The sequence below is a fragment of the Talpa europaea genome (assembly GCF_964194135.1).
Source record: "Talpa europaea genome assembly, chromosome: X".
Classification (NCBI taxonomy): Eukaryota; Metazoa; Chordata; class Mammalia; order Eulipotyphla; family Talpidae; genus Talpa; species Talpa europaea.
The window spans coordinates 5,338,030-5,409,185 of record NC_140081.1 but is presented as its reverse complement, the minus strand read 5'-3'; the positions used below and the strand labels follow the sequence as shown (position 1 = coordinate 5,409,185).

The 71,156-nt window shown below is 48.3% G+C and overlaps 2 protein-coding genes across 3 annotated transcripts; both read right to left on the bottom strand.

Annotated features, from left to right (window-relative positions):
* Positions 1-9,534: 9,534 nt before the first annotated feature.
* TCEANC (transcription elongation factor A N-terminal and central domain containing) lies at positions 9,535-10,593 on the bottom strand (the record flags this gene model as incomplete). The annotated part of the gene is made up of 1 exon (XM_084258285.1): positions 9,535-10,593. One exon carries the CDS (start codon positions 10,591-10,593, stop codon positions 9,535-9,537), a length of 1,059 nt encoding a protein of 352 aa, XP_084114411.1.
* A 12,726-nt stretch (positions 10,594-23,319) lies between these two features.
* EGFL6 (EGF like domain multiple 6) lies at positions 23,320-67,438 on the bottom strand. Of its 2 annotated transcripts, none has more exons than XM_084258090.1 (12): positions 67,239-67,438; positions 52,925-53,037; positions 48,349-48,441; positions 44,981-45,100; positions 41,984-42,103; positions 38,765-38,899; positions 36,890-37,012; positions 30,685-30,981; positions 29,093-29,173; positions 27,355-27,459; positions 25,712-25,974; positions 23,320-23,599 (listed from the first exon to the last, which is right to left on the bottom strand). In XM_084258090.1, exons 1-12 carry the CDS (start codon positions 67,310-67,312, stop codon positions 23,489-23,491), a joined length of 1,635 nt encoding a protein of 544 aa, XP_084114216.1. In that variant the 5' UTR covers positions 67,313-67,438; the 3' UTR covers positions 23,320-23,488. The 2 variants fall into 2 exon arrangements, with proteins under 2 accessions (XP_084114216.1, XP_084114217.1); XM_084258091.1 differs by having other exon boundaries at positions 27,355-27,456.
* Positions 67,439-71,156: the final 3,718 nt, after the last annotated feature.

The window sequence follows — 71,156 nt, the reverse complement described above, 5'->3', positions numbered from 1 at the left end:
GTTTCACAACTTCGCGAATACACTAAAAAACACTAAATCACAACAGAAAGTAAACAAGTGCACATGAGCGCGGTTTTTTTTTGTTGTTGTTGTTAAGCCATAAGTTTCAAAGAGTGTTTATATATATGATTGGGGGATAATTATTCTCAAAGAACCACCTTCCGAATTACTGACATATGGCCAAGCATAATGTGTGATGCACAGATCATTAAGCCAACAACAGCACAATCACCAAACAACTCGTTCAACTCTATTAAATACTTGCAGGGTCTTCCGGCAAGTGAAACAAACAACAAATAGAATTTTATTTTATTTTCGATTCCCCTTTCCTTATTTATTTCTGCTGACACTGTTGCTGAAATGGGAAACAACACACAAGAAAGGGAAAGATTCTAAGACAACTGGACAATTATCTTCATGCTACAGTTTGAGCTTACACTACTGACGACTTACAGTATATCTGACGCTTACGCAAAGATGCTACACAGGGGAAGAAAAGCTCAGAAATATCCTGGGGACAAAACTGCTCACCCTTTTCCAATTTTCCACTTTCTACTCTCAAATTTTGCCTGTTGCAAACTACAGTCACTCCCTCTAAATGTTTTTAATCTTTTACATACATATGCGTGTGTTGGTATGTCATATACCGGTTTCTTCTGGTTTTTCCTAAGTGTATCAATTCAACAAATATTTGTTGAAGTCTTTCTCTGTGCCAAGAAGTCTTCTAGGGGCTGGAGATAAGTGGTGAGCCAAAAAAAAAAAAAAAAAACCCAAAAATTCCTGATCCCGTGGAATTTACAATTTAGGGGTGTGGGGAGTAGGAAAACAGACAATAAACAATATAAATAACCAAGGCATTGTATTTAAATGGTAAATTAATTAGTTTCACGAAAAAATCACAAAGGGTGCCAGGGGAAGCAGAAAAGAGCCAGGAAAAAAACCTCACAGCCCAAGGTGATATTTGACCTAGAGCTTGAGAGAGGTAAATCAAGTCATTCTAATCTGGGGTAAGGGCATTCCAGGCAGAAGCAATAACCAGTGCAAAGGTCCTGTGGCAGGTGTATTCCTGGCAGTCAAGGACCAACAAGAAGGCCAGTGTGACTGAGAGTAGTATGTAGAAGGGGGGCAAAAATAGTCAAGGAGCTGGGGAAGTCAGGTAGCAGAGGAGTCAGTTAGGTCATGCTTTAAAGACAACTCTAAGAACTTTGCCTTTCTCTTGGAGACAGGGTGGGGGGTGTTTGGGAGTGAGAGTGTGACATGATCTGATTTGCATATTCCCCAGGATCACCGGGGCTGTGGTGTTGGAAATATATGTAGGGGGCAACAGAGAAAATCAGTCATTTAGCAAGGTATGGTGGCCATCCAGGTTATAGATGCTGCTGGCGCCCAAGTGGCTGTGAAGTGGTATCTCATGGTGGTTTGGCTTTGCATCTCCCTGATGACTGATGATGCTGAACAGCTTTTCACCTGTCCCTTGGCCACCTGTGTCTTATTTGATCTTCGTTTGTAAAGTGGCTACTCAAATCTTTTGCTCATTTAACCCTGGGCTTCTGGATATATATTTGATGGAGTCAATAAGATTTGTTGGCTGATTGCAAGATCGATGTGAGAGACAGGGAAGCATCAATCCTGACACCAAGGTATGGAGCTTCTGTTGCGTCAGAAGCAGGCTTGCAGAGATCAGAAGCTTGATCACACACGATAACCTTGAGGTGTTTTGTAGCCATGCACGTGGAGTGGCCAGCTAGGGGTCTAGTGCAAGGGTCTGGATTCAGAGAGGGAGGGGCGCCATCAGCACGCAGAGGAACACATGGAACTAGATAAATGATCGGAAGAGTGAGTGTAGCAAGGGAAGATGTCCACAGACTAAATCCTGGGACACTCCCGGGTTAAAAGGTCAGGAAAATGAGGAAGCAGCAAATAATATTGAGCTGGAGTGGCCAGTAAGTGGGAAAGCCAGGGAGTGTGACCCACAGCGAGGCACACTAAAAGGAAGTGTTTCAAATGCTGCTGCTCAGATTCAGGGCTGAAGAGAGGCCTGGGATCCAGCACGTGGAGAGACCAGTGTCAGCAAGGACCCCGGCGCTCGGCCAGGGCAGCAGCGGGCAGGCAGAGCTCGTGGGCCCCACCCCGGACAGACTGCGTCTCACAAAATGTAATCTACATGGGAACGGCTGAAAATGGGCACTTTGTGAAAATGTTGATTCAGATTCAATAGGTCTGGGAGGGAGCCCCCACTTCTGCATTTGCTCCCAGTGATGCTGTTTGCCACCGAGCCAGGTCTCACCGTGAGTAGGGAAGAGCGTAGGGCTGATTTTATCTGCAGTTATTATAACCGCCTCTTTTCTGAATCCAGACCGAACCAGGAACGTACATGTAAACTGCTGGGTTGATTCCAGAGGACTGTCTATGTGGCAGGGATTTGACATCATTGACAGTGCAGCTCAAATCTGTGGCTTGAGAAAGGGGGAAGAAGGCCCAGGAGCAATGACTGCGGGTGGCTGCTTGACCCAGTGGGCTTGGGGACAGGGGAGGAGGTTTCTATACAGAAGTGCACAGGCCAGGGCCCAGCAAGTGCCCTGACGAAGGCCGCTGGCTGCCAGGCTCTGGGTCTGTCAGTGGGAATGGGCAGGCACTTGTGGAAGGCCTGAGAGGAAGACCGCCGTTACTTCTCCATTCTAGGCCAGCGTGGGCTGGGACACACAGGTTCAGAATGACTCACTGACACAGATGCACACTCCAAGTCCTGTCTCTAATTTCCTCCCTCTCTTCGTCTGATTCTTTAAACATAGCTTGCGATACAGTCACAGGCCACACAACGCGGGCCCTCGGAGTGTGTGATTCAACGGTGTCCAGCACAGTCACCGAGCTGAGTGACAGCAGCGCCGTCAGTTCTTTTCGTTGTTTCATTTTTATTTTTTAAAAAATAAAGGAGGAAAAGAACCCAAACTCCCAGCACCATCCACTATACTCTGCCCTTACTCCAGCCCCCCACCTTCACGTCGGCGCACGCTCAATGCTTGAACATTTTCATCATCCCCCAAAAAAGCCTCATGCCCTTTGGTCACCGTTTCATTTTTAAATGATATCGAAGTCTCTGCCAGAATGTCTGGAAACTCTCTGCTCAGCAATTTGAGATTTCAGAAAGCGGGGGGGGGGGGGTAAAAGTCTGTCTGCCACATGCCAACGAGACTGCAGAGACGGAGTCCTCCGTCTGCAAAGACGCTGAAGACCAGACGCCCGCGGGACACAGATGCCAGCTCACAGTCCACTTCTGCCGGGCGTTCTTTCTGGTCAGATGCAGGTGGGGGCTACGTTTGTTTCAGTGGCCCAACCCCACCCCTCCGTGGGTTCAGGGGACTCTGACTAGATCTTGGGCTGCACAGCGGCTGGGGAAAGAAACCCGCATACGTCAGCTGTACACAGACAGGCACGTTGGTGGGTTCGGCCAGGACGGCCACTGTCACCCTGCCCACGAAGGTGAGCTGAGCAGGTGCTGATGCCATCTTGATGTTTCAAAAGCAGAGGCTGGGGGCGCTCTCTGTCTCTGTTTATACACATTTTCAAAAGTGAATCAAAAAGTGAATATATTTCAAAAATAAAAAGAAGTTTTTGAACAGGCAACATTTGAATGTGCTGCATAATTAATGTGTCACTTTGCTGTGGCTGTTTTAGATTTTTTTAAAAATCGGTGTCATCACTGAAGAAGGATTAACAGCTACTTGGAACCTATTCCTGTTTTTATGTAGTTTATATTTTAAGAGAAAGCAAGAATATAGCCAACAAATGTATTTTAATTCTATTTTTTAACTGGCAGGGTGCTTGCAATGATTTCATAAAGGCTGCAAAACAGCTTGGCTTTCCTGTCACAAGTCTTATCTGTGTTACACTGTCTCATGTATATTGGTGTGTATATATAACTATATAGTTTCACACAGAATGAAGATATAAAGGCCACCATATTTTAAGGGGAAGTGGTATTTGAAACTGCACTTACATTTTGAGTCTTCGAATTAATAAAAACATAAAGATCCCATTTAAAACTACGTATTTTTATAATTTTAAGTATTTTAAAAAGTGCTGGCTTTTCAGAAAACCAGATAAACCACATGGGTACCATGAGAAGATTCGGGCAGGTTCCCATTTCAGGAAAGCTGGGTGATCTAGCAGGAGGCACACGCAGCACAGGGCCCAGGTGCAGCCTATAAGCACGCATTCCTACCACTGAGAAAACAAACCACAATTAGAAACAGTTGCACCCTGGGTGGAATTAATGGAAGCCTGGACTTTTCTGGAAGCAAAGTGATATGCAAAAACAACCATCACCACATAAAGCCTAGCATGAGATAGCCCTGGTTGCCTCTCCGTGTACCCTTGAGCAAGCAACTTACTCTCTCTGCCTCAGTGTCCTCACTTAAAATGCTGGCGGGGTGCTCATAAATGAGTTGCTGCATGTAAGGTATATGATATGGTGATGGAACAGCCTTTCCCTCTCCCTGAGCTCTGCGAACGTCATCTCAGGACTCATTCTTAGGGTCACAGCCTCTGTGAAGCCCTCCCTGATTTCCAGGGGCACTGTGCCCCTGCCTCTTCAGCCAGTGTCTCTCTCAGACCTCTCTTAACGTGCAAAAGGAATGCTGGCTGCATCGCCCAGTGCTTCCCCTGCTAATGTGAGTCTTGAGGGCCTCCCTGGTGGCTCAAGGGGTTAAGATACAACCTATGAAGCTATCTGCAGCCCCCGCAGCACGAGTTTGATCCCCGGCCAGGGAGCAACCCACATGGCGCAGCAGACCTCTCCTGTCTCACCTGCTGCTCCCCTCAGCAGTGTATTTCAGTCAGTCTGCCTGTTCTGCTCCCCACTCTGTCTCTGGTGAATCCTCTTGCCCCCCACCCCCACACCTCTGGTCTGTACCCCAGTTCTTGTGTGCATAAATAAATAAATCTTTAAAAAAATAATGTGGGTCTTGAGGTCTGAGATGGGGTCTTGAGATCATCTCTTTGTCCCCAGCATCCCGTAAAACATCAGGAAATATGCAACTTTTACTGTATAGCATTTCTGATAAAGCACAGTAACATCTCCGGAAACCTCACTTAATCACGCAAATGGGGCTGACGCTGTCATCGGCTCTCGCTCTGGATCATGGGCTCTTCCCCAAGCAAGAAGGCGCCTTCTATACCCTGAGTACTTACAGTAAATACCTCTGAGAGTCCTAAAAATATTTTAGTACCATCTTTGCATTTACTGGGAAGTTATAAATAACAGCAATCTGACCTAAAAAATGAAGGCCCAGCCCCCACCGAGTTGGTGGAGCGGTGCCAGCTGCGGGCATCCTGGCTGTCAGCGGGGATGAGAGGCGCCTCTCGCCACAGGAAGTGCTCAGGGAAGAGACAGAGCAGCAATTGTATCCACGTTTTTATCTTTAAAAAAAAAAAAAAAAAGTAACCCAACAAAAGGAGGTCAATGTGGGAACAGGCAAGGAGAGGGCCCTGGGCACTCAGGTGTACGGGGAGGCACAGGGCCCCCTCCCACCCACGGGGGCCCCAACCCGGCATTTCAGTGCAGTCTGTTATTTTTTAATGATGGTTGGTCATAAATCATGAATCACCTATTTGCAAATTGCCAGCACAGGGGAGGGAAAAAAATCGTTTTTCTCCTACCATTTTGAGTTCTCTACTGGGGCTCTGGAACAGGACAGATAAGGGGCAAGTGTGCATACTAATTTAAGAGAAGCTGGATGTGACATGGGGACTTTCAGAAGGAAATGGAGACCCGGAGAAAGGTTAAACCGGAGTGTTTTTATTCCAGGTTTTCTGGAGACTGGAAAGTCATGAAAACGTGACAGGACAAAAGGGTATGAGGGGCCTCCCTGGTGGTGCAGGGGGTTGGGACGCAACCTATGAAGCTATGCACAGCCACTGCAGCATGAGTTCGATCCCCGGGCAGGGAGCTACCCACATGGCACAGGAGACCTCTCCTGACTCGCCTGCTGCTCCCCTCAGCAGTGTGCTTCAGTCGGTCCACCTATTCTGTTCCCCACTCTGTCTATGGTGGGTCCTCTCACCCCCCACGCCTCTGGTCTGTGCCCCAGTTCTTGTATGCATAAATAAATCAATCTTTCAAAAAAAAAGGGTGTGAGGCAAGGAGGGTAAACAGGGGCCCCTCGGCGAGGCCTCCACTCAGATCCCGTGTCCCTGGTCTTCGGAGATCAGGCTGCTCCCTCCTCGGGTACAGGGAGGGCACCTGTCCCATGTGGGTCTCGTGACCTGCTTCAGGGAGGAAGGAGGAGGTCAGAGTGTCCTTCCCACCTCTGCCCTTCCTCAAATTCCTTCAGCTGAAAATATTCGTGTGCCGGGGCGCCATCTTTTGGGGTAGTATGGCCTGAAGCCCATCACCAAGGACTCTGTCAACTCTAGGGGCACCAGTGTTAGTGTGCTCATTTGGAGCCAGTTATATGGCATTGGGCCACTGTGATGGCCACCTAACTGGTGTCGCCGCACCCATCCTCGCTGACCCCGGCTAACTTCACACGGTGCCAGAGGAGTCCTCCCCAAAGGTCATTCAAATCTTACCACGGCTCCTTGTCCTGCTTGGAGAAAGCCCCCAAATCCCTCCTCATTGTAGCTGGATCTCCTCCATTTTGCATCAGTAACAACACCCACCTCCAACATTAGGAGTAAGTGGAATTAAACTCTAACCACCCATTGTTCTTTCTCCCCCCTTCCCGTCCTAGTATTTAACTGTTAACTGGCTCCACCCGAGAACTTGGAAAATTGGTTACATGCCTGGTAACAATTCTCTGTGGCCCTCTGGGGCTGATAGTGGCATCAGAACAAACATCTGCTGGTGGCTGAGCAAGCACCCTGCCGGGAAAGCCCAACACCCGGACTCCCGTGGCCTAGACGGCCCTGGGAACCACCTCCACCTGGATATGCGAAGCCCTGACCTCCCTCACATTCCTTCCCCACTGTATCATGCCAGCACTCCTGCCACTCGGGGAGCCAGTTGTTTTGGGGTGCCCATCCCACCAACTCCTGGATGGCCATTTCCAATAACCCTCACTTGTAAAGACAGGTCTTGTGGTTCAGTTTGGCTGTCTGGGTGCAAGTGAAAGACCCAGTTTGGCGGTTTGCGTGAACAAGGGCCCTTCCTCTCCTCCCTGCCCTCCCTCCCCTCAGTCCCAAGCCCGAGGGCTCTCTGACTTCCCCTTATCCTTCTCCCTCAGCCACTGGGCAGCAGCTCCGGGCCTGGCCTGGAGCCTTTGCACTTAACTTTAAAACTGATTTTAAATGAAATGAAAAGCCTTTACTTCATGAGCAATTTTAAAGAAATTGCTTTAAAATCCACTGCCTTTTTGGCAGTAAGACAAAGGATACAAGAGAATGACTACTTAGGAAGTGTAACGCTGACTCAGTGGCTGAAAGAAAACCACCCAGATTACTGTTTTCTTCTTTCCCTTCGCTGCCCAAGTCCCTGAGAAAGTTGATATGGACTGAGAAACACCAGCCAGAGTTTCATAACTTGGACAGGAATTTCCATTTCAAATGTTTTTATTTTTCTGCAAATTTAGTATGCAAAATTTCAGTATAAATCAAAACTACAAAACAAAACCCACCCCCTCAAAAGTCACACACAAAATCCCCCAAACCAAAAGCCGACATGACCTGATCAACCACACTTGGTTTCCACTCTTTTCTACCCAATGGCTGGTTTCTAAGATCATTCCAAGTCATACAAAACCACTTTGCAAAACTTGGGAGTTTTAGGTGATTTGGCAAGTTTCTCTGGAAAAGACTTGACATGTCACCTGACAATAAGCAGCTCTGGGAAGCCAGAGGGAGGAGACAGCAGCAGAGAATGCACCCTTGCTGGCCTCAAACCCCTTGGGAACACAAACCAGAACTTTGTCGGGGCTGTCTTGAGCAGCTTGGCTAGACAGACCATCAGGCCTTCAGAGTTTCGAGAAAGGAAGTTAGGCAAGCTAGGAGAAAAGACCTGGTAGAAATGTGGAGGTCTGTAGATGATGCCAAGGGAAACTCTAACAAAATGATAACTATGAACGTTCTATGGAAGTTTTTCAAGAGACAAAACCAGCAGTGATCATGTAGCAGGCTTGTTGTGTTTAACCAATTTCACAGACTGGTCCCACATGGTTGGCTAAGGCCTCGAAGACATTTGATTCATTAGAGAAATGTTGGGAAAGTCAAAGACTGAGGCCAGGGGACTTCCTTGGCCAGATTAATGTTCGTTTTTCTATATGCAGAAGTGGAGCTTAAGACTGAAAAGGGTCACAGCATGCCAGCCTGAACTTTGCTGTTCTGAAACCAGGAAGGGAGTAGCAGCCTTATCACTGGAGATAAGGTGGCACTGGGTCCACACAGCAAATGTGAATATGCTGTGAAATGTTCTGGAACTGACTCCTCCCAGGTCTAATGGACAGATGACTTGAAGTCAGTGAAAGTTATGCAGAACTTGCCTCTTAACCCCAGTAGTGACCAACTGTATATATATTTTTTAAAGTTTACCCTGGTGGCGCAGGGGTTAAAGTCAGTGCTATCAAGCTATCAGCAGCCACTGTAGCATGAGTTTGATCCCCAGCCAGGGAGCTACCCACATGGCGCAGCAGACCTCTCCTGTCTCCCCGCTGTTCCCCTCAGCAGTGTATTTCAGTCAAACCACCTGTTCTGCTCCCCACTCTGTCTCTGGTGAATCCTCTCACCCTCAACCTGTACTGCTGGCCTACACCCCAGTCCTTGTATGCATAAATAAGAATAAATCGTAAAAAAAAAATTTACCCTGGAGAACTTGTGGGAAGAAAAAAATGTAAAGAGCACAAGAAAGAAATTTTTAATTGTGCAAAATGAGTTATAGGGGGACCTTCATGGCTCAAGGAGTCCGTAAAATGAGAAGAGTCGAGGCGATGACAAAGCTCTAGTGTCCAATGTCAATGCAGTGCATGTGGCTCCATGGACACCGTTTTCAGAAGTCAACAGCACGGCAGTCGCGGGTGGTGGATTCAGAAGAGCCAGGAGCAGCCTGAGCTGGGCAGCTTGCGGCCAGGTGGCTTGCAGCCCTGCTCCCTCATCTGTAAAGCGCATAGGATGACGTCCCTTTCTTAGCGCTGTGAAAAGGATTAAGTGACCCATCTCTGAGTAGCTCTGAGCCCCAACTGCATCTAAAAATAACTTGGGGAATTAAAAAAGGTTGATGGCTGGACCACACCCCGCAGTTAGCTCGGATGGCTCTAGCATGGGCCCTGGCATCAGTGAGTTTTCAAAGCTTCCCAGTGATTCTAACATGCAGGACTCCAGGCCTGTTGCTGAGACAGCACTTCTCAAACGATCTTGAACTAAGTGGCCATAAGGCACAAGGCAAATAGTCACCCACTCGCCCAAACTGTCAGTGTTTCGTGACACGGCGGGAGCAGCCACAGGCGCCGCTTTCCTTCAGCTTCGAGAGCCTGCCGACGTGTGCACACCATGTGTGAACAAGCATAATGGGCCCGTACAAATAAAAGGTGCCCCGCCGGGTGGGGTTCACAGGCACACCCACTTGCTGTGGTACCACTGCTCCCCGCACTCGTTACAGATGACGTAGGTCATCATTTCTTCATCTGGGTTTGAATTCCGTACCCAACTTGGAAGGAAAAGCGTGCCCCTGGCAATCAAGGTGACCCGGCAGTTGAACTGCTCGCACCGCCTGCATTTTATTTTCCTCGTCGGCGTGCCCTCGACAGCGCGGGGCAGCGACCGCTCCTGGATGCAGGATTCCGCATAAGATGCTCGCAGCTGCTTCAGTTCCTCACTGGCCATTTCCAGGACGGTCATTTCGGCAAATTCCCTTGGGGACATGGCCCCAGAGAGCAGGTTTCGCGATAAGTGAGGGTTCCGGGGGTTCCTCAGATTGGCAACTTTGCTTCTGATACAAGTTTTGTATTTTTTGAGGTTCTTTGAATGAAGGGCAAAGATGTGCTCTTCAATTTCTCGCGCAAAGTTTGGCCACACAGCAGCCTGGGGCTGACCCGTGGAGGAGCCCGCTAAGGCATCATACAGCAGCTGTGTGCACTTGCTTCTCAAGGGCCCCCTGGGATCCAGCAGCTCGCCTGACCTCTCCCTGGAAGGTTCAGGGTCGCCCCCCATATGCCCTTCCTTAGGTTCCATCTGCCCGGGGCTGTTCCCTGGCGCCGTCCTGTCAGTAGCTTCCACCAAGGCCTCTGGAGATGATTGTGGAGAAGCAGAGCCAGGGCCGGCTGGTACCTCATCCTGACCTGGGCCACGAGAAAGTCCCGAATTTTCCTCTTTGTTTCCACCAGGGGTGAAGAAATTAGGGCCAGCCCTGGCTTTGCAGTGAGGATCCTTATAAAGAGCTCTCCACTGTGAGAGCAAACACTTGGCCTTCTTTTTCAAAGCCACCGTGGGGCAGGCTCTGAGGACTCTGTACACCGCCCTTACCACATCTGTCTCCTGGAGGAGCTCCTTAGTCACAGGAAGAGTCTCTAGCTCAGCAAGGTGGTCGCCAAGATCCTCAAAATTCCTTTGAGACAGCAGCCGCTCAATCAGGGCAGCTCGGGCGGCGACCTGGTTCTTGTCAGACATCTTCGCAGCTCAAAGGAAAAAAAAGAGGCTTCCGTTTTCTTAAGCTCGTATTGGCCAGTTACAGCTTCCAGAGGGCAGCACGGGCAGCACACAGGCCATAGTTACCTGTGCAGGGTTTCTGAAAGGTCTATAATAAAATGGGGCGACATGTTAGAAATTGGAATCTGTAAGCTGGTGTGGTTTCATTTCAAAAGCTCTCAGTTGCTTAAAAAAAAAAAAAAAAAACAGGACTGCTTCTGCATTGACAGTTGCTTAAAAGCAGCTTGTTGGAAGATTTCCCCATCTCTAGTTTGACAGATCAGTGATCTTTCCAGACCAACGTAAGTCTATTCCTTTGGATGGAACTTGGTGGTCAGATTAGGAGAAAAGTCATGCTAGTGCTGGCGTCCATGGGGAAGACAGGCTGAGCAAGGCCTAAGCCCCTTTGTTTTGTTACCTGCTGCAAATTTCCTGTCCTTGTGAAGACACCACAAAAGCCAAGGTCCCCCATATTCATTAACTGAACTACCTGCTGGTTTTATGATCTTTAAGTGGTGCATTTCTGAGTACAAAACAATGAGAAGCAGGGCTCGCAGGGCGTGCTAAAGTCCCAAGGACTCTAGAGAAATGGTGAGTTAGCCAGGTCGGGAGGCAGCCCAACGGGCCCCACTGTGCTGCCATCTGGGTCTTTGGAAGCACCGGCTGACTCTGACTAGTGATGTGTCCTCATACTTGAGTTTAGTTCCATTAACTTTCTCGCTTTAATTTTTAAGTGTAAAAAGTTGCTCAATGACTGTGTGTGTGCCTCTCACCCTGAGCAGGTAAATGTTCACTCTGCCTCACTGGTCATCCTCTCTCTGCGTGATGCACACCGCCTCGCCTGTGCCACACCCTGCACAGCACCTGCAGCTGCCCGCCTGGTCTACACATGAACGTGGACATCTTGACGGCAGGGCTCTGTCTTTTCAAAATCCTGTGGCCTCTCATTTCACAGGACTTGATATCATATAGCCACCACCGGCCAGTCACAGGCTAACACCACTGAAGACAGATGAATGCAGTCTTCCTAGAAGCCATCTGACAAGTACGTAAAAACTGAATGCCCCTGCAGTCAGTGATTCTATTTCTGTAGTTTTACTTTCAGGAAATGAGAGGCAGAGGTTGTATTTGTAAAACTTTTCATCAAAGCTGGAAGAAATGGGAAGGGCCCAAATGGTTAAAAAAAATTAAGCTACATTCCAAGGATGACGTCGTCACTGGCCCATTTGACACAGTGTTCTTAAAGACTATTTAACAGAGTGGGAAAACAGTCAGAATGTAATGCAAGGCGACCAAATCAGAAGGTAAAACTGCATACATGAAAGATTAAAGAGTGTTTTCAGTGGCCCAGCAGAGCTGCACGTTAATGGTCACAGCAGCATTATTCATAACACACAAAAAGTGGAAACAACCCAGGCCAAGAATAAAAAAGTACCTATTGTCCAACAGAACGCAGTCTGACAATAGAGAGAAATGAAGTTCTGATACATGGTACGAGATGGATGAGCCTTGAAAACACTCTGCTAAGTGAAAGAAGTTGGGCACCTCAGATTCCCTGTCTATGAAATGTCTAGAACATGCAAATCTATGGAGACAGAAAGCAGATCAGAGGTTGACTAGGCCTGGAGGTGGGGAGGAAGAAGTGGGGGTAGAGTGAAAGACAGGGCTGCTAATCGTGAGTTTTTCTCAGGGACAGGTGAAAGCTTCCAAAGGTGACTGTGTGCTGAGTTGGACATTTGCGAATGAATGAATATGCCCCAAACCACTGACTTGTATGCTCCGAATAGGTGAATTGTTCTCTACGTGAACTGCACCAAAGTAAAGCTTTTCTTTGAAAACAATCTATAGAGTCTGATCCAAATGTCACTTAAAAATCGCATGTGAAGAGAAAAGCCTAAAAATAGATGCACAGAATTTTAAAGGGTGACACGTGCTGAATGGTAACATAGCAAGTGATTTGTGTTTGTTCTTTTACTCTTTTCTGCATTTCCATGAGGAGTATGTATTATTCTCACCACCTGAAAAGCTATTAGAAGAGTAGAATGTTGTGATTAAACTATACATTTAAGATACTTGCTTACTGGGAAGTGGCATGCTACTTCAGTCAACTTCTCCCTTCTCTCTGGAATCAGAATACTGTCCCTAAGGCACTGAAGGGGCTTTGCATTCAGCATAGCATTCACAGTTTCCTCAAAGTCTATCGCTGAATCTATTGAATAAAACAGTCAACTCTCCTCTCCAATTCTAACCCAAGTAGGAAGCGTTAAGTACCCTTGGCCACAATCATGAGGGTCCAATTGGTGTCCCCTGATGGCTCGGCTCAAAGATGACCAAGCGCGGGAGTCTGGCTTTATTACCCCCAGAGGGAGCTGAGGGGGACAACCTGGGTGGCCACTCCGAGTCAGCAGGCCATCAACGCAGGATCTTAAATGGCCATTTTTCTCATTGTCGATAATCAGTACTTAAAAATAATTGGTTGGGCCTCCCCGGTGGCGCAGCGGTTGAGCGCTGGGTTGCGAAGCTGCCCGCAGCCTCTGCGGCGCCGGTTCATTCCCCGGCTGCTCCCCGGCCACCGGAGGAGGGTCCCACATGGCGCGCAGACCTCTCCTGCCGCCCGCTGCTGCCCTCAGCAGTGTCCTTCGGTCCTTCTGCCTGTTCTGTTCCCTGCTCTGGCTCTGGTGGATTCTCTCACCCTCCTGCGCTTCTGACTGTACCCAGCGCTCACATGAATAAATAAAAATAAATCTTTAAAAACAAAAAAATAAAGTAATTGGTTTTGTATTTTTAAAGTTCCACTTTTAAAGACTGAAAATGTTGAAAGCGGTCTCCCTAAGGTCAAAGGCCCAGAAAACAGGACAGGTGAGCTTGCACAGAAACAGGACGTGGCCTCTGGTGGCCCGGCTTTCCCCTCCCATGTGTCTGCCTGGGATGGCGGGGTCTGGAGAAGTCAAGCAGCCCCGTCACCACACCTGAGCCCTCCGCACTTGTTGGAAAGTTTCCCAACAAAAAAGAAATATTTTATAATCATTCGACACGCACGGCTGGGGAAGGAGCTGGGGTGCAGCTTGCTGGTTAATGAGAGACAGGTCTCGAGTGCCCACGAAGAGGTCAGGCAATATTTAACTCAGCCGGGAGTTTCTCAACAAGGGTCAGGGTTTCCAGGGGATTCTGGAGGGGGATTTACTTGGAGCTTCAGGGCCTCAGAGCCAGGACAGCAGCAGTTCTGCTTTATCAGCAGGATGCCCCGTAAATCTCCAGAAGTGAGCGGGTTCACGTGTAAGCTCTGGGCTCACACGCCCTCTCATTTGCTGTCCTCGATCTTTATCTATGGTGAATTTTCTAAGTGTGGTAAAACACACACCATAAACGTTACCACCTTAACCACTTTCCAGCAGATGGTTCAGGAGTGCTAAGTATGCTCACCACGTGCAGCCTCCAGACCCTTTTCATCTTGAAAAACATGCCTGTGCCGCGAAGCAACGTCCTGCTCCTTCCTCTACCTCAGCCCCACCCCACCCCCCGCAACCACTGTTCTGCTTTCGATGAATTTCACTACTTTAGGGATCTCATGTAAGTGGTAATATTTGTCTTTTTGTGACAGGCTTATTTCACTTGGCTCAATGTCCTCAAAGTTCTTCCATGGGGTTGCAGCAAGCATCAGAATTTCTCTCCTTTTAAGGCTGAATCATATTCCACTCACTGGACGGGCCACATCTGGTTGCTGCATTCATCCTGCGCACATCTGGGTGCCTCCCACCCCTTGGCAACTGTGAATAATGCTGCCATTAGCGTGGGTGCATGAATGCCTCTTGGAGACCCCGCTTTCAATTATTTGGGAGCAAATATCCAGAGGTGGGATTGTTGGACATAGGGTAATTCTATTTTAATTCCTTGAGGCGCCACCATACTGTTTGCCACTCACCTCCATAATTTAAATACCATTTAAATCCTATCAAACGTTCTACTCTCCCTGTGGGACATGTGAATATCAAGCATTTATCACCCTCCAAGGGTCTAGTGTGGAAGCAACTGGGATAGAAAATGTTGAGAACTGCCACAGAAAGACAAGGGAAGCCGTGTGTTCTGTCTAGCACCCTCATCCATGACATGCTGACTGTGTAGCTAGCACTTGGTGGATGCTGGGCCTAAAGAAATACTCTCTGCCTTGAAAGAGCTGGCAGCCCAGGGGAAGGAACAGACATGAATCCGGTCAACTACAAGGCCAGACGCCAGCCCGCCGGGGGACACACAGGAGGAACAGCGGCTTTTCCACCATCTGGCCAGGGCCGTGTGCTGCTCCTCTGCCTCACTCCGAGGCACAGCACTTCCTGCTCTCCGCAAAATGTGCGCTCACCTTCCTGCTGAGAGCCCCTCAGAGCTTCTCAGCTCTCAGGTTGGAGTCAAAGGTCGTGCCCTTGGTCAGATGAGGACGAGGCCCTCCCAGCCTCCTCCCTGACTCGATGCACCAAGCGCCAGGCCCTACACATTTCACAACTCTGGGCCTTGACTCCAGGAGCTCAGGAGCCTGGCCTATCTCTCACCAGGAGTAGTTCTCAATCCTGCCTGCAAACCCAAATCATAATCATTGGTAGAAACTAAACTAAACGGCAAAACAAAAAAACCAACAACACCAGGGCCTTGCCCCAGGCAGACCAAATTAGCATCGCTGAGGCTAGGCCTGGGTGTTATTTCAGCTCTCCAGGTGATTCCAGTGTCACACTGCTCTGTAGTACCCACAGCACTACTCCCTGCCCGCAGCAGGACCAGCTGTCCCACTGTCGACACAGAGACAGCTCCCGTTCTGCTCCTAGGCTGACACACAGAATCCCTCTGAGGCAGGCTTTCCCTAGAACAGTCCCACGGACTCTGCATACTAAAGACACCTGCTGTGTCAACTCCCCTGAGAACAGTTTTCAGCCTCTGGCTGCACCCAACTCCCCATACTCATTCCTGCACTTACCTCTTAGTAAGGCCCGCACATTTACGGAGCAACTGTGCACACCATCCCTGCTCAGCGCATCTCAGTCCTCGCCATAACCCAAGACAGGTGTATGGCTGTCTCCACCTGGCAGAGGGACCTGTTAAAAACATCAAATGTCCGCAGTTTTTGCATGGTGGATACTACACTGAAAAAATTTCTCTCACTGCCGCTTTCCCCACCAGACCATAGATGGCATCTGTCTTACTCCTGCGACATCCCTCACCAACACTGCCTATGATGCAACAGACGCTTTCTGGTTAAATGAGTGAAGAGCATCCTGGATGCTCGCTTCTCTCTGCTTGGGAGCTTCATTTCCTTCCACGGCAGACCACCTTGCTCGCACCCACTGCACCTGAGCCATGGCCCCTCAGCTTCTTTCAAGGGAGACCAACCTCATCTCTAGTTCACACAATCATTAAAAAATTCAGTAAAAAAAAAAAAAGCAGACATCTACTGTAAGCTCATGAGGGGGCCCTAGGTGTCAAGCCATTTGGGAATCAGGAGGGTCAGGTTCCTAGAAGTGAAGGGTGAGGGGTGAGGGCCAAGTTGGGTAAATTTCTTGACCATTCTCTGCCTCAATTATTTTCTCCTCTACAAAATGGGGGTGGGAGGTGGGGAGGAGAGGCATGCGACATCTTTGGATTAATGTGAGAATGAGATAGTCCTTATAAAATGCTTGGAACTGTGCATGTCACTCAGTAGGACTGATGTGGCTTCCACAAAAGGGTAGACTCAAAGATCTATCACACCAAGCTTTGTTCTAGAGCAGGAGCCAGCAAGCTTCTTCCATGAAAGGCCAGAGTAAATATGTTAGCCTATGCTGACCAGCCAGTCTCTGCATGGACTGCTCAACTCTGCTGGCCCTGTAGCAGCAGCAGAGGTAGCACAACTGTTTCTATAAATGTTTCTGTCCAAGATAGGCAGGCTGGATTTGGCTGCGGGTCAGAGTTAGCTGACCCCTTTCTAGAGCCAGGCAGTGCAGGAGAATACCGCACCCGAATAAGAAAAAAAGTTCTAGTAGTCACCTTAAAAAGCAAGAGGTAAAATTACAGTACATTTTATCAATATTTAACCCAGTGTATCCAAAACACTGCCACTTGAATATGTCCTCAACATAAACAAAATTTTGCGATATTCTCTTTTTCATGCTAATTCTCCAGACTGTTGTACACTCACTGCACAGCTCAGCTGGGACTCAGTGTAGGTCAAGCTGTCAAGGGCCTTGTGTAGCTGCGGCTCCCATACGGAGCAAGTTTTAAAGACCACGCTAATATAGAAAAGCCTAAGTATACACTTAGAGCCCTAGCTTCTAAATACCAATCACAACCTGTGTTTATACAGTGCCAGCAAGAGTGGGCCCTAAATATTTGTTGACTGAACGCACATTAAAAAGATCATAAATACTAATACTGCAGTGCGGACACGATGAACACATTTGCATTAAAACTACCTAAAACCCGAGGAGAGAACAGACCAAAATGAAAGAAATGGCCAAAAGCTGGCAGCACACGGGCAGTAACCTACATCTGTTTGGATGTTTATGTCTCTGTACGCGCTAGAGGATATTTTAGGCCTCCAGCATGACCCAGGTACCCTCTGCAGCCTTACAGGGCGCCCCTTCCTCCGTGCGGAGGATGATACCAAGGGCTGGCAGGGGCGCCGCTTTCACGCAGCGCGAGGGCGCCTTCGCGTGGCGATCGTGCTCAAGGGTGGGCGAGGGGACGTGAGCAGGCCAAGGGCCAGTTCTGGTCCCGCGCCAGGAGTTCGGTGGGTGGGGTGGAGCGACGAGCAAAGCGAGCAGGACCGGGGGTGGGGAGGCGGCCCGGCACCAGCACCCCAGCCGCGGCCACCCCGAGGGAAGCGTCGCCCGCGGTGACGGGCGGCCGGAGGACAGGGAGGAGTGAGGGGGTGTTCGGGCCTGGCCGGCCAGAGCGCCGCGGTGGGCTCCCACTGCAAACAGGGGCTCGCCGCGCTGCGAAGCGGACCCCCGGTCTAGCCGGAGCGGGGCTCACCGACAGGCACCGAGCGGCCCGGGCGCCCTGCGAGGACCCGCGTCCGGAGAGAACGTCCGGCCTCGAAGGGGCGACCGCGAGGACGCAGCCAATCCGCGCGCGCAGGCCGGAGAGTCGGCGCTTGCGTGCTAGAGAAGTGGCGCCTGCGCAGAGTGATCACTGGGCGGGGAGCGGGGAGTCGGGAGTCGGGAGCCGGGAGCCGGGAGCGGGGAGCCGGGAGCGGGGGGCTCTTCGCTGCGTGCCAGGGGAGCGGACGCGCGTCCGGCAGCAGGGCAGGAATTGGAAGAAATGAGCCCCATGAATGTCTTTGAGCTGCCAGATTTGTCAAACTACTCCCGAACGTACCCTTTATTTTGCACCCCCAGCGTGCATCTGTTGCTACGGAAGTGTCAATAGTGGACATTCACTCAGCTGACGCGCACCCGGCACCTCTCCCCTGTCCACGTTCTTGCCCTCCCATTTCCGATAAAACCGACGTGATGGCAGCCCTAGAGAATGTGGCAGCCTTCTTGGCTGATCCTCCCCTTACAAGGTAACTTGGAGGAAGTTTCAAGGAAGCAGGGCTTTGCCCTGGATTGGATGGTTCAGAAAGCAGGGCCATTCTAGGATTGTCATCAATCTCACCTAGAAGGCAGGCAGGCAGGCAAGGCCAAGATTAAAGCTGTCATTAGGCAGCAGCAGCAATTCCATTTTCAAAACTCAAACACTGCAGATCCATCCTACAAATAACCTAACAGACTTCAGTTTCAAAAGGCTCTTGCTATAAAATGGTTCAATCAGAGAAACAAATGAGACACCTACACATGCGATTTCTTCACCAAGTTGGGCTCCCCTTCGGTGTAAGGAGAAACTTTATTTTTTTTTTCTCTCCGTTGCCTTGAAACAGGCTCTCCGGGCACTCTTCCCTGCCCCCTGGCTGTCCCGGAGCTGGAACATCAGGCTTGAGCCAATCCCAAATCTTGTTCGTTTTCAACTACACCCGGTCCTCCATGTTGTCGGTAGGTTCCTGAAAACTGCATCTTTAAGTGAAATGGTACATAACGAAATAAGGTCCTGGAATAATATCTTTTTTTTTTTTAGGGATTTTTTTTTCTCACCAAAGTTATAATGACACAGTATTGACAGTAAAAAGGAACAATCTGAATTTTTTAGGTTGTTAAATTCATTCTAATCTAATATCAAAGCTTCAGTTACTCAACCAATTCAAGCTCTGACCTTCCCTCAGCTCAGGTGCTCAGGAGCCACCTGTAACTCTATGGTGCAGCACAGGAAGGCATGTGGATCAATATCTTCACTCTCCTTGCTGACCCCTCCCCCTGCTTCCATCACTATTTTCTGGTCTTTCCAAATAGAAGGCAGGAGAAGGTAAAAGGATCTCATCTAACCACAAGAACCTGTGCCTGACTTTATTCTGAAAAAAAAAAAAAATAAGTGGGGGTCTTTGTAGATATAATTCAATGACAAATATCCTTATGAGACAGAAGACACAGACAGGTCATGCAAAAGTGAACGCAGACATTGGACTGATGCGGCCAAGCCAGGGAACTGCAGGCATCACAAGAAGCTGGAAGCCGCAAGGAGGGAGTCTCCCCCTAAGGCTTTCAGGGGGACCGTGGGCCTGTCGATCCCTTGAGGTTGAGCTTCTGGCTCCATAATTATGAGAGAATAAATTTCTGTGGCTTTAAGCCATCCAGTTTGTAGTGCTTTGTTATGGCAGCCTCAGGAAACTATGATGCTCAGAAATTAATGACTACCTGGCATTAAAGCTCCCTAAGTGGTGATGTCCCCAAACCACCTGTGTTGTTGTTCTTGTGGGCTCACTTTTGGGATTTTTGGGGAGATCTCCCTTGTTGTGCCCCCTCTGCTCACCCATTCCCTGCTTCCAATGATAAACTGATTGGCTACAAGCTCCGGCTTTGGGACATCCGGTCCACCCAGCCTTTTTCTGTTGGGGTAGGCACTGGTATGATCAGCTTCTGGTAGGGCAGGAATAGGAGGCACAGAGAGGTCAAGTAACTTGCCCGAGGAGGCACAGCCAGTGAGTCATGGAGCTGGCCCTGAAACCCCGGAGGCTGGGCCAGAGTCTCTGCTCTTGGCGGGTACAGTGGGCAGCCTCTGGGGACTCAGCCACTGGGAAAGGCTTCCTGGTTCTCTAGCGGTGAAGTCCTGCTTTCTGGCATGCAGGGGGTGGGGGTGGGCAGGATTTCTCACCTGCAGCGTTAGTGACCTTTTGGGCCAGACTAGACTATTACTGGGGGAAAGGTCACTGTAGGATTATTCAGTGGCCTCTCCCCACCCCACCCCCAAGCTGTGACAACCAAAAATGTCTCTGGATGATGCCCAAGGTCTCCTGTGGGAGAAGGAGCCAGAATCACTTACTGAGAGCCACCTTACTGAGCTTACAGAGAGCCACCTAACCTGGTGCTCAGCTTTAGGGGCCTGGGGGGAGCCCCGGGTCAGGAAGGTTCCCATTGAATATCCTCCTGGGCCTGTGCTCATCTTTAGGTCCTGGCCATGCCTCCTGTTCTCCCTTTTCACACCGTTCATCCACATTGCTTGTCTCTCTAGAGTGGGAGTTATGCGACCGCAGATCCATGGCAACAGATTAGGAGAAAAACGAAGGCCCCACAAATTTACTGCAGCCTCTTCTCGGCCCACGGGTGAAATTCAGAGGCGATGAGACAGTACTGCTTTATTAGTAGGGATGACTCAAAATTCCATTTAATCAGGAAAAGAGAGGAAAAGTACACAAAGAAATGGGATGAAAGAATGCCAACTCTTAGAGACCCCGACCTGCCCCCTTGCCTTGTGAGCGGAAGCCCAGCACCTGGCCCTCGCCCCTTTGGGGTGGAGGCGAGCAGGAGGAAAGCAGGAGGTGGCCGTCTGCCCGGGCGCTGCAGTGCGGACGTCTCTGGGCACTGCCTCGCTTCATTTCAGTTCCCAGGTGAGCTTTAAAGGGAGGTCGTTTCCAACAGCCGTTCATCACAGCAGCAAGACCTGCGCATTGACCTAAAAATATGGGCCTTGTTGATTTATAATGATGCACACCTGAAACCTGGATGATGCAACACAATGCTCCTTCCATAAAAAAACAGACAAAGTACAAACCGGTGGTCTGTGCTGCTTCCTTTGCCTTTTGCTTTGCACGGGGAGCTTCACGACTGACCTCACACGCACCCACAGCCCTCGTCCAGGCTATGGCCTGGGCGTGCCGCCAAGAGGAACCATTCATCAAAAATGACAATATAAAGAATGACCATGTTCCTTCCAGGTCTTCAGTCTCCGGGGGGGCACGTTTGGCCAGAAGTGTACCGTTCTGATTGATAGTGCCCCCGAGAAGCCTTTTTCCATTTCAGCCTCATCCCCACCCTCCACCCCATACCATTGGAGTTGCCACGTCACTGGGCTCACGCCATAGCATTTATGTTAGTTGCTCTTCATTTCAAACGTGACCCAACCACTACCCAGTTTTCAGTCACCGAGGAGAGCAACGGTGCCACTCTTCTGTCATGAAGTAGTGATTTCAACTGACGCGTTGGCCGGGACAATGGCACGTTCTCAATGGCAGCTTTGACCTGATGGGGACCACATAGTGGACGCTGGCAGGTTTGCTCCCCTTCTCTCTCCCACTTAGCCCACCTCCTGATGCGCCCATCAGAGGCCCCAATCTGCCTGGGGGGGCGGGCAGCCACATGACCCAAGCTGGGCTGCACGCACACCCCTCTCTGAGTAAAGCAGTGTAACAGGGAGCCCAGCATGGAGACCCATCACCCCGGCGGGGCGGCATCCTGATCAGCAACGCCTTTTCTTACACTTCTGCTTTTGTGCTGCGGCCCATTTCCAAGGCTGGACGACTGGTCTCCCCAGCGCCTGCACTCCTGCTCCCGTATCGTAACTTCCTCTCGCTGCAAGTTAGCGGAGCTGTTTCTGTTGCCTGCCAGCAGACATGGAACCGTGTGGTTTGACTCAAGAAGGGGATCCCTGGCCCTACCACCTACCACGCTGCTGGAACTGCCCTCCCACTCCTGGGTGCCAGGCTTCCCAGAGTGGTAGAGGTGAGCAGCTACCCCACATGGAGGGCGGCACCTGCAGCGCCTGACTCCCTGCGTGGGCCGAGGGGCAGTCTTCTTACTGGTCAGAGACCAGCCGAAGGGGACACCGGACAAGTCAACACTGCTGGGGTGAACTGGGAGAGAATGAAAGGTCTGAGGCCTTGGATTCTTCGAGTCTTGGGGTGACTAAGTCGGAACGTTCTGGGTGCCCTGAAAGAAGGGGAGAAATGGAGCGGAGGGAGCAGGAGATGCAGAAGCCTGTGTCTATGTGTGTGGCTGCCGCCAGGGGGCACTGCTAGGAGCCTGGCGGAGCACCAGAGCTGAAGGTCCTGGAGGAAAGGGTCTCGTTCAGCAGGATACAGCGACACGCAGGTTGGACTCAGGAGGAAAAAGATCTTCCAAAGGACCCGTGACAGAGATGGGGGTTGGAGCGGGAGTAGAAACTTCTATCACTGTCTAGAGAGACCTACAGATGGGGGAAAGGAGAGGCTTCTAGAATCCTGAGCAGCAGGAATACTGCCTCAGGCCTCAGCCCCTGGGCTGCTGAACCAGCCCTCATGCCTCTGGCGCCATTAAGCCCCAGCAGCCAGCTGATGTCCCTGGTCCAGTGGTCTCGTGGATGTCTGGTCAGGGGACATGTGGAGGGGAGAGTCACTGGTGGCTGGATTATACCCGAGTCCGTAACTTCAGTCATCCCCGCTGGGTACTGAGTGGAGAATTCACCACGTGTCCCAAGGTGTTGGGCACCAAGTCAGATAGATGAAGTTCACTGGAAAGAGGGCCGATACTGTTACATTATAAAGTATTTTTTTTAAGTGTAACACACTTAGCAAAGCCAGCGCACAGACCCTCAGTGATCTCAGTGATTCTCACCAAGGGAACATCTCATCCAAAAAGCATCAGGAGGTTGATGGGGAACTGTCCTGGAACTTTCTGGTGCGGGATCTCAAAACAATATATTTTCATCCTCAGGGAATACACCCGGGATTCATTACCACATAGAGCTGTTCTTAAATTCAGAAGAAAAGAGAAGTAGAAAAGGCCGCGTTGGACTGTTTCTGAGTCCTGCCACTTGCATAGTTTAGCTTTAGGTAGTTCTCTGATGCCTTAAATTCAACAACTTAAGCTAATTCGCATTGCAGTTATGAGGCCTAGTAAAGCAGTCATCTGTTCTCGTAATAGGAAGCAATTTTAAGGACTTTTAAGAATATGAAAGTAGAGAAGAGAATAAAAGCCACATTTTCAGCAAAGCAAAAAAATCATACTCATCATTAAACATAGAGTCAACGACACATTTTCTTACTTAGAAAAACTTAAACCATGGCACAAGGTGATTATTTGGATATTATTATTACCAAGAATTTAAATGGGCAAGTGTGGCTGTAACAAGTCAGGCTAAGCCACTAGGGTAAAAAGTATATCTGTGATGTCAGTTTCCCAGAAGTGCCACAGGAGTCAAATAGTTGCGTATTTTTTTCCTCCTTTTTTGGTATCTAAAAATGCATACCGCAGTTCATCAACTCATGTAGACAAATCAAATCAAACACGCTGGGGGAAGAAGCTGAACTGGCATGTCCACATTTTGTTTTTGCATGTCCACATTCTATAAATTCAGACACGAGTGAGGAGACACAAATGGTATTATATTTAAAGCAAATACCGGTGCATCTTCTACGAGAAAAGGCATCTTGCAATATTCGTTAGTACAATTTTTCATTCTGTACTTCTAAAATGGGGGTGTCTATGATGCAATATCAAAAAAAAAAAGAAAACAATAACAGAGAACCAACATAAAAAGCCAAATATAAAGATACAAAAGGCAATAGTAACATTTAACCATCCACAGATAACAGACCGTCGGGACACCAGCCTGAAAGCAGCAAGACGCCGTCCACAGCGATTTCTCCAGCCTTGCCCTTGCTGCGTTCTGCTTCAAAAATGATCTGATGATGGAGAAAGAATACAAAATCGATTTCAAAATATTCACAATGATGATAAAGTTAAACTTTTTGATAGCGATTACAGAGGACTGAACTCATGTCCCTACTGCACGGGAACAGGCTTTGAGGCTGGAAACGTATTTTCCAGATGCCAGTAGCTGCACGGAGTGAGTTATGTTCAGAGAAAAGAGGGTGACAGCAGCACCTAAAAGAATCTGGGAAGCTCTGGGAAGCTGAGAAGGGAAAGGCTGCAGAGGAATAAGTAGGTGTGTCAGTACCAGGCCAACACTCGGACCGGGAAGGAATGGCTTTCGTTAACTGTGGCCCGATGTATACTTTTATCTGTAGTCATGTCTTCGGGTGGATTTTATCATTTCTGCTTAATTTTTATTTATGTATTTTTTACATTGTTGTTCACTTTTGTACACTGTTTGATTTCTCCTTTCAGGTGTAGTCCCCATAAAATCATTACCGCCAAGACACCCGTGCTCCACACCATCGTCCCTTGTGCTCCTCCCTCCCTGCTTTGGTCTCTCCCCCTCGCGCTCCCCTCCTGAATGGCTCTGATTTATAGTTTGCCTGTTAGTTTTGTCTTTTTTCCCCCTGATCCCTTGTATGGTTTCTCTGTGTTCCTCCTATAAGTGAAACAATCGGATGTATTTTAAATAAGACGTCAGGCTTGGATTTAAGTGTGACAAATAAATGAAGGGTGTTGAAGTTAACAACTGACACTTGGGACCAGACTTCCTGTCTGACGCCTAGTCCCAAGAAACAGGATTTTATTTATGTTAACTAATACCTGACTTCACAAGCAAAGTATAAACGGATTCCCAATTCACACATCGACCCATTGTTCTTCTTATCACCATTGGATGGTCTCAGCTTTTCATGCAGCTCCTTCTAGCTTTCACCCTTTTCCATTCCCATCTCAGCCAAACTTTGCACAAAGGGCGGGGGCTCTGCTCCCTTTCCTCCTGTCTCTCTAGAGAGAGCTCTCCTCCCATCCCCTCCAAAGGAAAAATGCTCACACAGGCCACCTCCTGATCAAGCTTGATAGTCTCTTTGACATTTTTACCCTCTTTGCTTTGCCTCCGTGTTTCATCCCCTTGACGAACTACCTCTTAAACCTCTGTTCCCTCTTCCTTCATTAAACCCTCTGTGCAGTAAAGGGTTAACTCGGCAGGTCTGGGTTCTCTAAACCCTGCACATCCCAAAACAAAATTTGGCCCTTGACTGGTTCTTGGGAGATCACCTCCAAGTCCTTGGCATATGCTACTTGATAAGAGTGTCCCTCTGGTCAAGCCAGAGAGTTTATGCTAACATAGGAGTTCGGGTGGGGCCTCGGGTCACGTGGTATCAGCCTGGCCTCTGCACAGGCTGGAGATTGAGGAACTAAGGAGAGCCTCATGGATACGCCATGTGGACAGACTGACCCCCGATAAAACCCCTGAACCCCAAGGCTTACATGAGCGTCCCTGGCAGGGAGCATACTGCAAGTGCCATGACGAGTGCCTGCTGGGAGATGTGCCTGTGCGGGAAGACGGAAGCTGGCGCCCAGTCGCTCCTGCCCGCGGCCTCGCGCACCCTTCCCTCTGCCGACTTTCATCTTAACCCTTCCAGGGCAATAAACTGTAGCCGTGACCACACCAGCTTTCCTGAGCTCTGCGAGCCTGTCTAGGGTATCCCAGAACCTGAGGGTGGTCTTGGGGACCCCAGCCAGCAGTTCCTCTCAGTTCAGTTTTAAAAACATGAAAGATGACCTTCTGGCTTCCACCTCCGCGAGAAGCGCTGGGCGTAGAAGGAATGAAGAAAATGTTTACCACTTAAGGGCTTTAGGACCCGGTTTGGGAGGAGGTTGGTGAGAGGAGTCGGAAACGCACAGACCATCTGCACAGCTCGTGGCCTGCGTGTGCCAGGCCAGGATTATCCGGCCCTGCGGCGACTAGCGGCTCTGGCTGATGGCCGCGCCCACTTTGCACAGTGCCCACTCTGTGCGAGGAGGGAAAGCGCCTCACTCATGTACGCGGGGCCAGGTGCCTCCGGAAGCGGTCTGTTTTCTCTGTTAAATCATTACAAACGAACGTACATGCCTCGCTTCGTCCCTTTCCCACTTACACTTGTGGTCGCGTGGGCCCCTTGAGAGAACTGCACTGTGCCCGTCCTCCAGCCTGCGTCCTCGCTCCTGCTCTCCCACGCCGGCGCGCTGTCGTGGCCGTTCACAAACACGCGAAGTTTCCCTACTTTGTCTCCCGCCAGGCGGTAATCGAAGAGCAAACAGAAGTAGCTTCGGGGCTGCAGGCCGTGGAGCAGAAGGCTTAATCGGCCGATGTCCTTCCTATGCCCCACCACGGCGGGGACAGCCATGTAGTAGCCGACAGCTGCCAGGGAAGGAAAAGGCAATGTAAATGAGGCCATTGTACAGGGTTGGACGACAGAATAAGCAGCTACAGAAAGTGAATGCTAGTCTCTGACAGGGAAAGCTGAAGTCCTTTTCATTTTGAACATAGGAACAAAAATGTCACACTAAAATGGACTTTAGGGGTCACAGAGCTGAAATTCCTTGTTGTATAGAGAAGGAAACTGAGGGCCGGAGAGACTGAGGAATGTGGCCACATTCACAAGGCTTGGTCGTAGCAGATACGGGGCGAGACTAATTAAATGGTCCTTCAGCACTATGGTAGCTTGCAGCTGATGGAGAACTTGCATTCCATTTGGTTATCTGAATGATATGTGTGATGGCCACTCTGTAGCCAGGGCCACTGGTGGTGTTTAATCCACAACATACCTGAATTTGTACTCATGGTTTCATGGAGCTTCCCAGAATGTGTATACCATGTCACCCCAAGTTCGGAAAGAAGGCAAGAGGAACACATCTATTTCTAAGCATCTATCTTTGCAGTAGCTTTAACAGTATATATTTTTAAGTAAACTAGTTTATGGCTTTAATGGCATCTTTTAACCAGTGGTGGCAGACCTGTGTGCATCTCTAACCTGGTTTTGGCTTTGATGAACTTGAACAAAAAAAACTCTTGAAGATTGGGGTCTGAAGAGCTGCTAAGAAAGAAATCCTCCAACAACGGAAGGGAAAGTTCAGCCCAGGTGTTGAGAATGTTGACTTGGCACGCTGTGGTTTTGATGGGTTGAGGGGTGACTCTTACTAAAACTTCAGGTTTAGGCTGAGGTTGTATTTCCTTTCCAGATTTATCTTCCCATCAAAAACAAAACCCAAAACCAACTACAGAGCATCATAGCTGGTGAGCTGGGGACAGGAACACCCTCTCCTGCCTTTTCCTCAATGCTCTTAACCCTTACAGGAATTCCAGCATCCCTCTCTCGGCAGCAGGAGAGTGAAGAGTCAAGCGTTGCTCAAGATGGGGATGCGCAGGTCTAAGAAATGCTTCATTAGGTGGTTTTGTGCTTGTGTGAACATCACAGAGTGTGATCATACAAATCTAGGGGGTATTGCCTACCACACACCTAGGCTGGATGGCACCGCCTGTTAAGCAGTGCATGACTGTATAGAAGTTTGCTGGAATATCCTTTGTGGGGAGGGGTGGGTGGGAGAGGAATGAAGTAGGAGAAAATATGTCAAACCAAGTTAGTCATCCATCAAAGCAGACTTCAGAAGATCTAAAAGTTTTCAAAGGTGACAAACCACCCTGATCTCACAAGTGACAGGGACAGTAGCCGTCCTGTCATTGGAGAGCCTGCTTTGCCCGCGCCATCATGCAGAACAGGAAACAGTGAAATCTAAATACCATTATCTCGATCAGCAGGATTCCAGTCAAAATCATCTTCTGTATCTTGTTTCCAGTCACAGGCCCCATGGTCAAAGCTACAGTCGACGGAGACATTTAAGTCTGCTCAGAAAAAAGGGGTACATTTCATAACATAAAGAGCATTAGAAGAACATTTGGAACTGTGGAAGGCAGTACCATGTTTTTGGTTGCATGGAGTACAGATCATGACAACTGAAATTGCCCTTAAGGTGAGTGGCAAACCAGAGACCCTGCTTCAATTTAAATCTGTGCAGGCATTCTAGAAAATTCTGTTCTGATATTTTTTAGAAAGAAATAATGGGCAAGATCCCCATGAACAAAGCAAAACAGAGAATGTAGGCAATTTTTGTAAAATTCAGGCCAGAAAATAAAATCTTTCCTACCCAAACAAATTAGAGACTGCCAGAACTTTGTAGATGATCTGTGGAATACTAAGTTTCATGTGGTCCATGGCTTGCCAAGATTGGTTTGGCATATATTAATAAAAACAAAACTTTTTTTCTTTATCTTGTGATTTCAAGATAACAGTTCTAAAGTTGCCACCATTGAGTTGGATCAAATGAATGGACACACAGCCAGTTATTAAATTGTTACTAGGTTGTTTATGATTGAAAGACTGCCTTTAGATATGTCAGGGAAATATCATAGTTGTATCAGCTGGTTTGAACCATTGTCTCTGGTTACTTTTATGTAGATCAGGGATCAGCAAACTAATATCCTGGCCTACTGCTTGTTTTTGTAAATAAAGTTTTATTGAAACCCAGTATACCCATTCATTTACATATTGTTTATGGCTGCTTTTGAGCTACAATAACAGAACTAGTAGTTGCAACAGAGATTGTAGTGCTCACCAAGCCTAACATTTATTATTTGGCCCTTAATGGAAAAAGCTTTTTAACCGCTGAGGTAGATAACAGAAAATTCCACTGGGAAAGAGGAGGCGTTATGAGATGCTTCTGATTTGTAACTAATGTTAGCCTCTGGCTTTGACTTTGGGATTTTGACTGTTTATGCTGAGGAATAAATAAAGAACTGGCAAGGGAAGGAATCCAGGTTCTCTCCAGTTCCCCAATGGGTGCAGCTGGATGGAGGGTGGGTTGCCACAGTGATGCCCTTCCCTGCAAGTATGCATGCCAGAAGTGCCAGGGAATAAACACCCACTAGCAGCTCTCCATCAATGTTAGGAGGCAGTTGGTGTATAAATACCCAGCTCCCTTGCAGCTCCAGCTGAACCATTCTGGGCCACGTGCCACGTGTTCGCCACTGGCTCCCAGAGTTTCCAGTGGGGTGGAGCTCCAGTTGCCCACAGTGGACATGGCTTTGGCCATGCTCTTACTCTTCACTGTTTCCTTCTCTTCCCTATCTCGCTTTCCCACTGCTAACCACTGAGTCCTAGGATCACCTGATACATAGAGCACCTGCACACCTATTCTTGCCTCCGGGTCTGTTTCTGAGGAACCCAGCCTGGAACAGCACCTTCTCTCTAGGGCACATGTGGGAGTGGTGGAGAGAAGAAAAGAGCCTCACTGTCATCACTGGAATTCAACAGGTAAGGACCTGCTGTTTTCATACCGAAACTGTGTCATGATGTGATCATTTTCTCTAGGTTGCTTATGAGCAAAGCAGTGATTTATGAACAATCATCTCATCCTGTGGAGGCAGGAAAATAACATGGGACACTGTAAAAGAGCACAGACTTGGGAGAAAGCGTCATTACCTTTGCGTTCCAGTTTGGAAGTTACAGCTTTTTTTTGGACCAGAACCAGATCGAATTCACCTGCTTCATTCACCTTAGGGACTGATAAAGAATACTGGATCAGTTAAGAAAAATCCCAAGGGGGCTCCCCGGTGGTGCAGCGGTTGAGCGCTGGTTTGCGAAGCTGCCCGCAGCCTCTGCAGTGCCAGTTCGATCCCCGGCTGCTCCCCGGCCACCAGGCGAGGGTCTCACATGGCGCGCAGACCTCTCCTGCCGCCCGCTGCTCCCCTCAGCAGTGTACTTCGGTCCTTCTACCTGCACTGCTCCCTGCTCTGGCTCTGGTGAATTCTCTCACCCTCCCGCGCTTCTGACTGTACCCAGTGCTTGTATAAATAAATAAATAAATCTTTTTTAAAAGAAAAGAAAAGAAAAATCCCAAGCCCCACACGCTAAGAAGGTATGAATGGGGCCTCCCTGGTGGTGCAAGGGGTTAAGAGTCAGCACTAGGAAGCTATCCGCAGCCTCTGCAGCACGAGTTCCATCCCCAGCGAGGGAGCTACCCACATGGCACAGCAGACCTCTCCTGACTCACCTGCTGCTCCCCTCAGCAGTGTATTTCGGTCAATCTGCCTGTTCTGTTCCCCACTCTGTCTCTGGTGAATCCTCTCACCAGCAGCATCTCTGGCCCACACCCCAGCTCTTGTATGCATAAATAAATAAAATAAATCTTTAAAAAAGAAGGTATGAATGAATAATAGAATATGGGGGTTCATTAAGCTTTCTACTTACAGAATATATTAGATAACTAGTTCTAGTTTCTCCATCTAGAATCTTCTTTCAAAGGTTCCCCAGGTGACTTAAGCACTGACACTAACGCGACCCTTCTCACAGGGCTTTGAAAATACTTTCACTGTCTGTTAAGGGAGCTACTGCGATTGGTGTGCTAGCTCTTGACTTAATGGACATGTGCCTACTTTTCATTTGATTAAGTTCAACTGCCAAAGGGCCAAGAATAAAGGAGGCAAATATAGAGGCAGCAACAGCTGCCCAGAGAATAAAACGGGAAGGCCCGGCGGGGGCCCAGGGAGTTACCATGGCAACCACGCTGGAGGGGCTAACACTTCCCACAGCATCCAGGTCAAAGGGCATCTACCCAGTTCATGCACACAACTTCAGGCCCCCTATGGAATGTTCGTCCTCACAATGGTCTATTTTGGCTTTTGAAATCCCAAGCACACGGCTGTGAAGTCCCCTTTTGGCCTGTCAGCCCGTACAAACAGCACTTCCACGGAGTAGACAAGGAGAGCGGCTCTCTGATTTGGGGGTATGTGGCAGGGAGAGCTGGGCAGCCAGACAATGGAAAGAGGGTCCCCACGCAGAGGAGACCCCTAGGTAAGGGGAGAGGACTTCCACTCCTCCATTCCCACAGCAGCAAACTTGGTTTGGGATCTGGGCAAGACGCTCCTTTCCAGGCCTGACGGGGACCCTGCTCCTTAGGACTTCAAGCCAAATTCATTCCACCGAAGGTGTGCCATGTCTTTCCTTCTTTCACTTCCCCGGAGAGACCACACGTCACCTTCCGTGACCTGCGGAAACCACCAGGTGATACTCACAGAACACGTCTCCTCGAAGCCGCCGCTCCTGCTCCGCGTGGCTCTTCAGGGCCTTCTCGTCTCTCTTCTCTTCCTCAAGCCCCTCTTGCTTTCTCTCTGTGCTCCCTCGCTTTCCCCCCGGAGGTTTCCCATCTCTGGAAATGCCTGCTCCAGAGTCGAAAGGCGGGGACTCTGTGATGACGTTTTTAATTTTCCCCTTCTTTTTCATGCTGTTTTTGTGAGCAAGCAACTTCTTGATCCTGTCCTTGATGGTACCGGGCGCTCTGAAGACTTTCTTCACCGAATCTTCGGGGATAACTAAAACAAACAGAAACAGGCGTGAGGCCTGCTCGCGGAAAGGAGCGCTTTTAAGTGTTCAAGCACAGCAAGTGCAGGTTTCCAATTTTAGTATATGTGCTGCCGAAGCAAACACAGCAAGTGCAGGTTTCCAGAGGCTGCCGTGCCACCACTGGATATTTAGGAAGAATGATACTTGTAGCTGTTTTAAGCAGTTCGGACGCTGCCTGCATCTCGCCCTCTCGCTGCCTTTGTTAGAGGCCACGCTGTGTTTTGCTTCCCACACCACTTGAGGCCAATACCAGCTCTGACTCCCAAGTCAGGCTACAGATCCCCAAGGCGTGGCTTTCCCAGGCTCCTCTCCTATTTCTGCTTTCACACTGGTATGCCCCCAACCGCTGAAGCCAGGCAGCCGGGGAGAGCTGTCCGAATTTGATGTTCCAAGATCACAGCTCTTGTATTGGTGTGAATCATGTAAATGGTCGACAGTGGACCATTTGTGGCCTGCAGAGATGGTGACTGGCTCAATGTGTACACACCTGATTTCCTTCCCTGTTCTCTCCCTCCGCTCAATTTCTTCACCTCAGTCAACTGTCGAAAATGAGATGATTTTATTTGTTGGACATTTACAGAGAAGCTGTTATACTTGCTGTTTTACATTCATTTACCATTTCTCATCTCTAAGCTAAATAATTTTTTTTTAAATAGAGGCATGTTTTTATTTATTTATTTATTATGTTTGTTTGTTTGTTTGTTTTGTTTATACATGCACTGGGTACAGTCAGAGGCGCGGGAGGGTGAGAGAATTCACCAGAGCCAGAGCGGGGAGCAGAGCAGGCAGAAGGACCGAAGTACACTGCTGAGGGGAGCAGCGGGTGGCAGGAGAGGTCTGCGCACCATGTGGGATCCTCCTCCGGTGGCCGGGGAGCAGCCGGGGATCGAACCGGCGCCGCAGAGGCCGCGGGCAGCTTTGCAACCCAGCGCTCAACCGCTGCGCCACCGGGGAGGCCCTCTAAGCTAAATAATTTTTTAAAATGTACCTCTAGGTTGATTCCTCACATACCACCCCTCCCAGGGTGAACCAATGACTCTTGGGGGGAAAATGTTCATTGGAGAAGGGTCCAAGCAATACAAAAAGGGTCATTTGGGGCCTCCCTGGTGGCACAAGGGGTTGGGCACAGCACTATGAAGCTATCCGCAGCCTCTGCCGCACAAGTTTGAGGGAGACACATGGCGGGGCAGACCTCTCCTGTCTCACCCACTGCTCCCCTCAGCAGTGTATTTCGGTCAGTCTGCCTGTTTCTGTCCCCCACTCTGTCTCTGGTGGATCCTCTCACCCCTGCACCTCTGGCCTGTACCCTGGTTCTTGTATGCATAAATAAATCTTTTTTTAAAAAAAGTGTCATTTGCTTGTTGGTGACATGCCCAGGGTCGCTCAGCTCCCAGGACAGAGCAGCCTGGGCGGGCAAAGTGCATGAATGGACTTGTTTCCACTCCGATCTCCATGACAGCTTTCTTCCTTCATTAGGGCAAGGCTTTCTTTCCACGAAACTGGTTCAAATTCCTAGAGCTCTGGAATCCAAAGATGCACACCCCTTTCCTGGACAATAGCCGACTGGTGTGAACCTATTCGTTTGAATCATACACAGTGATGTCTACCCATGTGACCGCAAATAAATAAAGTCTAAAGTCTACCTAAAAAGATTTACCATCTCATTGTGCCTTGTCAAAGCATTTTCTAGAGTCAGCCATATTAAATGTCTGAGCTACACACACGCACACATACACACACAAGAACAGCCAACTGATGTAAAAAAGTAAGCAAAAAATTTAAAACACACTGATCTTTAAAATCAAATATATTGTCCTATTATAAAATACCTAGGCATGTGCTAGTCTAAGGCTAAGCAAGAAAGGGTCTGATTAACACCGGAAACAACAAATCACTCAATTCTACTACAAGGATATAGTTTGGAGGGAAATGAAGTTAAGGGAGTAGATACCAATTTTGGTGATGAAAAAGAATGCTATAAAACGAAATTGGATCCGGATCTTATTAGAATATTTTTCTTGGCAATGTTTTTATCTCTCCTTCTGCTCAGTTTCTCCTCCATCATTTGGCTGACCCAGTCTGTACCAAAGCAGTAGAAAAATAAACAAGACGTCCACTGCATTTTGAATAATCAAAAGGAGAAAGAAGAATGCTTTGAAAATATCCGGGCTCTTAATTGCGGCATTGCTGTTACTTGGAATCAAGTAAGGTTGTCATCTCAAAAAAGCTACATTTCCCTTTCCAACAAAATATTCCAGTTATTTATCACTGTGACAGCCTGTGGTTATAGGTCCAAATCCCACTGTCCTAGTACAATCATCACTCACTGTCCTGACCTTCCGATGGCCTGTTTCAGCTCCTTTGCCAGAGGTTACAGGTTCCGTTTTGCTTGTTAATGTTCAGATCACATATAGACCTTCCTCGGCAGGCCGCCCTGTGTAATTCTGTCCTGGGAATCTTTTCCCAGGACCCAACATGAAAAATGAACAGGAAATGCCCCTCCCCTGGAAATTTCCTTTATGCAATCAGTAACATAAAACTAAGGGCCTTTAATAAATAATGAGGTGAGGGTTTCAGGCAAACTAGGCAAACCTAAACATCTGCGCTCAGTTTCTGCTTTGGAGTTTCAGTTTTTCCTGTTGAAAAAAATCAAAACATCACAACTTTATGAGGTCAACAATTTTAGTCTCTTAGTATGTAAGGTAAGCTGGAGCAAAGATTTAAAAAGCTATGCATGTGCCTGATGGTGAATGGATAAATTTGGCTTTATCGAGCTAGCTATTGCTATTTCCAATGTGACATAATGGGTGATTGCTTCTCTCTCTCTCTCTCTCTCTCTCTCTCTCTCTCTCTCTCTCTCTCTCTCTCTAAGATTTTATTTATTTTTGCGTAGAAAGCTGGAGTGTCTTAGAACTCTTGATTACTGCATCATCTTCTCGATAATATAAAAATGCAGGAGGAAGTAGCAGCTGGGTCTTTGGCATGTTTGGGGATGTCAGACATAAAAGTAGGGAAATTCCAGAGTTTTCAGTCTTCTGTAGATGATATTGACTACTTCTCTTGGGAGAGATTTGTCTAAGTATCCACTTTGTCAAAAACTTTTGTCTGCCTGAAAATCTTAACTTTGCTTAGAGAAATCACTGTGATGTGAGAACACTGACCCCAGGGGGGACAAGAAGTCCACGTTCATCCACCCATGTTCAGTTCACCAGACAATTTCTCACCATCCGGCAGGAGAAACACGCCTCCCGTCTGGGCTTCCCTCTGGGCTTCCGACACAGTCTCGAGAGGATGAAATGTTTGCAGCACGGGACCCGGGAAACAGGAAGGGCCAGGAAGGGAGAAACGCTGAGGCGGGAGAATTTGTCAGGGAGGGCCCAGGAGAGGTCTCCTCCCAGGAGTCCCCAGAGGACATGGCCACGCCTGTCCTGGGTTTAAGCACGCAGGCCTGAGGCCCAGTTCTTTGGGGTTAACTCCTAGTTCCCACATCTAGTTGTATGTCCTTGAACTGATAGTCAACGTCTCTTTAGCTCAGTCTACCCATTTATAAGATGGGGAGAAGTGGGCTTTTATGAGGTTTAAATGAGTGAATATATGTCCGTGACTAAGATATTCCAGCTGTGTTTGCTATATTTGTAGAATTCATGGTCAGAATGTTTAAAAAAATCATTTACTAAGTTAAAAAAAAATAATTTCTAGGCCATAACTCCAAACTTCTGTTTATGTTATAATTGAAAGGGGGAAAAAAAACAAACAAACAAACCTGGAATGATCTGGTTCTACCAAAATCTATGCTCTCGAATGTTCTCTATATTAATTGAATTAAATCAGAGGCATATTTCTAAAGACAAAGAGAGTTGCTTTTCGATGGGAACAGTTGTTGAATTTTGGTAAAAGGAGTATTACTCCTACTACAAGTGCCTGATTTATGAGTGTTTAATATATTCTGGGCTGGAGCTAAGCCCTTTATTTGGACACCTACTGATTACAGATGAATTATTTCATGTAATGGTCAAAACAGTATTAAGGGTCAGACACTACTGTCTTCTATTTTGTAGATACATAGACTGAGGCACAGAAGGTTTAAAACATTTGTTTTCAGTCCACCTCAGTAGGCAGCTAAGGGGCCAAGAATCAAGCTAAGGTAATTCGATTCTAGAAGCCATGCTCCTGGTAACTCAGTGACAGTGTCCTTTCTGGAACTGACCATCCATGGCCAAGTTGGGTAGTATCTAGTTTCGATGTTCTTAAAATGAGGTATAGCTGCCATCAAATTAAGACCAAATTATTCCATGGTATATTATTAATACTGACATATATTAAAGAGTGAAAAATAGATGCACATCTACATTTAGGGGGTTTCTTCCTCAGGGTGCAGGTGGTGGGTAAGGGTTATTACTCATACCTCTTTGGTACTGCACTATTATGTCTGAACTTTTGCAAACTAATGAGGTCATAATAAAAGCTGCTATATCAATGCTCTGCATTATATAATTGTGATGCATGTGCATACACATGTATGTATAAGTGATATAACATGTTATAACGCTGATGCTAATTAGAGGGGATTCTCTCTTAAAAAAAAGATGTCGCCTTCTTTTGGACAATGTGGTTCCAGGGGATTTGAGGGACCAGGAAGATGACCCCAGGTTAATTCTGGGAGGTTCTTCCCAAACTTCGATTCTCACACCTAGGGTCAAAGGTACATGGGGGTATGAAACTGAAACTGTTTTTGCATGCACTGTACCTTTACCTTTTACAGAATTTCAGTCAAGAGTAGCTGGCCTGACTGACATGATACTGACAACCACTGCACAGCCAGCTTTACTGAGCATCTACTAAGCATCCATGAGAGCTCAGCTTTCTCCTTGTATCGTCTCATTAAAATCTCATAATGAAGGGCCTCCCTGATGGCCTAGGGGCTAAGTCTCAGTGCTATCACCCCTAGGGCCTGAGTTCACTCCCTGGCCAGGGAGCTGTCCCACATATGATGCAGCAGACCTCTCCTTTCTCTTCTGCTGCTCCCCTCAGCAGTGTATTTCAGTGGATCTGCCTCTTCTGCTCCCCACTCTGTCTCTGGTGAATCCTCTCACCCCTGCACCTCTGACCTACACCCCAGTTCTTCTATGCAAAAATAAAAAAAAATGAAAATAATAAAAAAAAAAATCTCCCAGTGAACCTATTAGAGAGGTGCTTGTCCTTTTTTTTTAAATTTTATTTTTATATTCCCCATACAATTTCAACCCCCTTATTTTGACCCCAATCCCTCCTTTCCCTCCATAGTGTGAGAGGTGCTTGTCTTAATGTGGGGTTCCCCCAAGTAGAACCTGACACAAGGATGTGGGTACAGGTGATTTAGTTGGGAGGTGATCCCAGGAGGCAGTGTGAGGGAGGGAAGCAGTGAGACAGGAAGGAGAAAAGCTGAAGAATGGAGCCTCCGTGGGTAACACACGTGCATTCTGGGAAATGTGCAGATTCACGTGGCTGAAAAGCTTTGTGGTCCCAAACCACTGGCCCATGATGACCGCTGCAGTGCGCCCTGACCTGACCACCCCTCATACATTCGCTCAGTGTCTTTGTTCCCTTAAATCTTATTTTCAGTATGTTGCGACCAGAAAAATATCTAGAACCTGTGCTGCTCTTCAAAGATTTGTGCCCACAGCTTCAGTGGGTATTGGAGATGTGATCCAATTAGCAGGGAAGATAGGCTGTGGCAGAGTTAAAAGTTCAAACACTGCACGCATAGGTGCATGCGTGTGTACACACACACACACACACACACACACGGAGGGAGGGAGAAATGTGAAGGGAGGAAGGAGGCATGGAGAAAATGCTTTCTTGGGAATAGGTAAGACGCCATGACCAAAGGCTACTCACCGGAACACCGAAGTCCATTGCCTTTAAACCCCTGCTTGCACTTGCACTTGAAGGCCCCTAGGGTATTGAGGCAGTTGGCATGGAAGCTGCATGTGTGGGTATTCTCAGCACATTCGTTTATATCTAGAAGTATGAACATTTCCGTGAACAACTTTGTGGCAATGGGGGTTGCTGAAATCCCCCCTTGCACTGGAGCAATTCAGGCACAAGTGCTCACCACCACCCTCCAGCGCGTGGCTGAGAACCGAGAGGCACCCTGAACTCCTGGCGCCTGGGCCCACAGCCAGGGCTTTGCCGATGCCTGGAACCTGGGAACGCAGAGGGTGTCTGCAGCTCACCCCCACGATCCCAGCAACGTCATCTCCTGCTGCTCAGTGCTACCGAAATCTGCCAGTTGTCGGGTGCTGTTCTTAACTTTTTCATCTGATTCAGGACTCAATCACTATGAGAAAGGAAATTCTAGACATGGGAGAGCTTGGAGCTCCTGCACAGGACAAGCTGGGCGAGGAATCAGTGATGCCACCTGAGTTTACAGTCATCGTGTGCCGAGGCTGCCAGGAGCAAGGGTCAGGCCGGTCTGAGCTTGTCTGCTGGATTTCCACTAGGAAAGTTTGCCGAATTCGCCCCAAGTGAGGCTCATTAGCCCTTTCCTCCACCCCCTGTCCTAGCGATGCTTTTGCAGACACACACACAAAGCAGCCTATTGTTTCCAACTAAGCCACAAAGAGCTCAGATGCTAATCTCAGCCACTTTTAAAATCACAAGGATTTGTTTCCTTTGGAAGCTCACCCTGTGGATTCCCACCCCATGCCCGGGGGCAGCACCTGCAGGGTTCAGGGGTGCTCCTGCAGGGGGTTTCTGGGTGACGGAGCTAGATGAGATACAGAGGGCACGGGCCCCAGCCCACTGGAAACACGGACTTTCCACGCTTGTCTCAGATGGCCTCGGTGGAGGAGGGCTTTGAAGGAAGCGCTGTGGAGGAGCCACTGGATGGTTCCAAATCCAAGAACCGAGTGTTGCCCCAACACGATTACACAGGAGGCGCCCTGCGGAGCTGAGTGTGGAGTTGAAAGAAATCCTACTTTTCCCCCAGCTGTGAGCTGTCCAAGGCAGACACACACATTTGTATGTAACTTCTGTGATTGGGGGTCCAGCAGGAGCCCGAGCTTCCCTGCCCCACGATCTGTCCAGGACAACGGTGATGTGTCCAAGGCCCCCCACCGCCCCACTTCACTCACTTATTGAGACTTGGGGTACCTAATCACTAAAACATTTAATTTCACAGGGCCCAGGCCATTAGCCGGGTGATACCGCATCCCACGAGAGTGGCTTCGGCGACTGTGGAACGGGGCTGGCGGAGGGCACGGGGAGTTGGGACGATAAAGGGGCCGAAGAGGGGAGAAGAGCGAGTGTCTTCATCTCCTTCAGACATTTTTCTAAAAACACTCCTGATGGACGCTGCTAGGAAGGAATCTCTGAGCTCAAGATTAAATAGGCCTGCCAGTCTTCCTTTGATCATACAGGGACACGGTTAGTCCCGCTTTTAGTTGCACACCGGAAGAGAAAACCCAAAATGTAAACCGAACCAACCAAATACTTAAAAATCCTAAAATCACCTCCAAATATTTGCACCCACAGCAGAGCTACATACTCTGAACTTCCTCATTTAAATCTTTATTGACCTGGTTTCATATATTTCACCTCAGCAGCGTTCTCCTACATGCCAGCAACTTTAAAAATGTAATTTTTTTGGTATTTAACCAGCCAGTACAGTAGATTGTTCAACACATAGACTGAATTGATTAAAATACGTTAGAGAAAGCCCACACGTTTGGCAGGGAGAGCAGAAAGGGAAGAGGCACCACCAGACCTTACCTACACAGTCATATCGGCCACTGGTGTATTTCAGTTCGAAACCAACATGACATTTGCAGTAGTAGCTCCCAAAGGTGTTGACGCATCTTCGATTGAAGGGGCAGATGGCTTTACTGGCCGCACATTCATCAATATCTAGGATGTAGAGCCAGAAGGTGTCAGTGATTACAACAAAAGCAAAACAGATGCACATGCATGCACGAGCACACTCATATGCACACAGCATGCGCGAGCACGCACGCAGTTTCTTTGCGGCAAACTCTGATTAGTCTGCTGCCTTTCTGTACACCCAGTTTTAGATCATTATCTCCCAGTGGTGTTGCCACTTATTCTCACATCTTCCCTCCTGCTAGGCCCTGGCTGTTCTGGGACAGGGCAGTATCTGGCACTTGGGATACACATTACATGATTACTGAGTGAATTAATATTTTCCCAGCTATGTATATTGAATAACCTATACAACTTTTTTTTTAAAGATTTATTTATTTATACAAGAACTGGGGTACAGACCAGAGGTGCGGGAGGGTGAGAGAATTCACTAGAGACAGAGTGGGGAGCAGAACAGGCAGATGGACCGAAGACACTGCTGAGAGGAGCAGCAGGCCAGGCAGGAGAGGTCTGCTGCACCATGTGGGAATCTCCCTGGCCGGCCAGGAATCGAACCCATACTGCAGAGGCTGCGGGTAGCTTCACAGCGCAGCATTCAACCTGCTGTGCCACCAGGGAGGCCCTTAACCTATACAACTTCTAAAGAGTCAGAAAGCTACACGATAGGCAAACTGAATACACACTTACATTTTCCCTTTTACAGAACAATGATTTCACGAGCAAGTCCTGCAAGGCTCACGTAGCATTGAGTGGATTCACAATACACAATACCACAATATGGTTTCCTAAGAATGCACTTCTCCATAAATTGTGGGTCAAGTGTAAAGATGTAATGATGCCACTTTGGATGCCATGTTTTGGACGTGACCATCGAGAGTCGAGTCCTAGGCAGCTGACAGCTGTGCTCACCAAACCATTACAACTCAAGGTTATATTTTAACTTTTGGATGTCAAATCAAATAGATGTTGTATGCTTATTTTGGACCTGTGGTTAAACATGCAAGTTGGGGCTGATTTATTACATTCTTGCATTCTTAAAATAATTAATAAGTGTTGGGTTGACCAAAATGATCTTTCACTGATAACTTTCATGCACATCATCTGCCCCTTCCAGTAAAAAAGGCACTGACAAATCAGAGGGGGTGAAAATTTGGATTCAGCTTGGTCAAGAATTATCCTTGTCATATCTTATTTTACTGAAGAGTACTAACCCTGTTATTCTAATAAAATATTTGATTACTTTCAAAGAGCAGAGACAAAATTTTAATTTAACACTTCCAAAAAAGTGTTTAACTTCCGGGGTCTCCCAGGTGGTGCAGCGGTTGAGCGCTGGGTTGCAAAGCTGCCCGCAGCCTCTGAAGTGCTGGTTCAATCCCTGGCTGCTCCCCGGCCACCAGAGGAGGGTCCCACATGGCGCGCAGACCTCTCCTGCCGCCCGCTGCTCCCCTCAGCAGTGTACTTCATCAGTCTGCCTGCTCTGCTCCCCGCTCTGGCTCTGGTGAATTCTCTCACCCTCCCGCGCTTCTGACTGTACCCAGTGCTTGTATAAATAAATAAAAAAATAAATAAATCTTCTTTAAAAAAAAGTGTTTAACTCCCTTTGGACCTATTTGGCTGAGTTTTCTAAATACGGTTTATCTAAATGTGTACATTTAGGATAAATAAACATCCAGCATGGTTGACCGAAAAACATTTCTATTGCAGTAAAGAAGTAAGACTATTAAATCACATTCGTTTATAGTTAAATCAAAAAAGGTTGAGAATTCTTTTAACAGTCTCCTTTGGTTTGACATATTAGTGCTATATGCTCTCAGGCATGTGTGTATTTAGCGCAATGGAGTTCAGTACAGTGCTATGAGTATATGCAATTTGGTGGTTGGAAACAATTCAAATCCAGGAGGGAACTAAGGCACAAAGTGCAAAAAGTGCTGCTTGTACCCCAGTGGGTGCCCCATCTATAGTCCCTTAGCACTCAACGTTTCTATGCCAGCCTAGGGCAGCTGAGGAGTCAGTGCTCCCAGCAGACCCCCATCAAAAAAGGGCAGGAGTTATGCATAGATTCCCCAGTGTGCTTGGCCTAGCGGGAAAAGTCAGAGGCGGCATCCCCCAGGTGTCCAGTGGTACAGGGCACTTAACCTGCCTGTCGAAACCTAGAGTGTGGGTGTGCTTCCTCCGCTGGGTCCCCCCCCTGCTCTCAGCCAGCATTCCCTGGGATCATCTCCCACATCAGTGCCTGCTCAGCATCACTAAGACATCAAGTAAGAGAAGGAAGAGCATGAGACCCAAGTGTCCAGTCGTCGACTTGACAAAACATCCAGCTAGCAATGAAGGCTTTATCTGTTCCCTGAATCAGTATCATTAATTTAATCTCTTTATTTTCTCCAAGATCAAGTAATCATGGAATTCTTGGTCCATACATTGCAGAGCAAGCCTTAAAGACAATGAGTGGTTACCAGAAAAGAAGGGGGAAGGGGGTGAGTAGCTCAAGACACAGGGAGCAACGGCAGGGTGAAAGGCAGATTTCGCTTTCAGCAGCGAACTAAATGTAGTGAAGACACAGGCTGATTCCCAACGATGAATGTAAATAATATGACAACGCAATGCTCCTTCAATCAAAAGAAAGCCTGCAGCTCCGACAGTAGAAAAAAAAAAAGACAATGTGAAATTGGCTACCTGCTACCGTAAACAACGTAGAAGGTACAGACCATTTTCAGTCAACTCCTATCTAAACAAAAGTAAGTAAATATGATTTTCCAGGAAAATATTAGCTAGAATCCAGAATAAAGCCCAATGGCTCCAGAGGTGGACAGTAAGTAACGGGCTTGCCTCAGGAGAGTAACTGAAGGACAACGTACAAGGGCAATACGCTGACATAAAATGACCTTTTGCATTGTGGCATTCGGCAATTCCAAAATAATGGAGAAGCATCCTTGCTAGCATCTCAGAGCTGCATTTAGATAGAGCATATTGCGGCTGAAAACACCAGTTTCCAAAACGAATGTACATCTCTACTCTCAGGGGCCTGCGCTCTCTAGCCAACACGCAGACGGTGATGAGGGAAAAGGAGGAATTCAGTCCAGGGCAGAAGCAGAGAAGCGGACGCTGTTCTACCTATGCAGACTCTTCCGTTGGGGGCCAGGCGGAGCCCCGAGGATGGACACAGGCACCGTGGCCCTTCCTCCGTGTCTTCGCAGCCGTACTGGCAGTTTGTCATGGCACACGTCCTCGAGTCTGAAAGAGTAGACGAGGATTAGCCTTTCCTCCTGAGATGATAAAGGTGCTTACTGAGAAATGGTCTCTGAATTCTGGGCCACAAACTGCAACATGTGGAGCGGTGCCAGGCCCCACTGGCTGCACCCCACATGGACAGCCAGATGGAATGTGGTGTTTTGGTGGCCCCTGGGCTGAACCCCACCTGTGGTCTGTGTTCTTGACCAGTGAATTGCACTTGACTGTCTTTGGGCAGGGCACGCACCCCTCCGTTACCAGTGTGCATCTCTCTCCTCCTGTGGGAGGAGAATCACTCCTCTAGGGCACGTGGCTGGCTTCTAATGGCCAAAACACAACCTCTGATATAGATGATCAGTTTGAGAAATTAGAGTAACAGGATCCACTGAGAGCACTCCACACACCTCTAGCTTCAATGAGGGTCATCTATGTCATGAGACATAATCTCTCAGGTCTCTATATTAAAACATGTGGCAGCTAGAACTGATCACTTGCCCAAAACCCATTCTGAACCTGCTTTTCTCTTGTTCATCCCATCAGTGAGGCTAGAAAACCAGCTACTTCTTTCTCTTCCAGCTTCCCTTGCAGCAACCAAGCAGTGGCCGTGTGACCCAGTTATGGCCAAAGAACTATAAAGGTAAGTATTCTGGGCCTCCCTGTGGTACAGGTGGTTGAACGCGGCGCTGTGAAGCTGTCTGCAGCCTCTGCAGTGCTGGTTTGATCCCCGCCGGCCATGGAGCAACCTACATGGCGCAGCAGACCTCTCCTGTCTTGCCCGCTGCTCCCCTCAGCAGTATATTTCAGTCAAGTCTGCCTGTTCTGTTCCCTACTCTGTCTCTGGTGAATCCTCTCACCCTCCTGCACATCTGGCCTGTACCCCGGTTCTTGAATAAATAAATAAAAGATCTTTTAAAAAATTAAATAAATAAAGGTAAGTCCTCTGGAGGGAGTGGAGCTCCTAGAAAAGGTGCTGTTGCTTGATAAAAATAGACAGGCATGAAAACAGTGACTGTTCATTGACATTGCTTCTTTCTTCTTCGTCTTGCCTACCTTCAGTGTGTGATAGCTGGAGCTGTGGCAGCCATACTGTGACGAGAAGGTCACAGGCATGAAACCAATACCTGGAGGACAACAGACTATGTCCTTGTTGAGCTGTCCTGGAACTGCCTTGTTTTTGGCTTTTTTGATAAATGAGATCATTTAGATGGCCCTTTCCTTCACTTGTTAAATATAACTTATCTCACAAAAATGCATTTTCTCAGCAGGGGGCCAGTATGTATGAAACATAAGTGTGTACAACAGCACAATGAATACACCCTTTATCTACCCCTATCTACCACAAGCCAATCACCCAGCTGACAAAAGAGACTGCAACGGGCCAGGTAAAATAAAATCATCCAGGAGAGAGGTCCAGGGCTACCCAGACAGTGTGAGCTATAAACAGTGAGGCACAGACCACCCTTACCTATACAGAAACAGACAAAGCCTGTGAGTGATGGAGACACAGGTGAGGATAAGGTGACAGACATCTACCTATGGTCATATTTCTAGTTCATTCTTTTTGCTCTTTAGTTGTCTTCTTTTCAAATTAATCTTCAAAATGTACCTTGTTCTATCCTTCCACTTAGGAAAAGGTATCTTTTTTGGCACTGATTAGGCTTTCATGGAATGTTTCAGAAACATCCATTAGCATATATCTTTTAAAAACTTTTAAGTGATTACTGTAAAGGCCTGGAGAGCGGTTCCCAGGGTGGGGAGGAGAGTGGAGGTTCTGGCAAAGTGTTCTCTGGTAGTGGTTAAAGGGTGCTTGCCTTCTAAGAATTCATTAAGCTATGTATTTATCTCTTGTGGTTTCTGTTTAATTTATAACAATAAGAATTTTTAGGAAAAAAAAAGACTCGTTGAAGGCCTGCTTTATCTCTTAAGCTTGCTTGCTAAAGGAGGATCTAGATGACTGACTCGTGGTGCTGGGGCACTCTGCCAAGGCCCAGCCAGGGGAGCAGTAAACCATGCACGAGCCAGGATTTTATAACCTCACGAAAGCCTGGGAGGGGCTGGGAAGCCCTAAACCCTCTGCACCCATAGAAAGCTCCAGTTTGATGGGGCTGTGGGGGCAGAGGAAAGAGAAGTGAGGAGAGAGGAGGGCAGCGGGCAGGGAGCAGGGGTTGGCCTTTTGGCCACAGTAGAAAACCTGAAAAGCCTCCCTCTCAGTGAACAGATGCGGCCTCTTACTTTCCCACAGGACGTGGGGCTTTCTTTATCACAGAAGGCTGTGGCTGTGATAAGGCCTTCTGAGGCTTTTCTTCTCAGGTATGTGAATCAGAATGTGTTTCCAACAAGAGTCACTAATCTTTGAACATGCACAAGGGCGTGAGAAAGGTAGCTGGTGGGAAGAACTGATATCCCAGAGTGGGATTTACATTCACCCCCTCCCTGAAACAATACGCTTGTTTTGCTCAGCGGTACGTCCCTGCAGACATGCAGATACATGACTTATTTTTCTCCCCAGTTGGCCTTTTTATTTATAAAGCTAGTGTCCAGAATAGGCAAATGCCTGAGACGGAAAGCAGATTAAGTTGCCAGGGGTTGGGGGAAGAGTAGGGAGTGGATTTTAATGGGTATGGGGTTCCTTTTGGGGGGTGATGAAGATGTTCTGGAACTAGACAGTGGTGATCATTGTACAGCACACTGAATGTCACTGAATTGTACACTTGAAAATGGTGAGTTTCACATTCTGTGTATTTTACCACAATTAAGAAAAGTGCTCAGGGATGTTTTATCCTAGGGCGAAGGTAGTGGGCTGAGACATCACTCAAGTCAACTCCCCCCCCCACCCCCGCATCAAATGGCAGAAGTTGGGCCTCCAGGGCTGACACTTACTTGCACAGCTGGCATCTGGCATGAGCACATGGCCGCTGAGGCAGAAGCACTTGTAGCTGCCGTGTGTGTTCACACATCTGTGTTGGCATGGGCGGGGCTTTATGCCGCACTCATTCACATCTGCAGAAGGGCAGTTAGAAAATGGGGAAAGGTTAACTGAATGGGGAAATATCCAGAAGTGGAACTGGATTGGCCTCCTGGGACTCTACCCATAGGACCAGGATTAGCCCTTTCCCGACCATCCCTAGTATGCCATTTCAAAGGACTGGTGAGGATGTGGAGCGAACGGGATGACCATGCACCGCTGGGGGGACTGTAAACCGGGACAACCACTTTGGAAAACTATTTGGTAGAAACTACTAAAGCTGCATGTGGACATGCCCATGACCTAGCAGCTCCACTCCTAGATTTATACCCAACAGAAATGTGGGTACATGCTCACCAAAAATATGTACTAAAATGATCATAGTAGTACTATTCTCAGTGGCCCTAAATGGAAAGAATCCAAGTGTCTCCCAGCAGAAGCATGGAAAAATGACTTGTATAAAGTCACATGTCACTTAATGACATTTTAGTCAATGGTGGGTCACATAGATGACGGTTGCGCCAACAGGCTGAGCCTTCTGGCCTAGGGGTCTAGTAGGCTATGCCATCTAGATTTGCTCGCTTACACTCTAGGATGTTTGCACAATGACAAAACTGCCCAACGACTCATTTCTTAGAACATGACCCCACTGGTAAGTGACTCAGGACTGTACCCCCTCACTGGAATACTCCTTAGCAGCGGGAGTGAACAGACCACAGCTGTAGGCAACAATAGAGGAATCTCACAAATATGCTATTGAGTGGGAAAAGCTGGATACAAACAAGTACATTAAAAAAAAATAGGCACAACTAATACCAATCCGTGGCGTAAGAGGCCAAGCTATAGTTCCCTTTGGAATGGGGGGAGACTGGAAGGGGAGCGCAAGGGGTCTCCAGGCAGACCGGCATGTTTCTGCGTCTTGATCTGCATACCAGGTACATGGCGTTTTTGAAGATTCATTCAGTGCACATTTCTGCTGGGTGCACGACTGCGTGTGTCTGTATCGAGACGACACTGTCCTGGCACTAGCCCAGGCAGCCTGTCACAAACGGCCGCAGCACAGCCGCCTTGCAATTGTAAGTTTTCCAGCCCCACACTGAATCCCTGAATCTCTCCAAGTTGCCTCTGCTCATTTCCTGCTAGAGGGAAGTGTGCCAGGCAGCTTTTGGGTGGAGAGGTCAGAGGACAATTTTTATCCCATGTGAAGATGTTCAGAAGATGTTGTTAAATGAGAAAAGAAGGCTGCAAAACTATGTGTGCAGATACCAAATTTGTGGGGGAAAATACACTGATAAAAAAGCCTGCGGTGGCAAGACTAAAGGTGACTTTATTCTCCGTGCTTTTCTAAGAAATTTTTCCTTAAATATTAAGAACTAATAGCTTTGTATTAAAATGAAAAAAATAAGCAGGAAAAGAACTCTTTAAAAGTGATCCCGGGTAGAGGATCCTGTCTATGGAAATGGGGTCACGTGGGTGCCTCCGTGTCCTAACCCCCTCGAGAAGAACCAGAAAGGGGGAAACCGCCACGTGCCAGGGATGCCCAGGGCAACAGGCAAAGCAGATCCTTGAAAATAGAGAAACGGCTGCTTCGGCCTCTGAAAGGAGGCTCGCTCTGGGCTTTGCCCATGCCCGGCTGGATAGAGCTTATTCCTGTTACCCAACCACCTCCCTCCTGGACCTTAACCACTTCAAACTCGGGAACTGAAAAATGCTGATTGGACATAATGGGAAAGCCAGGAATACCCCATCACTCCCCCCCTAACTCAGGGGTGACTCACTCGTCCCTGGAAGAAGCACCTTCGGGGCAGGTCTCAGCTGGAGACAGAGGCCTGGCTCCCTGGCTAATGAGTCTGGATGGACTTTGATCTGGCTGCCCAGGAGCAGGGAGGCTGGGGGGTGGGGGGAGCAGACAGTCCCAAACTGCAGCCAACTGGATCACTCCCTCAACGTTCTTATTTTACTGGGCCTGGAAACTGAGCATGAAACATCTCTTCTCTAGCCCAAATCTCCTGAGAAGGCATCTTGGTACAGAAGCCAAGACATATGGAAAAATCCCCGGCAAGGGAGGCAGCTGAATTATGACTTAGGACAGCATGACTCCACGCTGCTCCCTCAAGCAGTTGGATCTTTTCGGCGCTGTTCTCTAAAAGCCGGGGTAGGAGAGGAGCGGTCCGGAGGCTGCTCTGAGGCTGCAGGCGGGCAGCTCAAAGAGAGGCTACTGCAGTGTATGCCACTAACCCCTGCGCTTGGCCGCAAGGGCTGGTAGAGTAGGTGGCTCCCTGCCCGCTCTTCCCTGGAACTCTCCTCTTCCTTCTAGAAGCTGGTAGCCTTTCGTAAGGGCAGCAGAGATTGCTTTGCTGCTCTTTGTTCAACTGCATGATAGGAATGAGGACACTTTCTTAACGATTGCAGATTTCTTCCGGCCTGGGTTTCTCTAACTCAATCCTGTAATGGCGAAGAATTGGAGGGCTGAACTGAGTGTGACTAAATGAAGCCTTGTTTACCTGCACAGTAAAAGCGTTCACACTAGGGATGAGGTACAGCCTTAAAAGTCTGAGCTGGCTTTGTATGCGCTGACAGGCCACGATGCCTACGAGAAACATTTCTGTTTTTGTTCTAGTAGAAAAGGACTTTGAGGAGCCAGGACAAAATGGGAACTATGGTTAGAAAAGGGGTGTCGCTTTTTAATTTATATCCCTTTGCAGGGTTGGTTTTTTTTTTTTTTTAAGTAAAAACAAGCATCACTTCAGTAGCTCAAACAACATTATAAAAATCATTTGTTGAAAACAAAAAAGCCTGTAATCTGGCATCTTGACAAAAACATTAGGGCCTCCCTGGTGGTGCAAGAGGTTAAGATGCCGCACTATGAAGCTGTCTGAAACTACCGCAGCACAAGTTCGATCCCAAGCTAGGGAGCTACCCACATGGCGCAGCAAACCTCTCCTGTCTCGCCCGCTGCTCCCCTCAGCAATGTATTTCGGTCAGTCTGCCTGTTCTGTTCCCCACTCTGTCTCGGGTGACTCCTCTCACCCGCCACACCTCTGGCCTGTGCTCCAGTTCCTCTATGCATGAATAAATAAATCTGTTAAAAAATTAGAATGACTTTTATAATTTCTAGACGGGACTGTTTGGAAAAATCTAGTTCTGAGACCATTTTCACTTGAAAATTCAGGTTCAGCTCGACACTACCCTGAGCACAGTGTTATTCTTGCGACCCTCACTCTCGCTGTCGCCAGAGAGCTCCGTGGTGGGTTCACATCAGCACCCGTTCCTTGGTACTGACCTTGACTGCAGGTCTTCCCGGTGTACCCTGGAAAGCACCTACATTTGTTCGGTCCCACACACTCACCGAACTTGCATCCAGGTTCACACGCAGCTGTGGAAGGAAAAGATGTTTTGACAATAAAAGAACAGGAGGGGTGTGCGCAGTGGAGGCAGGCACGCCACACTCAGGACTCGTGCGGCAGAGAGGCCCATGGGGACACCCAGAGGCGCGTCTGCTTGTCTCTGGTCTGTCTGCACCACGGAGATGCTGGAGAGTGTGGTGAGCCCGACGCCTCCAGCCCAACGAGTCCAAGCTTTACTGTGACCTTGCTTAGCACTGCCGCGCCCCAGCGGCGCTCAAGGAATAGAAGGCCTCCCAGCCCACAATCAGCCAGTTTGCAGGTAAACACGAAAGATTTTTTAAAAGAACTACACTGTGTGAGCCCGAGAGGCTCCAGAGTCATCCTGGGGAGTGTCTAGGTCCCTCCCCTTTCTGTTGCTTGTCTCTTTTTTCTCTTCCATATTTTCTCTACTAGTTTTCTTTTGAGTGATCAATATATCTTTTTAATGCTGTGCCTTATCAGACAAAATGAACAGCCCACAGATTGGAGGCAGGGAGGTACAACCAGCAGCCCTAAGGCTGGGACCTAAAGGCTTGATGAAGATGATGATGTCGACACAATGATGATGGTGGTGATGTGACAACGGTGGCAATGCTGGTCTGAGAAAGTCCGATTTGTTTTTCCATTTCATTCATTTCTGTATCTGGACACGCACCAACCTGGCACTCAATAAATAATTGTTAGACCAATGAAGTGGTAGGAGACACAATAGGTAGAGAATGTTTAGAGTTAGGGTCAGAAAAGAGAAAGATGATGGAGAGTTTGAGTCTAACTCATAGGGAGGAGGTAGGAAGAAAAGCCACAGATAGAAAAAAGAGAAATGGTAAAGCCCAAAAGAAGAGGAGGTGAGAGAGAGAAAATAAGGATTGCGGGAGAAAGGAGGGACAAAGGCCCCGGACAGTCTCGATTTAGTCCAGCAAGCAGCCATGAGGGAACGGCTGGGCAGTTTCTAGTGGCGCTCACTTCCCTGAGCACGGATCCCCACAGCACACCCACCACCAGGCCTGCGCGCCCACTACCCACCGGGCCTGCTCCTGAGGAGCCAGCCTCTTCCCACAACGCCACGCCCAGGGTTCTGGGAATGGCATCATTCATCACCCAGTTGCCTGGACTAGGAATCTCAGTCGTCTCTATTTTTTCTCTCCCCCAAACCAATCAGTGACAACAACCCACCCCTGTTCCTACCCCCAATTCATTGACGGAACAGATATTTATCCAGGGAGTGGAGCCACTTTGCCCATAGATATCTTGGGGTTTACCTTGAGCCCCTAGTCTCCCCCCACTTACCCACTAAAGCCTATGACCAGTGCTTGACTGTGGCAGGGGTTTTACAGCCTTGCTCCCCGTTTCTGGGCAGGACAAACCGCGGTGCAGTTTACACCCCAGAGTCACCCTGTGGGGTCAGGCTGAAGCGAGACTTCCTGGAAAGGACATCACGGTCTAGCTTCTCTGTTCCCTCGCTCCCTGTCAGATACTCCCCAGAGCAGCTCTTTTCAGCCTTAGCTCACTCCATTCCCTAGACACAGGCCACGCCATGGCGGGAGCAGAGCAGCCGCTCTGCTCTGCACTAGACATGCACACACCTCCTGCCTTTCCCCACCCATTGTGGGCACTCCCAGGCTCCTCTCTGCGCCCGCGGCTGATACCCTCTCCATCCTTTCGCACAGCCCCTCCTTCCAGAAGCCTTCACAGCTGTCCCCACTCGCCTGTGGTCTGCCCTTCAACTTTAACCACCCTGCAGAACTAACTTGTCTCCATCGTGTTCAATAACTAGACGTACATTCGGTTTTCTGTCCTTGACGTCTGCCTACTACCTGACTCTAAGTGCTTTCAGACCAGGGATTTAAACATTCCTCTTTGTTTCTCCCGCAACATTTAATAATCTCATGAATGTGTTAGAGTCTACAATAGTTGCAAATAGTGAATAAAGCAGTAGGTGTAAAACTTTTCAGAGAGAAGCCCTTTATGGCTCTGGACAGATGAGAAGTAAGAAGATGGGGAGGAAACACTTCCCAGCACAATTCTTGGACTTCTGCAGACAAAAGAAATAGAAGCTGATTTCCAATGTCCATTTTGTTACACGGATATATACTTGGGGATGCAGCTTTAAGTGTAGATATTAGGAAAATAAATCTTTTGTTTTTTTAAAGCTCCAAAGACTTCTGATTGTTCCCTGGAAAGTTATTTTCAACACGGTCCAGATAGGAAAGCCTAGGACCAATGCCAAAAAGAACAGAGGAGAAATGGTGCTGTGAGGTCAAAGCTCCAGAAAGATGTTTTCAATTTGCAGGAATTCTGGGTCGATGATTTGAGCAGCCAATGGACAGCACAGGGCAATTCCATTTCTGTCTAAAAGGGTCTGCGATTTCAGTGCACTGCAGATAAAGGCAAGCGCGCTCCTCCACCTGCAGCGTTTCAGTCACGGACAAGACTTGCCCCAGCTCACTAAGTGACAAATGTTTGAAGGTTAATGACAGCGAGTTGAACAGACCCTGTCCTCAGAGCAAACTTGGTAGAGCTGGGGCCACGAGTGCGAAAGCCCCGGCTTCCAGGCAGGGCGCCGAGGAACGCAGGGGGGAGGGGGCAGGAGGTGAAGGCCAGGGCAGTCGGGACCTCACAGGTTGGGGTCTGACTCTGCAGGCTGGGGCAGGTCGACGGCTTTCTCGTCTCATTACCACACAGCCGGCGCTCTGGCTTCAGAACCAGAGGCCCAGCAATCAAGGGGCTAAGCACCCTGTTATTTGCTGCTTCGGGGAGCATATGACTTTGCTATCAGGAAGGACCATGAAAAGTGGTTGGAACACAATGCAGATTCAGGTATAAAAGTCACTGCATGCTTTAACTTGAATGCCTGCCCGGGCCTGGGGCGAGGGGCAGCGGTGCTGGCGATCTCCTGAGCTCGCCGACCTGACCTCGGTGGGCACTTTGCTTGAACACTCTGCACCTTCTTTCAGCTTCTTGCTGTCCGTTGCTTTGTGCGTCTGGCATTAAGTCATCCACAAAAGCACTGAGATGCGAATGGCCGTGTGTTCCGCCACCAGACTGCTCTGCTCTGGTTACAGAATAGCTCTTCAGGCAGCGAGCGCGCCCTCATTGATTTACCAGACAGTCAAGTTTTATGGCAGACAGATTCCAAATCACATGTCCCACATGTTTTTTTGCTTTTTCCACCTGACTGTCAAATAAAAACACCTTAGGTTGTGGTTAGAAAAAGAGTGAAGTCACATTTCATCCCCCGCCCCCACCCGGCGCACTGATGGACACAAGTATGCAGTGAGATATTGGTCCTTCCCGGTCAAGGGTAAGTCGCGAGGCATTTCCTACATGTGCAGGCGATGCACACACCCCTTAGGGCTCACTCTCTTACCCCAGGGAGTAGGCATTGCCCTTTGGTGTGTGGAGGTGGAACAGGCGCCTGAATGAGCTCGCCCACCTTGCCCAACGTCACCCCCATCATTCTGATTCTCAAGACAATGCCCTTGGCTGTAACACTGTACATCCAGTCTTCGTGGTTAATCACCTTTGGCTTAATTGACAAAGACACTGACAAATTAACTTCCTTTGGCTTAATTGACAAAGACACTGACAAATTAACTTCCTTTAATTAGGTGGACCATGACGATCTTCAAACAGTCTCTGGCATCTTCATGCCGTTGTCACAAGGAAAACTGTGACGGCGGGAGCGTTTGCATAATAGCGAGCAGGTAACAATGACTTAATGTCTTCCGATGCTTTGTGGGTTTCGGACATTAGCACGTTCCACTCTCACCGACAGTCTATCTAGATAGACTTGGACCAGCTTGGGAAGAAGGTTGGGGCAGGGACACAGCAGCACAAAGAAGGAAGCAAGCACCAGTGGCCTGAAAAATAGCTAATATTTTGGTGCCTTACAGTTTACCGTCCGACGGGAGCCATGCCGACGCCTGAAGCTTGAGGGACGCGAGGTTGTGTGTCTGCTCCATTTACCAGACAAGGGGCTGAGGGTCAGGCCTTTGCCACCTACTAGGGATTCAGGCACAGGGAGGCCAGACTCCTGCCCTGTAGGAATGCACTGCAGGCCCAACAGTCAACAGGGAGGAGCCAGGATTTGTTCCTCTGCAGCCTGAGGGTCAGTTGTAGAAAGGCAAATAAAGAACAAAACTATACTGGGCCTCCCTGGTGGCTCAGGGGTTAAAGACACAGCGTTATCAAGCATCGCCAGCCACTGCAACATGAGTTCGATCCCTGGCCAGGGAGGTGACCCACATGGTGTGGCAGACCTCTCCTATCTTGCCTGCTGCTCCCCTCAGCAGTGTAATTCAGTTAGTCTGCCTCTTCTGCTCCCCACTCTGTCTGTGGCGAATCCTCTCTCTCTCACACACACACACACACACACACACACACACACCCGCATCTCTGGCCTACACCCCAGTTCTTGTGTGCAGAAATAAACAAATCAAAAAAAGAAAGAAAGAAAGAAAGAAAGAAAATTACCTTCACAGATGCCCCGGCTGCTCCGTCTCCATCCATAGCAGCAGGCCAGCTTAGCCCCATAGTGACACACCCCAGGCTGGAAAGCGGACAGCGAAGAGCCACGATGCCTTGCACTGTGGGACGAAAGCCACATGTTAGCACTGGGAAAACAGAAAGGGCAACAGAGGCCCTTCTGGCTCCTAGCTGCACAGGAGTGATGACAAAGTCCCTGGGGAACTTCGATACACCTGCTGCTCAGGGCCAGACCAGATTTTGAAGGCCCGAATTTCAGGTGGCCAGCCTTGGCCGCCCTCCCTCGCCACACTTCCCTGATCATCAGCACCATCCATTTCCTTTTCCACGGGGTGAAAAGCATTGAGTCACATAACCTATAAAACCAGAGCACGTGAAGGTGGCCAAGGATTTAGGTCTCTGAATCTCTCCGAGTGCTAATCAGATCTGCCCTGTCCACACTTAGGGGCAATCAAGGTCTGTGGCCGCATCAGGGGAGCGTGGTGATGGGGTCGCTGGCCCTGTGGGGTGTCCTGGGCAAAAGTGCCATGCTTTTACCCATCGGCTGTCTGGCCGCCCTTGAACAAACCGGAATCTCCACAGGTGAGGAACAAGAAGTGCTGGCGGGGTCCCTGGGATGAGGAGACGCCAGCCCGTGGAGTGGAGTCACATCCCCCCAAGAGCTGGGTGTCTGTCGCAGGTACTAACTCAGGGCGCATTCTCATTCCTTCTGTCTTCTGGAAACACAATTTGCTAAACTCTTTAACCTTAGAGCAGGGATGGACAAACGTTTTTCCACAAAGGGCCAGATGGTAAATATTTTACACTTAGGGGACCTTCGGGTCTCAGTCCAAGGCAGCTGCGGGCAACAGGCCACAGGGGGGTACAGCTGTGTTCAATAAAACTTTATTTATGGACACTGCAGTTTGAATTTAATATACTTTTCATGTGGCATGTAATAGGATTCTTCTTTTGACTTAACTTTAACCATTTTAAAAAGTAAAAACCGTCCTTAGCTCATGAGCCATGGAAATCAGCAGGCTTGACTTGTGGACTGTCTGAATCTGGAGTTCCGAGAGTCATCCCTGTCACCAAATGTCCCCAGGTAGGCCAGGCCATGGATGCAGCTGGCTGCCTGCTCACCTCCTTCCTGGCCTAGCACAGGACACGATTGCTACCCGATTCTGGAAGCAAAGAAGTTGGACGCTTTGTGGAGGACTGGAGCTATGTCCTCACACACATTAAATATGCTGGAAAGTGTTTTCCAGGCTCTTCAGCAGACAAGGAAGGCACAGTGGGCCTGGCACTTTCCACTGCAGGACTGAACTTTCTGCAGGTTAATCATATCTTAGTCAAGGTCGGGAAGTTAAACCACCTCGCAGTTTCCTTCAAGGCATGCCTCTCCCACTTGCTTGGTTACTGAGTTAAGAGCTGCAAAGACAGGGTGTGGCACATTTCACGAACCAAGAACACTCAAGGCAAGGATGCCTTTATTATCTACTTTTTCTTGAACGGGACTTCTTTTTCATCTTCCAACGGAATCACGGTGTGGGCTTTAGAAGGCAGTCACTCAACCATCTAAAGCAGGGTTTTTCCAACTCTACAGAACTGACAACTTGGGCCAGATAATTCTTTATTGTTGGGGGGCTGTTCTGAACATTGAGGATGTTGAACAGCATCTGTGGCCTCTACCTGTAGATGCCAGGAGCACCTGCCCTTCCAGTTGTGAAAACCAAAAATGTATGTGGACTTTGCCAAATCTCCCCTGGGGACGCAAATTGTCCTGCTAGGTATCACTGCTTTAAAGTTAATAAACATTTATCCAGTCTTACCATATTCCAAGCAGCCTTAGATACAGAGAGTGATGAAAAAGATTTACTCTTTGCTCTGTTATGTTTATGGTCTATTGTAAACAGAGACATGGTGAGTATAATTACAAAGCCCTCAGAAGAGTTTGCACTGAGAAATAATGCAGCCATCAGTCATCAGCTAACCCGGATATTGCTGGTAATTCTGCAAGGATACCACAATTTTGACTCACTTTGCATGTAACTAACAATTCCCAAACAAGAAACCACAGACCACTGAACATAAAGTTTGTCAACTAAGTAAGTCTAAACACAACAATGTCCTTAAGAATCTTTTTTACAGCTTTTTAAAAATTGAATCGACCCTCATAGGAACGTTCTGTTTCCCACAAAAGGTCTTGCCTTAGTATCCCTTCCATGCTTGTCCTCGAAGAAGGTGTGGCAGGAGCAGCCTGGGAAGGGGGGGTGGCCTTGCTCCAATAACACTCCTGGCTGCTGGGCATCTGCAGGGCACATTCTTGTGGCTGCAGTTCTCATGGGACTTTACTTGTTCACATACATAGGAATCAATTTTCCCTATAAGGGGGAGATTATCATAGAATTTCATCCGAATGAAAGTGACCTTAGATATCACATTTCCAACCTATCGTCTTATTAGTTTTTTTTTTTCATATCCAAAAGGGCAGGTTTATTATATAAAAATGGGAAGGAGAAGAAGATGCTTGCACAGACACAAGCACACCAGAGGAGCTGCCACTGCTGTTTTGCAAAGGGGAAAAGGATTGTGTAAAGAAATACCCGCATAGGCAGAGGCGGGCAGGAGAGCTGCCCCGACCTATCATCTTAAACATGAAGAAACTAGGGTCAAGAAAGACTTTGTAGTAGAAGTCAGAGGGGAACACAATTCACTCAAGTATTCATCCATCCATCTAGACATTTGTTCATTCCGAATATATTAGGTAATAAAACATATCAGGCACTGGACGAGGCACTGAAACTAGAAGTATGAGAACAGCCCCTGTCCACAAAGAACTTCTAGTCCAGTGATGAAGATGGGCAAGCAAGCAGACAAAGTTACCAGAAGATGAAATTCATATACTGTTTGCACATGACCACAACTCTCCCGAGAAATCCTTTCTCCAGCTTTATTGCTTTCATATGTTTGCCTTTAGGTGAAAAGGTGAAACCAAGAACTCTGAGGTGTATTAATTTCTCCCGTCATCACTTTTGACAATGTACAAAGTGTCACTCATAAAACTCCAAAATGTTAATGACCAACATTTGGGCCATCAAAAACATAATACAGGAAGATTTCTTAACCACTCTAAGGAATTCCTTCCCCCGTCGCAAATGCATCTTATTACAGCTCTGTTGGGAGATAAGAAAGATCTATCATTCAATCTAGTCCTATGCTCGTGTGTTTAAAAGATGGAAACAATGGTTGCTTCAGAATCAACAGATGACCAAGAACTATAAAATGGATTCTGATATTCAGGCAGTGACACAAACCAGAAAAGACCAGCTCAGCCTCCAGAGGATGCAGTGACATATTTTGTGGGTATTTCCTAAAGAGAACCGAGCAGCTGGCAAGAACACTGTAGGAAAAACCACCCCAGAACCATGCAAATTCATAAATGAGCAAATGCCTTCAGTTAACGGGTGTGCTGACTATGCAGTCACCCAGTTTTGAGAGATAGCTTCAAAGGGACAGCCACAAATGGGATTTTTCTGGTTTCATCGTCAAATTGTACATCTGGTCATGAAAACAGAAAACAGTTACGGGGGGGGGGGTTACTAGTGGATAGAATTGCTAATAATTACTTGCTGATTGGGAGATGCCAGAAGAAATTGATTTATTACACCAAGAATCCAATTTTGCATTCTACCCTTGCCAGGTTTTTTTTTTTTTTAATGCACATATGCAGCTATTTAAAAAAAATAAGGACAAAAAAAAGAAAATGAATTATTAAACTATTTAAGTTGAAACATTATTGAGGGCGAGAAAGGAATTCAGCACAGGCAAACACGATACTAACAATAAAAGCAGGGCGCCCTATTTATAAAATCTTTCCAAAATTGCTTACAAAGCTTTCACTTCCAGTGTCTACACAGTTCTCGCATGACACTGCAACGTGAGCAAACGATGCCAATTACTTTCTCAGCATCTTCTCCTTCTACCTGGCCTTTACTCTAATTCCACGCCCACTCACTAGCTTTCCCGTCCCTAGTTCAACAGTTCTTTTCTTTTAATATCTGGTCGTGACTGTTTTGGATAAGAGACAAACTATTAGGTTCAAATACATGAAACGACCACGTATATAAGTTAAAACTGGCCAAACATCTGTAATTTCCTATGTTGCAATGTAATGATTGTAGAAGGAAAGGTTAAGTGCTCATCAAGTCCAAGGATTCCTGGGCACAGACTAACACTATACTTTCTGGCCAGCCTGCCAGTCATGAGAGCTCACATGATTGGCCTTGGCCAATGGAAAGTGGGTAGATCACCACCAGGCCTGGTTCATCAACTCAGTGGAGAGGAGTTTGAAAACCTGGAGGAGGAAGATGGCTCCCCAAGGAAGACGGAGCGAGGTGCCGTGTGAAGGTCTTCAGCTGATTCTGTCAAACATGTCTTGGAATTTTAGGCAGGCAAAGAAATAAACTTTTACTGTGTTTAGTCAATGAGATTTTGAGATGGTTTGCTGCAGAAGTTAGCCTGCCCTGATCAAACAGTAGTATTTTAGGTTTCCCTGGGGGTGCAGAGGTTAAGTCTCAACACTATCAAGCTATCACCAGCCACTGCGGCACGAGTTCCATCCCTGGCCAGGGAAGTGACCCACATGGCGCAGCAGACCTCTCCTGTCTAGTCCACTGCTCCCCTCAGCAGTGTATTTCAGTCAGTTGACCTGTCCTTTCATTTCTGGTCTTTTTGAGATGGGTCACTCTCACAGGTGTGAAATGATAAGTCTCTCATTGTGGTTTTGACTTGCATTTCCTTGATGATCAGTGATATTGAGCATTTTTTCATGTCCCTATTGGCCATCTGTATATCTTCTCTTTTTTAAAGATTTATTTATTTATACGTAGTATTCATATGTAGAAGAACTGGCCAGAGGTGCGGGGGTGGGAGGATTCACCAGAGATAGAGTGGGGAGCAGACAGGCAGATCTATTGACATATACTGCTGAGGAAAGTAGTGGGGAGACAGGAGAGGTCTGCTGTGCCATGTGGGTCAGCTCCCTGCCCAGGGATTGAAATAATGCCACAGTGGCTGGCAATAGCTTGATAGTGCTGAGACTTAACCCCTAGGCCACCAGGGAGTCCCATCTATGTCTAACACTTCTGCCCATTTTTAAATTGGGTTGTTTTCTTTGTTGAATTGTGTAAGTTTTTTGTAGCTCTTGAATATTAGTCCCTCATGGGATATATATATAATGCACAAATATTTCCTCCCATTTGTTTTAATGAGAGTGCCCTTCACTGTGCCTGGGTGTCTGATGTAGTTGTATCCCCATTTGTTTATTTTTGCTTTTGTTTCCCTTACTGTTGTAGTTGAATCCCAAAGACATCTCTGAATCCAGTGTCTTGGAGTATTTTGCCTATGATTACATGTATGTATTTTACAGTTCTTACATTCAGTTCTTACATTCAGGTCTTACATCCAAGTTCTTCAATGCATTTTGGGTTAATTTGTGTGTATAATGCGAGATAGTGGGCTAGTTTCGTTACTTTGCATATGGCCGTCCAGTTTTCCTAACACCATTTGTTGGAGAAACTTTCCTTTCCCCATTGCATACTCTTGGCGCCTTTGTCATAAATTAACTGTCCATATAAATACGAGAGCATGAATATTTCTTTTTTTAAATATTTTACTTTATATAATTCTTACATCATTTTTTCATCTTTGCACAATGTATGCATTTTCATTGTGGTTATATTCCCCATACAGTTGCACCCCCACCTCTTATTTTGACTTTAGTCCTTCTCCCGGCTCCTCCCTCCCCCCTCCCGACTAATCAATACAAAGTAAAAATCAAAATCAACAAGCAACTATGAATATTTCTTACCGTATACACTTGCATGAGTGCATTCTGGGATATCAAGGCTGTATGACTAAGGCATAGTATTGTTTATGGGAATTTAATAGGTATCTGCATGTACTGAACTGTTACACATTTGGCCAGATTGACCCAGTCCCATGGAACCTGATAAACTAACAGTAATCAATAAGAAGAGATTGATGAACCCAGAGATTCCCGACGTAGGACTGAAATGACCTCACCGACATCCTCTGCCATCTTGGGAGATTTGGCTGGGCTGCCCAGCTTCTCTCTCTCTCTCTCTCTCTCTCTCTCTCTCTCTCTCTCTCTCTCTCTCTCTCTGCCTCCTACCCCTCTTTTTCGTCCTCCCTTTCTCTCTCTCAAATCTCTCTTCCTAAAAACAAGGTTTGGCAGGTAGAAGGTCCAAGGAACCCAGTCCTCAGGCGGTGACGTGTCAATGGAGGTGAGCAAGTATCTGAGCAGAGGAAGTTAGCTAAGTGTGGAATTACCCAGAATTCCTTTAACGCATTATACAACTTGCTGTCTACATTGATCAAATTAATCAGAAAATCATCGTCTGCACAGCTGAAGTTAATTTAAAAACATTCCAGGGATTGTGTAAGTAGTATAGTATTTCTTCATGGGATTCCTTATTTTCTGCAAAAGTATGCCGTGCCAGAATTCTTCGTATGCTTGTTTATGGTCAGGTTCCAGGAAACTGCATGATATTCTCCAAGAGAAATTGAGAAGTTAAAACTTTTTTTTAAAAAAAAAAGATTTATTTATTTATGCCTACAAGAGCTGGGGTATAGGCCAGAGATGCGGGGGTGGGGGTGGGGGTGAGAGGATTCACCAAAGACAGAGTGGGGACCAGATCAGGCAGATTGACCAAAATACTCTGCTGAGGGGAGCAGCGGGTGAGACAGGAGAGGTCTGCTGCGCCATGTGGGTTGCTCCCTGGCTGGCAGGGGATTGAACGTGTGCTGTAGAGGCTGCGGACTGTTTCGTAGTGCAGTGCTTAACCCCTTGCACCGCCAGGAAGGCCCTAAAACTTCTTTTTGCTGATGTTTAAATCTGTTTAAACATTGCCGAACAAATGAAATACATTTTTTTTTTTCTTAGCAAGGATAACTGGGTCCAGCCATGAGGAGTTTTTGCTTTTGCCTTTTGTTTTGTTTTGTTTTGTCTTAATCATAGCTCCTGCTATGGCAAGTCCATTGTACCGAACCAGTTAAGATTCATTCTGGATCCCCATCCATCCTCAGGAGGCAGAGTCCAAGTCCGGCAGGCCGGGGCTACTTTACAGCGTCTCACCTTTCTGGATGCGTAGGCGTTTGCGAGCACAGTCAGAAATGCCCAGGCTGCCAAGCTCTTGGGTCCCTATACGTGTTGACATGACTTCAAATTTCCCACGCTGTGAGTGGTAGGGCAAAACCTGCCTCTGTTTCTCTCATCTCCCAAGCTCAGGAGTTAGGTGGAAATTGGGTGAGGGGAATGTCTCCATTTGGGCAAGTGGTTTATTTAGGAGGCAGAGGGCACATGGGTGGGAGAGTGAGGAAGTGAGACAAGGAAGGGAAGGCAGCGAGTAAAGCATTAAGAAGGCTCCTTCCGAACTCTCCTGCACTGTTGGTGGGAATGCAAACTGGTCCAACCACTATGGAGAGCTGTGTGGAGATTTCTGGACCTACTAAACATAGAGCTTCCATAGGATCCAGCAATTCCACTCCTAGGTATTTACCCAAAGGACACAGAAACATCAATTCCAAAGGGCACCTGCACCCCTATGTTTATAGCAGCACTGTTTACAATAGCTAAGCTTTGGAAACAGCCCAAATGCCCAAAAATAGATGACTGGATCAAGAAGATGTGGTCCATATACACCATGGAATATTACTCAGCATTCAAAAAGGATAAAGACATGCCATTTGCAGCAACATGGATGGCGCTGGAAGGGATCATGCTCAGCGAAATAAGCCAGAAAGAAAAAGAAAAATATCGGATGGTCTCACTCATAGCAGGAATCTAGAAAACTTAAATAAGGGACCAGGAAAATGAATAACTATAAGAAAGTGAAAATCAAAATCAACAAAAAACTATGAACCAGAGACACTTTTTGGGGGGTGGGGGCCAGGAGGGGAGGGATTGGGGTCAGAATGGGGCATGTGCAGTTGTATGGGGGAATATAAAAATAAAATTTATTATTTAAAAAAAAAAAGAAAGAAAGAAAGCTCCTTCCTTCCTCCCTCCCTCCCGCCCTCCCACCCTCCCCCTCCCTCCCCCCTCCCTCCCTCCGTAGTGAGCCTGGGGGAGAATGACAGCACATGGAGTTGGAGAAGCAGGCAAAAGGCAGGTCAGGCAGGGCTTTTCATCACATTTTAAAAAGAATGGATCTTATTTGTCATCCAATGCAAAGTCACTGAAAGACAGTAAGGCGAGGGCTGATGTCAGGTGATTTCAATTTATTTTTTTTATTATTTTTTTTGGTGGTGATTTAAATTTTGACACATGAACTGGAGGGGACAAACCAAGAAGCAAAAGGAAGCTATTGAGGGAGTTCGGGTGCGAGGCGGCGGAAGGGGCTGGGGCTGGAGCTGGCAGGAGGGAGAGGAGATGGGCTGTCAGGACTGCACGCTGGACTGAATACAGGTGCGCAGGGAAAGTGGGTTGTCAGAAACGCGCCCGTGCTTTTGGCTTGACCCGATGGGCTAGCGTGTGCTCTGGGGTAGGGAGCTGGGTGAGGTGTGGCAGCGAGCTCTGGAGAGCTGGCGGAGAGTTGGCTTGTGCAGTCAGCGCGGTGCAGCGCGACACCCCATGAGGCCAGGGATGCCGCAGCGGAAGCCTGGGGCTCGGGGCTCGCTCTGGGGTGACCCGACAGGCGGGTGGCGCTGACAGAGCTGGCCTGCAAGATCACCCGGGGAGAGGCCGCATGAGGAAGGAACGGGGCAGAGGCTGATCTCCGTGGACATCCAGCGCTTCCCGGGAGGAGAAGAGACACCGACAGAGGCCCGAGGAGAAACCCGATGGGAGATGGAAAAGCAGCCAGCTCTGAGGCGCTTTGATAGTCCTCTCCTCAAAAGGTGACCCGTAATCACCTGCTCCTGAGTGGGCTGTACCTCTAATGAGGAAAACTCGAGGGCGGGGTGGAGGGCAACTCCTCAGATGTGGGCGAGAAGCCAGGACAGCCTCCTCCGTGTCTCTCTCTCTCTCCCCCCCTCACTCTCTCCTCAAGTGCCGCTCTGCGGGAAGTCAGCTGATGTGCCCTTCGCAGTCCTGGGCTGGGGCCACACAATGAGGACCTGAGGCCTCCTGCCCACAGCCTCCCTGGGGAGCATCCCAGAAGCAGATCCTCCAGCTGGGGTCCCGCTTTCAGGCGCCTGCAGCCCTGGCCGACAACTTGACCACCGCCTCGAGAAAAACCCCAAGCCCCTCCGTTAAGCTGCTCCCGAATTCTCAGCTCACAGAAACTGTGATTATTAATAAATGTTGCTTTAAGCCACAAAATCCTGGAGTAGTTTGTTAAATAGCAATAGATAACTATACAAGCAAAGGGAAACTTGAAGAGCGGGGTAGTGATCTTTATAAACGTATTTGCTACTTTGGTATTTTGATTTTCAATTTTGCATTCATCGTCTTAGAATCTGAGATGCCACAGCTTCTAAGCACACTATTATTTACATCAGCAAAGAAAAACGTGCTACCAGTTAAACTAAACCATGGCTCCATTACCTGAACAATTCTTTGTAATTGCGTGATCACTCTAAGCAGGAGTCGGTCATTGCAATGAACACAGAGCCTGCAATGTCTGGTTCTGCTCCCCATTGCTCTCAGAACAGAACACAAACACCTCGGCTTGCCATCCTGGGCTCCTCGCATGGTCTCTCTGTCTCCCCCAGTCGCCTTTTCTTTTATTTTTTAAAAAAGATTTATTTATTTATGCATACAAGAGCTGGGGTACAGGCCAGAGGCACGGGAGGTGAGAGGATTCACCAGAGACAGAGCAGGGAACAGAACAGGCAGACTGAAGTACACTGCTGAGGGGAGCAGCGGGCGAGTCAGGAGAGGTCTGCTGCACCATGTGGGTTGCTCCCCAGCTGGGGATCGAACTCCTGCTGCAGAGGCTGCTGATAGCTTCATAGGTTGCATCTTAACCCTTGCGCCACCAGGGAGGCCCCAGTTGCCTTTTCTTATGAAGACACCAGTTATACAGGATTAGAGCTACTCCAGTGAACTCACTTTACAGCTCTAAAAACCTATCTCTAAGTACAGTGTTTTGAAGTACGAGGGATTAGGACTGTAAACATGAATGCCAAAGAGACACACACAACTCAGCACACAACACCTTAAGACACCTATATGCCCCATCCCTCTCCTATTGACCCCAGAGGTGTTTGTGTCCTCGAACTTGTCACCAGAAGCACGAGCTGCTCAAAGGCATTACCCTGTCCCACAAGGTCAGTGACAATGATGGCCTTGTTTCACGATGCCCAGCATTCTCTGTTGGCAGGAGCCAGCTCTGTCTGTGAACAGGGTAGGCTGTAAGGTCAGAAGCTCCCTCCCCAGGAGCCTCCACCCATGACTGATGGGAGAATAAATACTTCAGCTCCCTTGTCTTCATGGGCAACAACTTGCATCCTACTGTCTTCTAGAATTTCCCAGCAGGATTAAATTATAGTAGTAACTTACTTTTATAACACTGCTTTTCCTTCTCTGCTGCACTATAGACCTTCCTGAGGTCACCGCCCAAATAAACTGTACAGTCTCGAACCCTGGTCTCAGAGCCTGCTTCTCAGACAGTGTGAGCTTAGAGAGGAAGGGAAAGATGTTGGAGGGGAGGGCGGTGCATCAGGATTTCCCACTTAATCTATTCATGTCCCTCGTGCTGCGCAAGAGTGAGGTTCAACAGGACCACTGGTAATAGTGTGTGAGAAAGCACTTAGTCAAGCTCAGCTTTTATGTATTCAAATTTTGGGGGGAGATAAACTTGGAATATTGGAATGTCACAACTCTTGGAACAAAAGATGAAATTAAACACAGTTATTGGGAAATCATCTAATTTCTTCACGTTTCTCCATCCCATGGTCAAACAGATGTACCACTATTTCTAAGGGTTGAGAAGGAAATTGATTGAAATCACATCTGAAAAGTGCTGACACATAGTAGGGGCTCCACAATATTTGTTGAATACAAATATGATTTATGAAGGCTAGATAATATACTTCTTATTTTAATATTTACACATCTTGATTTGTGCACAGAAATTACATATAAATAAATAGGACTTTAATACCTTCTAAGTCAATGAAACTAACTATTGAAACAAGGTTGCTCAGAAATGACGTCTATGTTGTGATTATACATCTATCTCATGGTAACTATTTCATAGACACACCCAGCTCTTGAGATTTCAGTATATTCCCACAAATTATGGTTTAAAGAATAAAGAAATGAACGATATGCCAACTATTCACCAATCACTACATCATGTTTGAAAAAATAGCCCACAAAACTAAAAACAACAGACTCACAGCTCAGAGTTTCCACGGGAGGCTGGATCATGGTAATCCCCAAAGGATCCATGTCCTAACTCCTGGAACCTGGGACTGATTTCCTTATATGGTGAAAGAGATTTTGCAGGTGTGATCAGATTAGGATCTTGGGATGGGAAATTATCCTGAACTATCTTGGTGAGACTCATATAATCACCAGGGTTTTTCTTGGAAGGAGTAAGATAACTAACATGCAGAGAAAAGGCAAGGTGATGAAGGAAGAAAAAACTGGAGGGGTGCACCCAGAAGCCAAGGATTGTTGGAAGCCTCTAGAAGCTGTAAGAAATAAGGCATGGATTCTTCTCTGCAACTTCCAAAATGCACCAGGACTGCCAATACCTTAATTTTAGCCCCATAAGACTCAATTTGAACTTCTGACCTCTAGAACTAGAAGAGAATAAATTTGTGTGATTTTAAGCCACATAGTACGTTGTTACTATGGCACTTCCTTAACAGCGTGGAGAAGACTCAATTCTCAATGGAGGGTTTGGTTTGCAAAAAGCAGGCCTCTCCACGAGTGCGGCCATTCAGCATGCTCGCATTATTTTTGCTTGAACTCAATGGAGAAAAAATGTATAACAGAAATACATTTGAGTAGGGGGTTACTCCACACTTGAGTGTGAAGAACAGCAGAGTGAATAACACACTTAGGGCACATCTCAACACCAACTGGCTACATTTCAAGTGCTCAATAGCACATGGGGCTGGTGAGTACCAGATACACTGCATTGTGCCAGGCCGCCTAGAACCTCACCCAAAGACATAAAACAGTATAGGTGCATGCCAGTCTGATGCTTACGATCAGGGAAATGCAGGCTGCTAATGATTTATTGCCTTGATGAGGGTGAATTGTCCACCATGCACTAAGCACCCTTTAAGAGGCATATCATTTTCTTGGTTGCTAAAATTATGGTGCAGTGTTTCAAAACAACTGGTGCTCGTACTAGAAATCTCTAGGTAATAGTTAACAGTTTTCAGCTAAGTAGTGAAACCTTAGGAAATAACCCAGTATAGACAGACGTTTCAGCAATGAGAGCCTTGGCTATGTCAATGTGTCATCCGTAACTTGGAGTCTAGAGCTGATTTCACGTGGCTCCTGGACAGTCTCGGGAAAAGGGACCATGTGGCACGTGCAAGCATGCTGGACACATAATAAACACGCCAGCGTGAACCTGATACCGTGTCAAGAAGTCACCTTTCACACCTTGGAAACTGCAGAATTGTTGCATGGATTCTCTGTTTTCATATACTTTGGTTTCTAGGGAGGCTTTTAGGCTTTTAATTTCATTTGGTGGTACTTTGAAAGTGAAGCTCCTGCGGGCTGCATTGCTGACAGCTGAAGAACTCTTAATCCCATCTCTAAGTACTGCTTGGACTTACTCAAATGGGCCTTCTAGCAATCCTAGAAACTCCAACAGTCAAGGGAAATGTGATTATGATCCAGTTGCATCTGCTTACATTTTTATCATGAAAAGGAAATTGAAACTTGCGATCATACAGTTCAAGAACTTGGTTTGAGGTTTGTTCTGTTTGAACCCCCAAATCCCTTAATACTGTGACTCTGATCGAAAGGTTTTTTTTTTCTTACAAATCAAACAAAGAGAGTCAGGCTCACCTTTTAGAAGCCTATACCAAACAATGACTCTTTTGCTTGCTTGCCCAGGAATTGTTGCCTAAAAAAATCATAACAGTGCTGGGTTCTCCGAAGCTGGAGGTGATTCTGACCCCCCTTTCCCACAGGGGACCTTGGGCATCATCCAGAGACATTTTTGGTTGTCACAGCCTGGGGGGGTGTTGGGAGGGAGGCTACTGGTATCTAGTGGAGAGAGGCCACTAAATAATCCTACAGAGTGACCTTTCTCCCAGTAAAAGTCTAGTCTGGCCCAAAAGGTCACTAACGCTGCAGGTGAGAAATCCTGCCCACCCCCACCCCCTGCATGCCAGAAAGCAGGACTTCACCGCTAGAGAACCAGGAAGCCTTTCCCAGTGGCTGAGTCCCCAGAGGCTGCCCACTGTACCCGCCAAGAGCAGAGACTCTGGGCCAGCCCCCGGGGGTTTCAGGGCCAGCTCCATGACACTGGCTGTGCCTCCTCAGGCAAGTTACTTGACCTCTCTGTGCCTCCTATTCCTACATACCAGAGGCTGACCATACCAGTGCCTGCCACACAAAGCAGTGGTGAGCGTGGAATAGGCTCAGAGTCCTGCAGTGTGGAGGGCGGCGCCAGGCCCACAGCAAGGGTCGCCTCGGGGTGGCTCACTCAGTGGCTGCACGCATCCCCGGAAAATCAGTTGCAGGGCTTAGCAAAGCGTGAGCGCGCCAAGGAAAGGGGTTCAGACTTGCAACTGCTACTGCCCAAGACTGAGTCGGTTGCATCTGACAAGTGCCTCCTTTTCTTTCAGCTCCTTCACCTGAATCAGAAAGGCACTGGGTGAAGAAGCCCCCCTGTCGTCCTTAGTTTCTGCCCCTGCTACCCGCCCCCCCCCCCCCCGCAAATAGCACTGAGAATCGGTCGGCGCCCTTTTAATGGAGTGGAAAGCCCAAAAGTGCACAGACACCCACCTTCATCAGACACACACCCGCCCGCACAGTGGGATCCCGAAGACCACAAGCCCCGACGCACGCTAGCCCCGAGCGCACCCACCCGGCAGCGGCCGCGCAGAGCCCCCTCCTCCGGCGATCCGCGGACTCAGCCAGGTGGGGCGCAGCTAAAGCCAAGGAACTGGGCACAAAGTCCCGCCAAAGGGGCGCGGGAAGGAATGCCCGTGCACGCGTGGGGCCTGCGTCCGGGTTGAACCCCGTCTCGTGCGCACACACAGGCACTCACACGCCTCCCTCCCCGCGGGACTGCCTGGAGGGGCCCCGGGGGTGGGGTCGCGGGGGCAAAGAGAAGGGGCCCGAAGGGCAGCGATCGATCGCCAACCAGCCACTCACCTGGCCGCGTTCCCTAATCCACCTGCCACCCAGGGGAGCAGCAGTGTGAGCCCAAGGGCCAAGGGAAACAGCATCTTTGCGCCGGGTCTCACTCCGCCGCCGCTGCCTCCCGCTCCTCCTCCTGCGCCCCCTCGGAAGGGCGCTGGGACTTGGGGCGCAGCGGGGTCGCCGCCTCGGCTCTTGCCGGGAGCGGTTCCCGCGGACCGGGAGGGGAGGTCTGGCCCTGCAGGGGCGCAGGCGGCTTCGAGAGAGGTGGGGACGCCCTGGCGACGCGCGGCAGCTCCTTCACGGTGCGGCGGGGCCGGGTGCTCGAGGGAGGGCGGGGCGGGCCGTGCACATCTGGCGGGGACCCGCCTCCTGCAGGACCCGCGCATCCTCCACGCTCTGCTCACCGAGAAACTTCCCCAGGCCCAGCTCACCTCACACCAGTCAGAGTCACCACGTTGCGGCTTCTATTTTGAACGTGGAACAGGTTTCCGTGTTACCTGCACTGGAGGATTTAATAATTTCGTTGAGACGTCAAGGCAGGAAGCAAGGATGTTGGTTGAAAATGACACTCTCCTGTCTGACTTCTGTTTAGCTTTTCAGACTCTGCTGGGTTTTCTCTGATCAACTGCAGACCCTGGGCTGCTACAGCTGGAAGGTCAAGGCTTGAAGGTCGCCATGATATACTGGGTTCATTCGCAACAGCTTGCTTATGCCAGGCCAAGATGACCCTGTATGCGCACCAGTGGTGCTCAATGCCACCCATACATGAAGGTAGTCCCCATAGGCTCTGCCGTCCAGCCCAGGTGTATGGTGGGCTCTACCATCTGGGTTTGTGTAACGACACTCCGGTATCCACACCAGGAGGAAATCACCCACGGAGGCATGTCTCAGAACAGCCCAGCTGTTAAGCCACAGGTGGCCCGAGACAGCACAGAAACGAATGGCCAATATGACGTCAGAGCATTCATTTGCATAGCCACACATATGCGTGCATACTCACAAGTTGTTCTGGCAACTTGTTATGGTAGGATGATCGTCTCTCCTTTACACCCTCCCTGCCTTCACACCCTTTGGCTTCATGGTGGGCAGAGCCGATGCCCCCAACTTTGCTTTGGGCTTGGCTGTGTGACTTGCTTTGATCAAAGGCCCAAGGGCATAAGCTAACCAAGCTGCCAGTTCTAAGCCTGGGCTTAGGACACCTGAACTTCTGTCAGGGTCTACAGCTTCTGTCAGCTAGACTCATGACCCCAGGAGGATGACGAGCAGAGCAACCTTCCAGCGGGGAAAGGAGCTACCCAGTCAAGCCTAGTGTCTACCTGCCCACCTCCAGGGGCACTCCTGAGCTCAGCCGAGGTCAGCAGTGCCTGCCAAGCTACTGTGGTGGGGTGTGATGATATGTTACACAGATAATCTGAACACCGGTGACCTGGCGCTCGCAATCATGTGAAGAACATGGAGAAGGAGGTTTCTCTTGAGCATAAGCTTGATTCAGATCTACCTCATGGACACATGCCTTCATTCCAGCCAACAAATGTGAGAAGTGGGGACAGGGAAGATTCTTCCTACAGATTCGTGATGCAGACCATGAGAGACCTGTTCAGATGAATCTTAGTTTCACAGCTGACAGCATCCTAGTCAGTTCAGTCTCCTTGATGAGTAACCAGTTAGGCCATTGAGCTGTTCAGAGCCAACAGTGACAGGCGTTGTCCGAAACACTTTCCACGGGTCATTGTACTGAACACCCACAACTCTCTAGGTAGGGGTCATAAGTTCCCCCTGATTGAAGGGTCCAGGGTTAAGCCACTTGTCCAACATCAAACCTCCAACAAGTGTGTGAATCAGGTTTGGAAACTAAAGCCCTTCTCCCCTGGGCTCTGCTTGCTGTTAAGAGAAATCCCTTTTCTCATCTTCTTACTCTTTCGTGCCTTCCGAGGTCCAAGGAGTCTCATAAATAAGGTAATAATATGATCTTTTCGAGGGCATTAATAGCCCTAGTGTTCGCACCATAGCTAGTGTTATTTACTGAAGATACTAAAATTGAAATATACCTTGAAAGGGGTATCTTAAAGCAGAGGGGATACAAAACTTGCCTGGGTGTGGTTTCCCCACCAGCAGACCCAGAGGCAGGGACTCGAACAGAAGTTCTTTACTCCAGAGGCACAGACAGCACGGGCCGAGGAACGAGGCAGTGACATGGGAAGGGAAGGGGAACAACAGTGGGTGTGTGTCAAGTTACTTTTGGGGGCTACTGGGGCTTCATCTCCCAGGGCCAGTGGAGAACATGTATCTGTCATACAGACGGCGAGGGAGTTGGGGTGTTTAGACACCATCTCCCTTCAGTCATCGCCTGAAGGCAGCCACCAGCGTGCTGAGCCCAGGGTTTCTGTCTTCTGAGGGCCAAGTGGGGCTGACAGCCAAAGCATCAGCCAACTGGGATGGTCAGTCTGGGGGCAGAAATGGAAGGGACACCATATTGGCTGCCATGGAATGTCTAGAAATGGAATTGAAAATTCTACTTTTGTGCACACCACTTCTCTCTAAACTTTCAGACGCAAATCACCCCCTCCTTTGAATAGACGTTATTCCCAAAAGTCCCTAATAAGACATAATTAGCCTAAAACATGGGGGCCATCCTGTCATCTCAGCCTTGAGCTCTGATGGAGCCGTAAAGCGTCATGCGTAATGTCAGTCTGTCACTTTCTAGTGTCAATTGCAGCATTCTGATGCAATTTCTGCTTTTGTTTTCTCAGAGCTGACTTCTCTTGCATAGATTTAAAGGAGGTGATCAGCGTTGCCACAAGAAACTTCCAGAGGGGGTCAAAGTCACCTCAGCCAACCCATCCATTATTTCCAGGGGGGAGCTGTGGACACAGGCACCATCAGGAGGCCTGAGCAGCAGAGAAGGGACTGGGGAGGACGTGTCACCAGGTGAGAAGATGTGAGGTAGACATGGCCACGCAGAGCCAGGTGTTTTTAATAACCAGGCCGGCGCTGCCAACTTTGAAGAGAAGCGCTCTTTAGGGGCCGGACTCCACTGGACAAAGGAAAAATAGTCTTTGATCAGAACCCCATAAAATAGTCCGCACCCTTTACGGGGCCACATTTTTTTTCCAATTTATTTTCACTTAGCCCCCTGCGTGGAACAGGTGTGATGGGATATTTGTGTGCTGTCTGCATACACACGCATAGCACACATAAAACAAACAATGCTGAGACGTGCCTGGTGCTGAGACGTGCCTGGTGCTGAGATTCCAAAATGATATTGAAATACCAGAAGTAAAGCACTGTCCGATGAAAGCTCCCGGTGGGAGAGGGTCGCGGTCAGCTTCAAACTGGAAGGTCAACACAACGACTCGGGGCTCCTCTTTAAGTGCCGATTCCGATCGTGTCGCTCTGGAGCAAGGCCTGACCAGGATGACCACAAAGACCCCAAGTGAAGCCCACGATGCTAGTCTGGGAACTACTGGGGTTTAGGGAGCCCTGGGAGGTCAGTGCAAGGCTTTGACGTGCCAATGCCTGGGCCCACCTCCAGGGACTCTCGCGTCTGCGCCACGGATCGGGCATGCAGACATTTGGAAACCCCACCTCATGGAGCGTCAAGACTGAGGACCCGGGCCTCCCCGGTGGCGCAGCGGTTAAGCGCTGGGTTGTGAAGCTGCCCGCAGCCTCTGCAGCGCCGGTTCAATCCCCGGCTGCTCCCTGGCTACCAGAGGAGGGTCCCACATGGTGCGCAGACCTCTCCTGCCGCCCGCTGCTCCCCTCAGCAGTGTACTTCGGTCCTTCTGCCTGCTCTGCTCCCCGCTCTGGCTCTGGTGAATTCTCTCACCCTCCCGCGCTTCTGACTGTACCCAGTGCTTGCGTAAATAAATAAAAATAAATCTTTAAAAAAAAAAAAAAAAGACTGAGGACCCTTGATCTGGCCCAACGCCG

Excerpts from the sequence above, each read along its gene's own strand:
- EGFL6 (XM_084258090.1), bottom strand. The coding sequence starts at position 67,312 with ATGCTGTTTCCCTTGGCCCTTGGGCTCACACTGCTGCTCCCCTGGGTG. Across the intron at positions 53,038-67,238 it reads GGATTAGGGAACGCGGCCAG|TGCAAGGCATCGTGGCTCTT; the intron begins GTGAGTGGCTGG and ends TTCGTCCCACAG. Across the intron at positions 23,600-25,711 it reads GGGCCCACGCGACCACAAGT|ATCATTTTTGAAGCAGAACG; the intron begins GTAAGTGGGAAA and ends CTCCATCATCAG.